The sequence below is a fragment of the Corvus hawaiiensis genome, chromosome W (assembly GCF_020740725.1).
Source record: "Corvus hawaiiensis isolate bCorHaw1 chromosome W, bCorHaw1.pri.cur, whole genome shotgun sequence".
NCBI lineage: Eukaryota > Metazoa > Chordata > Aves > Passeriformes > Corvidae > Corvus > Corvus hawaiiensis.
Genome location: NC_063254.1, coordinates 3,172,952 through 3,244,815, shown reverse-complemented (window position 1 = coordinate 3,244,815; position 71,864 = coordinate 3,172,952). Strand labels below are relative to the sequence as shown.

Genomic DNA, 71,864 nt, shown 5'->3' with positions numbered 1-71,864 from the left:
AAATAGGGCAGCCATTGATTTTTTACTATTAGCCCACGGCCACGGCTGTGAAGATTTCCAAGGTATGTGCTGTATGAATCTTTCTGACCACTCTGTCTCAATTCACAAGCACCTCTCTGACCTCCAGAGGGGCCTGCACAACCTTCGGGAGACAGACGACCCTATTGGAGATTGGCTTAAGGGTCTGGGTATCACCGGATGGCTGCGTACCTTGGTAGTAGAAGGCTGCCGATTGCTATTTGTAGTTATATTAGGCTTAATAGTATTTGGGTGCATTTTTTCTTGCATTAAAGCAGGGCTGCAAAAGATCATTGACCAGGCCTGGGTTGCCCAAAAAGAAAACGGGGGATGTGTAGCGGGATTCCTTGTGGAACAGGGGCATATGATACCCCTGGAAAAATTGGACAACCCAGGGTTGCTGAGGAAAAACCCCTGAACTGGCCCCTGGCTGCAGGCAAGCCTGGAAAACACCTGGCTGCAGGCAGCCCTGAAAGTCCTTGGCAAAGCAATACACTGGTCAGCTCCCCCGTGGATTAGAGGCCATCTAGAGGGACTGGGCGTGAATCTTTGCAAAGTAGATATAAGCTTGTATAGTTAAACAATAAATGGAGAACGATGCTCAAATCGTATCTGTGTATGTGTCGTTACTCTGGCCAGCTCTTCAGCACTCGGACCCCCCAAAACTGGTGCAAGGCCTCAGGAATGAATCTGAGGAGCGCTTAGAGGGTCTTTGATAGATTATGACACCTCCCCAGCTGCCTCTCACATGAATGTCCCATGGATGTGGCCTTCCTGGGGTGGGGGGGAGCCAGTTTGTGTAATAGAGGATGGGTGTTGACTGCCTCTGACCAGAGGTCACGCCACACACCCAAAACTGTCCCCCTCCCCGCTTGGTTGGGGGGAAGTCTTTACAAACCTGGCAGCAGATAAGCCTGTGGGCTATGGCTTCTACCCTACAGCCAGCCAGGGATGATTTTCAGGACAGCTGCTGGGCTTAGCCCTCCCGTAGATGCTCTTCCAGGCTTATCTGTTTCTTCCCAGACCTGAGATGACTGAACAACAGTGTCACTTTATCTTATCTAAAGTTCTTTTAGGCGGCTTAACTCTCAGTTCAAGGTTTCAGTCAGGAGGCCCATTCAGGGTGGGGTGGGTTTCAGTGGTGAAGCTTCATTATACAGTTTCACCATAATGGGCAAAAGTCTTTCATATCAATGTTTAAGCCATGAACTATAACGTTTCAGTCTCTGACACCCTCACTTTTAGTTTAAAGCCCTCCTAATGAGATTAGCTATCCTACTGTAAAAAATACTTTTGCCTTGCTTAGTGAGGCAGAGCCCCTCTCTCCCAAGCCGACGCTGATCCACAAACAGGATCCCATGCTCATAGAACCCAAAAACCTGTTGCAAGCACCAGCTCTGCAGCCAATTATTGACCCGCTTTATTAGTGCCCTCCTCTTCCCACCCTTTCCTCTCAGCAGCAGGACTGAGAACACCTCCCGAGCTTCCGTGCCTTTGACTACCACCCTCAGAGCTCTGGGGTTGTTGCTAGGGGAAACCTGGTGTCACAGATGCACTCCTCCTGTTTCAACTAACTGAACTTTGGTCCTGGCAGATGCTCAACAAGTAAGATTATCCAAAGGTAATCCTACTGCATGAGGCTATTGGCAAGAAACCAGCACCAAAGCCAACAAACCAGTTTGGCTGGAGGCTGGGCTAATAAGTGGCCAAAACTGCATGAACACAGCAGAAAATGTGACTACAAGTTAACCACTTGACACTATCAATATGTGCAGTCGTCAGGGTCCTTTACTCTCCTTCCATAGTAGGTGGCTGAGCACATAAGTGGTCTCCCCTCAAGTAGGGATGCCTCTCAAGGTTACCCCTCAAGGCTGAGACATCCCTTATCAGTCACCAGGCATCAATTGGGTGTTAAATGACAGGTTTTTTCATGCATGTGACATTTAAGATACACATAGTAAGCTTATGCGATAATCTTTGTATACCATACTGACATTAAGTGTAGTAAAAAGCTCACTGTTGACCTGTTATGAATGAGAGGGGAGAGTTTAGACAAGTCCCTGCCTTCGCCCAAGTTTCTGGCAGTAGACAGCAGCTTTATTGAGGCAGCCAGCACCCCAAAACCCACTCTGGCTTGCAAGTTCTTAATAATGACCGATCAGGTCTATTACAACATGAATTATTTATTGAATAGACACAAGGAAAACAGACATAAGACTTTAAACAGACTATTTACTACACAGGAGTAAAACAAAAAGAACTACTAGTAAATAAAATACAGTGCATTATAATAAAGGTACTTATATTACAGCTAGCAAGGAAATAGTATAGATCAGGATTCAGTGTAACTTACCACTGAATTGGTGATGAAGTGCACATGGAATTCTTTCACTCAGTTCCCAGGGAAAGTATCCACGGAATTTGCATACAAACTCCCCGGGAGAAGTCCTACATGTTTCCAGGGTGTGTGTAGGAGGCTTCTGCCTCCGTGAAAGTTTGTGTAGCTTTTATAGCTTGTAAAGTAGTGTCTCTCAGTCAGGAATTTCCAGCTTATCTCCCCACATCTGCTGTCATGCGCAGTTGCTTATTGGTAATTCGACCTCTGGGGCCAGAGAGAGAAATAACTCACTAGTCAGAGAGCTGGCCTGGGTTATCTCATCATTTCATGAGGGGGAGAGAATGTCTGGAGCTATCGTACCACCTGATGGACAGAGCAGATAAGCTCTTCTGTGGTAGGGGGGATATCCTGCCACATGACCGCCAGTCCATCTGTACTTATGAAAAAATTTTACATGCATAAATTTACTGATTAGAACTCAATAAACTAACTACTAAATCAGATCTGTCCGATTGATTTCTGACCCTTCTCCTGAGACACCTGGATGGCATCAAAAGCATCTGTGGTGGGTTGACCTTGGCTGGATGCCAGGTGCAAGCCGAGCTGCTCCATATCTCCCCCTTCTCAGCTGGATGGGGAGAGAAAATAAGATGGAAAAAAACTCACAGGTTGAGTTAAGGCAGTTTACTAAAGCAAAAGCAAAAGTTTGTGCATGAATGAACAAAGAGGAAATGAAAAATAATTCTATCCTCTAGTTCCCATAAGCAAGCACTATCTGTCTACTTTCTGGGAAGCAGGGCTTCAGAATGCATAGCGGTTGCTCTGAAAGGCAAACACTGTTGTGGATACAAAAATGCTGCCAACAAGAATTTTCTTGCTTCTTTCTAAGCCTGTGGGATACTTTTCTCTCTCACAGAGATTAGCAGAAGTTCTATAAACTATGAACACCTGTGACCTTGCAGAACTATGTTTATGGTACAGTAGAAAAATATTTTGACAATGGATGTTTAGGATTTTAGCCAATCCACCCAGGGGGTGGCTTATCCTCTGTCCAATTAGACTATGAAGAAAAAAGTCTATAAAAGAGTTTGTAAAATATTTAAATAAATCAATTTTGCTGCACAATTCCTGCCTGCTGGATTTCTCTCCTCCTCCCTAGGGCTGTGGGATACGGTAATATTTACTGTGCTAATATTTGGTGAACCCCGACATGTCCTGCATGCTGCAAGCCAAGCCGAATTTCTCTAGAGGTACGGTGTTCCCTTCTCCCCCCCGGGACCGGGATGTCTGACGGGACTGAGAAAATGGCGAACAGCGGCTCACAAACCAACGCTGTGGTAATGGTCTGGAAAGGTGTTTTCAGTATTATGCACACCTCCATTCTTGAGAATTCACTTTGTGAGTTATTAGACTGGGCTGCCCTGCATGGCATTTCCCTGGACAGAGACACCACCCTGGATTTTGTGATATGGCAGGAGATGGGCTGTGCTGTCTGGCGTGAGCTTCCATTTGGGGATCCAGCAGTGTTAGAATTATTCCGTGCTTGGCGATTTTTATTTAACCTGCTGATAGACCTTGACTGTGGCAGCAGAGCTGGCTCGCCTGTCTCGGTGGCGAGTGACGGAGAGATATCCGAAGGGGACCCCACTGACCTGGCTCCAGGGGCATGTGGTGGTGGACCCGAAAAAACCTCTCCGGCTCCACGGGCGGAGCCTGCCCCGGAGCCTGCACCGGGTCACCCTGCACAGTCGCAGGGCATCGCGGCCCCCAAGGATCCCGCGCCGGCAGAGGCAGGGGTGTCGGGGCAGCGGGAGGGAACGCAGCCCGGCTTGCCGTTCGGCTCAGCGGTGGCCACGGCTTATCCGCGGCTGCGGGTCAGCGGTCTGGCCTGTTGGACCCCCATGGCGGCTCCTAGCCCATCTGTGCATGCGTCCATTGCACCGAGAATGTCCGGATGTACATTTTTTCCCTCCGTAGCGCCGGACTGTTCTGCGCAGTCGCAGATCCGAGCAGTTATCGACCTTCTAATACGTCATCTGCCGAATATATCACGACAGTTGTCGAACTGCCAAACATATAACGGCAGTTATCGGAACTGCTCAGCGTGCAAAAGCAGCTGCTGCAGTGGCTAGAGGCGCCCCACCGCGCAGGGTGCACCCGGCCCGCGCCGCCCGCGAGAGACGCGGCTCCGAACTCGGAAGTGACGCGGCCAGCGGCGAACCCGGAAGTGGCGCAGCAAGCGGCTCCAAACCCGGAACCCGCGGCGGCGGCTGCGGCCGCGGTGTCAGCGACTGGCACAGCGCCGGCGCTCCAGCTGCCTGCGGAGCCGAGACCAGTGACAGAAGCGGCCCCGGCCAGCAGGGGCGCAGAGGGCTGCCGTGGCGCAGGAGACAGCCGCAGTTCCGGAAGCGACCGCAGCGCAGGGGCCAGCGGCGGCACCGAACGCTGCCACGGAACAAGAGACGGCAGCGACTCTGCGCGCGGCTGCAGCCCTGGAGACGGCAGCAGGAGCTCCAGTACCAGATCAGTCGAAACCGGCCGAGACTGCATCTCGAAAAGAAGCTGCAGTTCAAACCAGAGCTCAGCCGACTGCAGCCTGTGCTGCCTGTTCTGCCTCGGGTCAGTCCATTCCTCCCCGCCCACCTCTGTTTGTTCACGGCACCTCAGAGTTGCTTTTACCCAATGACTCATCGTCGGGCAGTGAGATAGAGGAAGTTTTGGCCCCGGGGCGTAAAGCTGCCGCAGCCGGGCAGCGAAAGAAAAGGCTGCTCCAGTCTCGCCCCTGGACCTTTCCCGACTGCACTGTGAAAGTGCGTCCGACCACTACAATCGTTTCTGGGAATCCTTTAAAATGCGGTCTCTGGATGAGGGCGACTGGGATTTATTGGAAACTCTGGGAATGCCAAACAGATCTGAGGATTCTGGGAGTAATCGGGAAGCTGTTACACTCCATCCACAGGCTCTGCCAGTAGTTCAGGATGGTAGTGACTCGCCGAAAGGAGAGACTCAAGCTTTCCCAGTGTATAAGGCTCTTCCAAATTCAGGCGAGCGTGAGAAGCATGAGGTAATTGCTTAGAAGGTTGCCCAGGACCTGCAATCCAAGGTGGCACAACATGGGCTAGGTTCTGCTGAGGTTATGCAAATAATAAGGGTGATAAATACAGATTTGCTTGCTCCATTCGATATCAGACACCTGGGTCAAACCCTATTTCAACCTATACAATTTACGGTTTTTGAGAAAACCTGGAGAAAGCTGGCCGACAAGGCTGCATTAGGGAATATGCGGCTCCCTGCTGCCGATCCTAGACGGACAGCGGGAGCGGATGCTCTTATGGGGACTGGTCCCTTCTCTGATCCCAATATCCAGGGTACCTTTCCCTCTAGCGTCCTGCAGCAGGCTCAGCAGATCAGCATGGCTGCCCTGTTGAAAACCATAGGGTTGTCTGCGCCTAGAAAGCGATATACTGAAATAGTTCAAGGGAGATCAGAGTCATACCTCTCTTGTGGAGAAAGTCGCTGCTTCTCTCGAGAAGCAGGTTGACGATAACGGGTTAAGGCAGATGTTGTTAAAGCAGTTAGTGAGAGATAACGCTAATGAAGAGGGCAGGAAAATCATAGATGCCTTACAAGGAGAACCTGATGTTGCGGACATGGTCGAGGCCTGTTCTAAGGTGGGATCTGGAAACCAGAAAAGGTCTGCTTTGGCTGCGCTTCTGCAGCCTGTTCATGCATCTTCTGGTCATGAACCAAAGCAACCCAAACACACGAAAAAACGAAAGCAGCCTAAGCTGAGCCAAAAAGAGAACACACCGATCCCCCAGTGCAAGAGGTGTGGCAGGCCAGGGCATTGCTCGAACTATTGTAGATCTCTGACTCATGCTGACGGTCGGACTTTGTCGGGAAACTTCCGCCAGGGTGCAAGAAGGGGGAATTGCTCTCCGATGCAGTCTCTCTCCCAGAGGGTGGCACAGGTACAGGCACAGGCCTACTCAGCCACCCTAGAAACAGCACCCAGGGATCAGACGGTTTTGACGTCCACACTGCAGCTGCAGTCGTCTTAGACTCTAGCGGCATTTATAAGGTTCCCTCAGATGCATATGGACCCTTAGCCCAGGGATCCAGTGCGATGCTGGTGGGAAAACCTGATGTTGCCCATCAAGGAATCTTAGTGCACGCAGGAGTTATTGATGCTGACTTTAAAGGTCAGATTTGCGCTATGGTATCCACGCAAAAACCCCCTGTAACTATTCCTGAAAAGACCTGCCTTGCTAAATTAGTGCCTTTTAAGTCTTGTGTCCCCAGGATAGAACAACCAACTCACGGAGATAGCGGCAGTGGATCTACGGGACTTCCGCAGGCCTTCTGGACTGCAGACATCTCTGACCAAAGGCCACAGATGACATGTAGCCTGATCCTGCCGAACGCCCGTCCGCCCCGGACTCAGCTTCGAGGTTTGATTGATACGGGTGCTGATGTAACTATCATCTCCTTCTCTGCATGGTCTCCCTCATGGCCTTTAGCCCCTGTGGGATCAGCCATCGCAGGAGTAGGAGGAACCACACAGAGCTATTTAAGCGAACGGCCTGTAATGGTGAGGGACCCAGAGAGGCGCACAGCTCCAATTAGGCCTTATGTTGCTACCACTTCCCTTAACCTTTGGGGATGGGACGTGTTGGCAGCTTGGGGGCTACAGATTGGGACAAATTTTTAGCAGGGGTCACTGTGCGTAAGGGCGCACAGTATCCTAGACTGCCTTTGCAGTGGTTGACTAACACACCAGTCTTTGAGCCGCAGTGGCCCCTACCAAAAGAGAAGTTAGATGCCCTTCATCAGCTGGTTCAGGAACAGTTACAAGAGGGGCACATTGAGCCTTCTACTAGTTCCTGGAACACTCCTGTTTTCGTAATTAAGAAGAAATCAGGGAAATGGAGATTATTGCAGGACCTCTGGAAAGTTAATGCAGTAATGGAAGGTATGGGGGCATTGCAGCCTGGCATGCCCTCTCCCACCATGATTCCTACGGAGTGGGACATCCTGATCATTGATTTGAAGGATTGTTTTTTCACAATTGCTTTGCATCCTGATGACAAACCAAAATTTGCCTTTACTGTGCCTGCCATTGACAATGCTGAACCTGCTAAGAGATACCAATGGAAGGTCCTCCCTCAAGGGATGAGGAACAGCCCAATTATCTGTCAGTGGTATGTCGCTCAAGCTTTGTCCGGAGTCCGTGAGCAGTTTCCTGATGCATGCTGCTACCATTACATGGATGATATCCTGGTGGCAGCGCCCACTCGGGACGAGCTGCTGAGAATACAGCCTCAGCTGCTCGCTGCTCTGCATGCCTATGGATTAGAGGTAGCTCCGGGGAAAGTTCAACAGCATCCTCCTTGGAAATATTTAGAAGTAAAAATTTTGGACCAAACTGTCCAACACCAAGAGGTGCAATTCCCGGATTCGATTAAAACCTTGAATGATGCTCAGAAACTGCTGGGTGTCATCAATTGGTTACGACCTTATCTAGGTCTAACCGCAAAGCACAACTTTCCCTGCTTTTTAATATATTAAAAGGGGACCCCGATCTGAATTCACCTCGGGAGTTGACTCCGGAAGCGCGACTAGCGGTGCAGGAGGTCCAATGGGCTGTTTCCACTCGTCAGGTTTATCGAGTGGATCCCTCCATTGCTATCACTGTTTTCATTACTATTCCAGACCTCCATCCTACAGGTATCATTGGCCAGTGGAATGCACAATTGCCCAATCCTTTGCATATCCTAGAATGGGTCTTTTTGACTCATCAGCCAAAAAGGACTGTGACCACAGTGTTTGAATTGGTCGCTTCTCTGATAATCAAATGCTGCCAACGGTGTTTGCAACAGATAGCTGCGGATCCTGCAGTAATTGTCATTCCGATCTCAAAGGAATACTTTGAGTGGAGCCTTATCCATAGTGCTCCTTTGCAAAGCACACTGCAAAACTTTTCAGGGCAGATCACTTACCATCTGCCCAGCCATAAATTACTGCAGTTGGCAAAATCGACCGTACTTTCCTTGCGTCCAAGAAACAGCCGAGTGCCAGTGCAAGGACCCACTGTCTTTACGGATGGTTCTGGGAAAACTGGGAAAGCCATTGTTACCTGAAGGAGGGATTGGAATGGCAGGTGCTGGAAGGCCATGAGACAGGCTCTGCTCAGTTAGTTGAATTAAGGGCTGTTACCATGGCTTTTCAACGATTCTCACAGGAACCTTTGAATTTGGTTACTGACTCTGCTTATGTAGCAGATATCACCCAACGCTTAGATTGTTCACTTCTGAAGGAGGTGAACAATGCGGCTCTGTTTTCACTGTCAAACCTTGTGGTTTGCAATTGAGGCTCAAGTGCATCCGTATTACATTCTGCACATTTGAAGCCACACCGATTTACCAGGTTTTCTAACAGAAGGCAATGCCAGGACTAACATGCTGGCCAACCCTGTATGGGTAGGGCCTCAGCCTGACAAAATTGCACAAGCCAAGGCATCGCATGGTTTCTTCCATCAAAGTGCACATACCCTGCAGAAGCAGTTTCATTTAACGCCAACCGAGGCGCGCGACATTGTCAGCGATTGTGCTGACTGTCACGGACTCGCTGCGCCATTGCCACCGGGGGTAAACCCCAGAGGGCTAAAAGCCTTGAAGATTTGGAAAACAGATGTAACACACATCCCTGAATTTGGTCGGCTGAAATATGTGCACGTGTCTATTGACACTTTCTCCTCAGCTATGTGGCCTACTGCTCACACTGGAGAGAAGGGCCGTGATGTCATTGCCCATTGGAAATTGGCTTTCTCAGTCCTGGGTGTGCCAGCTTCTGTGAAAACCGATAATGGTCCTGCCTACGCCTCGGAGAAGACGCGGCAGTTCTTGCACCTATGGGGTGTAGACCATACCTTTGGTATCCCACATTCTCCTACTGGCCAAGCCATTGTCGAATGCGCTCATGGTACTTTGAAGCGTGTTTTGGAAAAACAAAAAGGGGGAATGCATGGCGAAACCCCATAGAGCGGACTACAAAAAACTTTGTATGCAATTAATCACCTTACAGTACCACAAAATTAAAATAATCCTGTTATTCTGAATCATTTTCTCTCATTGCAGTTTTCAGGCGAGACACAACTGCCCCAGGCAAAAGTCTGGGTACGGAATTTACTTAGTAACAAGTGGGAAGGCCCGCATGAGCTTATCGTTTGGGGTCGTGGGTATGCTTGCGTTTCCACAGATACTGGGGTACGGTGGCTACCTGCAAAATGTGTTCGCCCTGACCTATGGCACCAGAGGCAGAACAGGCAACCTCCAAATGATGACCAGAACACCAACCATCCAAATGGTGACCAGAATGTAGATCATCAGCCTAATGACTCTTCTGATGATGACCAGGATGTCAACCATCAGGCGGATGGTCCTTCCACAAGCAGAGACTGAACTTTAAATTTCTTGTTATGGAGTCAGATAGTTAAAGCCTTAAGGACATATTTAGAATGAATAACTGATGTAAATTTCTATTTAAGATTCATAGTAGAATTGTTATCTTATAAAACAAAAAGGGGGAATTGTGGATACCATATTGCTGCTAACAAGAATTTTCTTGCTTCTTTCTAAGCCCATGGGATACTTTTCTCTCTCACAAAGAGATTAGCAGAAGGTCTATAAACTATGAACACCTGCGACCTTGCAGAACTATGTTTATGGTACAGTAGAAAAATATTTTGACAATGGATGTTTAGGATTTCTAGACAATCCACCCAGGGGGTGGCTGATCCTTTGTCCAATTAGACTATGAAGAAAAAAGTCTATAAAAGAGTTTGTAAAATATTTAAATAAATCAATTTTGCTGCACAATTCCTGCCTGCTGGATTTCTCTCCTCCTCCCTACGGCTGCGGGATATGGTAATATTTACTGCGCTAATACACTGTAAGCAATAAACCCCCCCCCCCTTCCTCCTCCTTTACTTAGCTTTTATATCTGAGCTGAGGTCTGTCTTGGGTTGACTTTATGATGTGTATCCCACATCTCTGCCCTATGCCCAGAAATTAACTTTGTGCCTTTCTATGCCTCTAAACTGAGCCTGAGAGGGGGAAGGTAAAAACTGAGCAAAACTTTTTCAAAGCAGTTTGCAGCTTGTTCAAGGTCACACAGAGATAGTTTTTTTTTCCAGCTGCGGCAGGGGAGGGAGGAAGCACCCGGCTTGCTGCTTTCCAGTCAGCTTTTGGCCAGTGGTTCGGCTTCTTTTTCTCCGGAGAGAGACTGAGAGTTGAATTTTTTTTCCTTCCCTGGAATTTCAGATTTTCTCCCTTTTCTTCTGGACTGCTTCAATATTAGAGCACATTGGGAGGACTTTCTACTGGGCACAGAGGGCCTGGCCCTGGGCCAAGCCCCAGCTCTAAGGAGGAGACCAAAGGGAGGACTCTAACACTTTCCCAGGTTTTTTTCTCCACAGCGAGAGATTTTATTATTTAGCATTATTTTCCTTTTCTCGTGTGTTTGTTAAATAAATAGTTTTATCTCCTTCACTTTCCTTCGAGGAAAATTTATTTTTCCTGAACCTGGTGGGGGAGGGGTAGTTGTGCCTTCCCTCATTGGATATATTTCTAAATTTGGGCAAACCAAAACAAAGTCACATGATATAGACTATCCCTTTGGCCAGTTTGGGTCAGCTGGCCTAATTGTCTCCCCTTCCAGGGTCTTGCCCACTGTTATGAATAGATGTGAGTATTTAGATAAGTTCCTGCCTTTTGCCCAGGCCACCAGCAGCAGGCAGTGGCTTTATTGGGGTGACCAGCACCTTAATACCCACTCTCGTTCGCAAGTTCTTTAATAATGGCCGATTTGGTCTATTATAGAATGAATTATTTATTTAATAGACACAAAACTAACAGACATAAGACTTTAAACAGACTACTTACTACACAGGAATAAAACAAAAAGAGACTTCTAGTAAATACAGCATGAGGTTAAATGTACCAATAATTTTACAGCTAGCAAAGAAATAATATAACTTAGGATCCAATGTTTCTTACCATCCAATTTGTGATGGAGCACACATCAAAATCCTGTCCCTCAATTCCCATGAAAGTAACTGCAGAATCTGCATCCAAACTCTGGAAGAAGTCCCGCATGTTTTCAGGGTGCATGTGTGTAGGAGGCTTCTGCCTCCATGATAATTCGTGTGTGCTTTTATAGACATAATAACCGTGTCTTTTGGTCACCGATGTTTTTCTTTCATCTCTTCCCACGTCTGCTCTCATATCAAGATGTGTACTCTGGGCTGGGGCTCAGACACTCGGACGCCTAGAGGTGACCCCTTGCTGGGCTACTGATCTGGCCTATGTCTTCCAGATGCCCCAGCCATGAGAGAGAGAGAGAGAGAGAGAGAGGAGGATGCCCTGCCACACCCACCCCCAGCCTACTGATGGGGGGCAGAATGCTGGAGAGACAGCACTGATGCTGTGCCAACACTGCTCAGCAGTGACCAAAACACTGGGGTGTTACCAACACCTTTCAAGCTACCAATGCAAAGGATGGAACAGCGAGGGCTGCTATGGGGAAAATGAACTCCATCTAAGCTACACCCAATACAATCTCCACCCCTTCCTCCATACAATTTGCGTCATACTCAAATCCCACAGAGTTTTATATATATATTTACATATATATATATACAAATATATATCTTCTAACGATTCCATTTATATTTATTTCTCATTACTGAAATCCCTTCTTACCAATGCTTACAACTTAAAACTACATCCTTAAACCATCTTTCTACCCAACACAAAGATGCATACATTTTCATTGACTACTGTCTCCCATCCTTTCATAGATATTATTTTCCCATTTCATGGGCTTCCTCTGCCCCTCCAGATGTTCAAAAAGAGGCTGTGACTTGGAGTCCATTCCATCAAGATGGGTGCTCAGGACAGGAGAAGAAGCACACTTGATCGTTGGGCCCCAACACCGGCCCTGCCTGGGCTATCGTTGCACTCTCCTTGCTCTTTGCAAAATTCACTCATTGTCGGTTCATGTCAGTCCTGCTACTTTACTTCCTGCAACAGACAATTTACACACAGATTATTTTTCACCCAAGGTTAAATTTCCTTGAAGAACACGCCTAGTATCCCCATCCTTCCATGTTACCCACCAAGTATACCCTGGTCCTTGGGCAAAGGCAATCCCATTAATAGGTTTGCCTTTTCCTATGGAAGGAGAAATCCACATCAACTTCCCCAGCCACTTCCCAGTGTGTAGTAAAGGGATCTTATCTCCTCCCACAGTATGTAGTGGGTTTTTTTGGGCAGGACCAGTGTGGTTAGCAGATCCTCTGGTGTTAACCCAACAAGTGGCTTCTGCTAAATCTGCATCCCAATGCTTCCGTGCTGCATTGCCTAATCCTTTTAACACAGTCCTTAGCAGTCCACCATACCTCTCAATCTTTCCAAATGCTTGCGGGTGATAAGGGATGTGATATATCTACTCGATGCATGTTTCTTTGCCTAAGAGTTTATGAGGTTATTTCATAAATGAGTCCCATTGTTTGATTCCATTCTTTCTGGGGTACCATGTGGCCATAAAATGTGTCTCTCAAGGCCTAAGATGGTGTTTCGAGCAGTGGCATGGCTTACAGAGTATGTTTGCAGACAACCAGTAGTCACCTTAACCATAATGATTATCTAACTCTTGCTTTGGTGTGTTCGTGGCAGTGGTCCAATATAGTCAATTTGCCAGGCCTCACCATGTCAAAACCCCAGCCACAGTCCTCTATTCCAAGGAGATTTTACTCGCGTGGCTCCCTTGATTGCAGCACGTTTCACATTCATGAGTGACCAGTGTGATAGCCTCCATGATCAGGTCCACCCCTCGATCAAAAGCTCACCTGTAGGTTGCATCTTTTCCTAGATGTCCTGATGTTTCATGGGCCCATCAGGCTGTAAATAGTTCACACTTCTGCTCCCAGTCTAAGTCTACCTGAGCTATTTCAATTTTGGGAGCCTTATCTACCTGTTCATTGTTTTGATGTTCCTCAGTGGCACGACTTTTGGGCATGTAAACATCTACGTGACATTCCTTCAAAGCCATGTTTTCTACCCATGCAGCGATGTCCTGCCACAATGCAGCACATGACGGCAGCCATCCTGCCATTTAACGCCCAAGAACTGGATGTCCCGTGCGGGTCCCTTAACCTTGCTTTTCTTTATGGCAAACCCAGCTTTCAGGACATTATGAACTATTCTTTTTCCTTTCTCAAAAACTTCTTCTGCCTCATTGCCCCACACAATGATGTCATCAATGTATTGCAGATGTTCAGGGGCATCACCCATTTCCAGTACATTTTGGATCAGTCTGTGATAGATGGTAGTGATGCCAGAATGATTTTTGCTTTTATATTTCCTTCATATATATATTCTAGCTCTATTGTTGTATAGTTATATAGTTCCAAGCTAGCCCCAGCACTTTTCCCTACCTTTTCCCTATCCTGATAGGCAGAAAGACAAAACATATTCCAGAGGCTCAAAGCTGGGGGTCCAAGGCCCCTATCGGTTCTTCCTGGGAGCCAAAGTTGAAACCAGCTCTCCAAGACACATTTTCATAAACGAAACTTAGTTCCTATCCAAAGGGGGAGGATTTAGAAAAGGGTTGAACCAGGGGGGAATTACCTCACCACTTATGTCTCTAATTGGGGATTTCTGTCAATTATGCTAATTTGCTAAACTTATAAAACTATATTCACCCTGTGCAGGGGTGGGCATTTTCCATATCTGCCCCTTGGAGGCCTTCAATAAAGGCCAGCCTTTATATTACCTCCTATACTAATATTGCCTCAAAAATGTGGTTTTTTATTTCTAGGTCTTTAAGGCATCAGTAGGGCTGTGTTTTCACGCCGAGGACAGTTGATTCCAGGTGTATTGGATACCCGTCCACATGAAAGCAAACTGTGGTCTGCACTCTGCTGCCAAAGGAATTGAGAAAAATGCATTGACAATGCCAAGTGCAGCATACCACCTGGCTGCCTTTGACTCCAGTTCATATTGGAGCTCTAATATGTCCTGTACAGCAGCACTCAGTGGGGGCATTACTTCCTTCAGGCCACGATGGTCTACTGTTAACCTCCACCCTCCTTTAGACTCTTGCACTGGCCATATGGGGCAATTAAAAGGCGAGTGAGTTCTGCTGATCACTCCTTGGCTCTCCTTATCTGCCTTTTTGTGGTGGGTTGAACCTGACTTGATGGACAGACTTTTAGACCAATAACCCTTCTCGCAATTTACATATTTAAACCGCGCAGAAAGGCGGGAATTTCCTTTTGTTCCAGCTCGCCTGCCAGGAGGTGGGGGGGGCCTCCAAGCCTCTGGGCCCTGCTGGGCCGGGCCCCGGCCCCTGCCCCCTTCCCCCTTTTCCCAATGCCACGGCACAGACCCCAGGTTGCTGGGGGGGAACTATCCCATAGCCGCAGGCAGCTAAAACCAGCCATGGACTGCCACACAGCTAAATCCATCCGGCGCGGCTTCTTGGGACTGGCGGGTCCCTCTCCTCTCCACGCTAAGCTGGCGGGAGCTGGCATAGCCTCCTTTCTGCAGCCAGCACACTTCGCGCTGAAACTGAAGAAGACACCATGCAGCCAGCAGCATAATGGGAGCGAGACTTTCTCTACCGTAAAGCCTGAACAAGAACACTCTTCAACATGGCAGCTTCAAAGTCAGAGAGAAAGAGAAAGTGAGTCATGTGAGACAAAGCTGAAAATGGTGATGGGAAAAAGAGGGCAGCGCCGCGTTTTTCGCGCGTAGCTTAAAAATACTTCTTGCAGGCCGTGGTAAGAAACTGTAATATCAAAAATTGTAAATCCCTTTAATCCATATTTTTTTAAAGTACATTGGAAATGAGGAATTCACTCGCAGCCTGTGAAGATGTGAAGAGTGCCTATGCCGGCTATATAAAGGCAGTGAAAGGCTTTTAGAGACTTGTGAAGAAGAAAGCCTTTGTGTTCAGGCCAAAATAACTCATCCTTAAAAAGACTAATAACCCCATTTGATAGCCTATGTTTGGCAGTGTGAAGGAACTGTGATGCTTTTCATGGGAGAGATGTTTTTTCACTGCAGCATATTTCCAGGCGGGTCTGTTGCTGGTGGCATTCTGGGAACCACGTGAAGCAGAAGAAAACCCTTTTTTCCTTAAGCATAAGAAAGAGACTTTTAAAGAACTACAACACCGACCAAAATCCCATGTTCTGTTATCCTTTGTATGAGTTGGGTAAAAGGAGGGGGGTGCTGGAAGAGAGGGGGGAGGTTTGCTTTAATTTCTTGTTATTTCTTTTTACTTTTAATTCTGTTAGCAATAAACTTCTTTGTAGAGCAACTGTTTAAGTTTGAACCTGTTTTGCCTCACAGCTCTCTAGTTTTCCTCAATATTTTCTTATTTTCCCCTTATGAAAAAAACCAGATTTTGTGTGCTTGAAGCTTAGCTGCATCAAACCACGACACTTTTCTTTGTCAATTCTGGGGGCAATTACTGTAGTTGTTGTTGTTTGGGTCCCTATCTCAGCCACAGTCTTCTGACAGTACTGAACTGTGGCTTAATAGGCACAGGCCAGGCCCCAGTACAGGATGAGAAGCGGCTGGGTTTCATTGGGGTAGGCAAGGCACACTTTTATCAGGTGACGTGTCAGTTTGCCAGGGTTCATTGCCTGTTCAGGTGTAAAGTCCCAGGCAATGGGAGATGATAACCACTCTAGGAACCTGCCCAAATCCTTCCACACACACTGCCACCCAGGGACCAGCCGCTTCAGGGCCCATTTCAATATCTCCGCACCTGCAGTTTGTTTTGTCTTACACCAGGATGACACCAGATTCCACAAACCCCTTAGTGTACCAACAGTATTAGTTAATAGTATTAATAGTAAACAGCTTCAGATAAGGATGAACAAGAAACACGGGAGCCTGCATTCTAAAACGATCCACATCAATCCTGGGGAAGGAGAGGGAGATATATTCCCTCATCATCCCCAGAAAATAGCTACCCCAGGACAACAAAGCCATTAATGTCACAGCAAAGCACAGAGCCATAGTTTGTATTAACATATTCCCAAACTCAACAAAACAAGGAGATAAGCAGTGCACCTGACAAATTCCATGTCCCGCACAGCAGCTTGTTACTCAACAACTACTATTACTATGTGTCTTGGTTTGAAAGACAGGTGTCTGCCAAGGAAGGCAGGAGTCTCCCTTGAAATGGAAGGAAATAAAAATTGCAACCCCCTTCCCTCAGAATTATTATAATTTTGAAATTAAGGGGCTTTCAGGCAAAGATATGAGGAACAGGAATAGCAGTTCTTTACTATTATATATATGTGTATAACAAGGCAAACAAACAGCAATATCTATGGCAGTAACAGCAAACAGAATCACAAACCCAGACCAAGCCTTCTCGGCTGTCAGGCCCTTTCCCCTTCAGTGCAGTTACTCTCGCAGCCGGCAGGGGTGCTGGCAGCTCCCGGTGAGCAGGGCAGGTGTGATGGTTCTCCCACGGCTGCAGGGGGAGCTCCAGAGCGAGCTCGGGGAGCACACGGCATGTGCGGCTTGGGATCCCAGAAAGGGGTAGAACAAAGGCTTCACAAACGCCCTGGGCAGCCAATCCCGGTGTCCGGCCGGACCCTTGGGAACAGCAGGCTGGAACAGCAGGGAGGAGCACAAATCCCAGGTGGCAGACAAGATGTATCAAACTCCGGAGCTGCGCTGGGAATCCCCCGGAGGTCTGGGCAGGCAGGGCGTGGCGGGGAGACAAAGTAGTAGAGGCTCAAAGCAATGGCGGGGGCAGGGCAGCCGCAGCCTGGATCCCAGCGGGGTAGGGAAGGTGGGCTTGGGAATCCTGGGGTTTCTCCAATAGAAGGAAGGAAGGCAGCTGAAAAAGTAGAAGTCTTCAGCGTGGACGAATTCCTTCCAGCCTCCCTTTCATCCAAACGCAGGAAACTAAGAGCCCAAAAGCCCAGGTGAAAGAGAGTAGTCAGTTGGACCCCTCCCCCCTGTGGCCAGGTCTTTTGTTTTTCTTAAGCACCCAGTAATTTGTCCCCCTGGCAATATGTAGGGGGAAAATTCCTTTAACAGAAAAAGGAAACAGAAGGGGAATGCCTAAAACCCCAACATTATCCACCCCGAATTTTTCCCATACTAACATGTTGCATGACAACCCTTTTAACCATATACATATATGCAGCACCCGAATTATATACATATATACATGCAGATACTGATACAAGTACAGAGTCATGGGTAGTTCACCCTAAAACAAGGTCCCCTTGAGGTATGCATCGGGTCTCTCCATTCTTTTGCATTAACCACCAGGTGCAGCCTGGTCCCTGAGCAAAGACAACCCCACGGATGAGTTTGTCTTTGCTCGAGGCAGAATTAACCCAAACAGTTTTTCCAAGCATACCTCTCATGTGCACCACTGGAACCTTATCCCCGTCTGTTGTTTGTAGGGATTCAGATTGGGCAGGGCCTGCTCCGCTGGTGGAACCTCGGGTGTTAACTAACCAGGTGGCTCTTGCTAAATGCACCTCCCAGTTTTTGAAAATCCCCCGACCCAGTGCCTTCAAGGTGGTTTTAAGTAATCCATTACATCGCTCAACCTTCCCAGCTGCTGGTGCATGGTAAGGGATATGGGACACCCACTCAATGCCATGTTCTCTAGCCCAGGTGTTAATAAGGTTATTCTTGAAATGAGTCCCATTATCAGACTCAATTCTCTCAGGGGTACCATGCCTCCAAAGAACTTGCTTTTCAAGGCCCAGGATGGTGTTTCGGGCTGTAGCGTAAGACACAGGGTAGGTCTCCAGCCATCCAGTGGTGGCTTCTACCATTGTGAGCACATAGCGCTTGCCTTGGCATATTTGAGGCAGTGTAATGTAATCAATCTGCCAGGCCTCCCCATACTTGTATTTGGACCACTGCCCACCATACCACAGGGGCTTCACCCGCTTGGCCTGCTTGATGACAGCACACGTCTCACAATCATGGATCACCTGGGAGATACTGTCCATGGTTAGATCCACCCCTCGATCTCGTGCCCACTTATAGGTGGCATCTCTGCCCTGAGGGCCTGATGCATCATGGGTCCATCGAGCTAGGAACAACTCTCCTTTATGTTGCCAATCCAAGTCTATCTGGGACACCTCTATTTTCGCAGCCTGATCTACCTGTTTGTTGTTATGATGTTCTTCATTAGCCCGACTCCTGGGGACGTGAGCATCTATGTGACAGACTTTCACGGGTAGCTTCTCTACCCGAGTGGCAATCCCTTTCCACTCATCAGCAGCCCAGATTGGTTTTCCTCTGCGCTGCCAGTTTGCCTTATTCCACCTTTCCAGCCAACTCCACAGAGCATTGGCTACCATCCATGAATCAGTGTAGAGGTAGAGCTTTGGCCACTTCTCTCTTTCAGCTATGTCCAGAGCTAATTGGATGGCTTTGAGTTCATCAAATTGGCTCGATCCACCTTCTCCTTCAGTAGCCTGTGCAACTTGTCATGTGGGGCTCCATACAGCGGCGTTCCATTTCCAGCTAGCGCCTACAATTCGGCAGGAACCATCAGTGAAGAGGGCGTATTGTCTTTCACTCTCTGGTAGCTCGTTATATGGTGGGGCTGCTTCGGCACGTGTCACCTGCTCCTCTTCTTCTTCAGAAGATAACCCAAAAGTCTCACCTTCCGGCCAATTCGTAATTATTTCCAAGATCCCAGGGCGACGTGGGTTTTCAATTCGGGCGTGCTGCGTGATGAGGGCGATCCATTTGCTCCAGATAACATCGGTGGCATGATGCATGGAAGGAACCTTTCCCTTGAACATCCAGCCCTGCACCGGTAGTCGAGGTGCCAGGAGGAGTTGTGCCTCTGTACCAATTACCTCTGAGGCTGCTTGGACTCCTTCATCAGCTGCCAGGATTTCTTTCTCCGTGGGAGTATGGTTGGTTTTGGACCCTCTGTAGCTTCGGCTCCAGAATCCCAGTGGTCGGCCCCGAGTCTCATCAGGCACCTTGTGCCAGAGGCTCCAGGACAGACCATTGTTCCCGGCTGCAGAGTAGAGCACGTTCTTCACCTCTGGTCCTGTCCTGACTGGGCCAAGGGCTACAGCATGTGGGATTTCCTGCTTGATCTGGATGAAGGCTTGTTGCTGTTCAGGGCCCCAGTGGAAATCGTTCTTCTTGCGGGTAACCAGGTAAAGAGGGCTCATGATCTGGCCATACTCAGGAATGTGCATTCTCCAGAAACCTATGGCGCCTAAGAAAGCTTGTGTTTCCTTCTTGTTGGTCGGTGGAGACATCACAGTGATCTTATTGTTGACCTCAGTGGGAATCTGACGCTGTCCATCTTGCCACTTTACTCCCAGGAACTGGATCTCTTGGGCAGGTCCCTTGACTTTTCTCCTTTTGATGGCAAAGCTGGCTTCCAGGAGAATCTGGATGATTTTCTCTCCTTTCTCAAATACTTCCTTTGCTGTGTTCCCCCAAACAGTGATGTCGTCAATGTATTGCAGATGTTCTGGAGCCTCATCCTTTTCCAGTGCAGTCTGGATCAGTCCATGGCAGATGGTGGGACTGTGCTTTCACCCCTGGGGCAGTCGGTTGCAGGTGTATTGAACATCCCTCCAGGTGAAGGCAAACTGAGGCCTGCATTCTGCTGTCAAAGGAATGGAGAAGGCATTGGCAATATCGATGGTTGTGTACCACTTTGCTGCCTTGGATTCCAGCTCGTATTGAAGTTCCAACATGTCCGGCACTGCAGCATTCAATGGTGGCGTGACCCCATTCAGGCCACGGTAATCCACCATCAGTCTCCATTCTCCGCTGGACTTACATACTGGCCATATAGGGCTGTTGAAAGGTGATCGGGCCTTGCTGACAACCCCTTGGCTGTCCACTTTATGAATTATCTCATGGACGGGAACCACAGAGTCTCTGTCGGTGTAGTATTGCCAACGGTGCACTGTTGCTCTGGCGATTGGCACTTCTTGTTCTTCAACTCTTAGCAGTCCCACGGCAGAGGGGTCCACTGAGAGACCAGGGAGGGTATTCAGTTGTCTGATGTCTTCTGTCTCTACAGCAGCTATCCCAAAAGCCCAACGATGTCTTTTTGGGTCCTTGAAATACCCACTTCTGAGATAGTCTATGCCGAGAATACACGGGGCCTCCGGGCCAGTCACGATGGGGTGTTTCTGCCACTCGTTCCCAGTTAAACTCACTTCAGCTTCCAGTACAGTCAGCTGCTGGGATCCTCCTGTCACCCCAGAAATAGAAATGGGTTCTGCTCCCACAGACCTTGATGGCATCAGAGTACATTGAGCGCCAGTGTCAACCAAAGCCGTGTATTTTTGTGGGTCAGATGTGCCAGGCCATCAGACCCACACAGTCCAAAAGACCCGATTGTCCCTTTCCTCTGCCTGGCTAGAGGCAGGGCCCCTCTATTCCTGGTCATGGTGCATGTTGCTCCCTTCCGGTGAATATGCTCCTGAGGTCCCTTCAAGAGGATCGGTCATATTATCATTCTGGTACCGTCTGGAGTTCTGTGTGCGGGAGACTGGAGCAGCATTGACTCTAGATGCACTTCTTGTGGTAGTTGTCCCTCTTTTTAGTTCACGTACCCGGGCTGCTAAGGAGGAGGTGGGTTTTCCATGCCACTTGCTCATGTCTTCTCCATGTTCCTGAAGGAAAAACCAGAGGTTACCTCGTGGGGTGTATCCTCTCTCCCTGGTTGGGGGATGCCTGCTCCTAATGGCAGAGACTCTTGTTGGTTCTGGGGAGATGTGGTAAATTTCTTCCTTAAGTTCCTTTTTCAGTTTCTGATGGCCCTCTTCAATCAAGCTCCGGACTTGCTCAGCCAGCCTTGTTTCTACATACGAGACATGGGTGCGAAACAGGGCTGTGACGGTGTCCTCGTAAATCCTCAGTTTGTTCACCAAGACGCCCACCCTGTCCTCGCCTTCCCTCCATTGCAGCGTTGCCAGGTAACGGGAGTATATCTCTGGTCCAAGGCGTGCGAACCTCAACCACATCTGTGATGTGCACCGGACACCATCTGGGCTCCTAGGAAATCTCTCGTCTTCTGAGAAAATGATCTCCAGCACAGCCAATTCCCTCAGGCATCGGATACCTTGTTCCATTGTGCTCCATTTTCCTTGGTGCACCTGGAGGTCTTCTTTACAAAGGTACCTGTCCCTTACACTTGTCAGAAGTTGCTGCCAGAGGCTGAGAGTTTCTTGGGTTCTCCCGATCCCCTGGTCAATGACCACATCCCGGGACAGAGATCCCAGTTGCCTGGCCTCACTTCCGTCCAGAATGGTGTCATTGGCTGCAGCGTCCCAGATGCGGAGCAGCCAGGTCAGGATGGACTCATTTGTCTGGCGGGTGAATTCCCTCCGCAGGTCACGCAGCTCACCCAGGGATAGCGACCGAGTGATGATTTCTGGCTCTGTTTCTTCTGCTGGGTGCGAAGGTCCTGCTGCATCCTCGTCAGTCACAATGCGGACTGATTTGCTTTTTGATTTCTTTTTCTGAACAGGGGCAACTGCTATTGGTTTAGGCTGTTCTGGCTCAGTGATGGTTTGCGTGGAGACGCTGATGGTGCTTTTGGTTCCTTTCTCCTCTGTGTCAGTCTGCGTAGACATGGACGCTGTTGTGTAGGGTATGTCCAGCCACTTCCCTGGAGGGACATCTTCTGAGATAAGGAGATTGAGCAATCTCCCAGCAGGACCCCCCCGGGAAGGCAGCTAACTTTTCAGTTACGGCGAGAAGAAGACAGACCCAGAATCCTCTGGGAGACCCTATGCAGATCTTTTGTAACCCATTGGCCTTTACCCTCTGACACCCACCCCCTGTATCCCTATAAAGCTAGCCCCCTGCCCCTGCGAGGGCAGAGAGAGCTCGTTCCTAGCTCCCCTTCACCGGAGTACGGACTAATAAAGCTACCTCGTGCGGAACAGCTACATGAGCCTCTCGTCTCTCTCCCTGGTCTGGCCTAGAGGCTGCCCTGCAGAGCTGAGCTGAGATCACTAAAGAGCTGACAGCTTGTGCATGGGCCCTCCTAACTAGCAGCTGAGGGAAGGCACTGAGCCTTGGGAAGACGATCCTCCACGGGACCATCTCTCTAGACCAGTCACAGCTTCCTCGGTCAGAGCTACTGACCCCTAACCAGCTGTCATACTGCTTTTTTGCATTTGGTTTCTTTCTCCTCTGTGACAGACTGTGTAGACATGGATGCTGTTGCTTTGCTTTTGGTTCCTTTCTTCTTTGTGACAGTCTGTATAGACATGGTGTTTGTTGCTTTGCTCCTTTTTACCTCCTCCTCAAGCAGACGTTGCACCACACTAAGTAGTGTTTTGTTTCTAAGCATGGTGTACACAATGCAAGCCGTAGAGAAAAAAGAGAATAGAACTGACAAGAAGATTATACCATCCTTAACATCAAGAGGGAACTCAATATTTTCAAAAAACTGCTGTGCCTGGCCTGAAAGGCTGGAAGAAACCACTCTCTACTCTTCCCACCAGGGGCTGGGTGCAATTGTTGAGGAGATCCCAGACATAGCAGCCCAAACTAGGACAGCCAAACAAAATTGAGTATATATTCCGAATGGTACTCATTGCCTCGCAGGTTATTATAACATAATAAACCAATAAAGCAATTCTCATACCATTCCCTGGTTTTAGCACGAGCAATACAACAGGCAGGTAGTTCCCCATTTGAGGAAAAATATAGAGAGCAAAATACAGTATCCATATAGACAAGCTGAGCACCATGGTGAATAGGTTTCTGTTAATACAAAATTGTAATTCTGACTTTCTCTCAGAGCAAGCCTCACGTTGGGCACCAAAATATGTACTAGTTTGAAAACAAACAAGTGAGAGGCACCAAGTCAGAATAACAATTTAATGAGGAAGTTAAAGAAAAGGGAAAAAAACTAAAAGAAAACACTGGTTCGAACTGAGTCAGGATACAACCTGACACCCTGTTAGGGTGGCAGTAGCAGTCCGATAAAATGGTGGCTGCAGTCCTCCTGAAGTGGTGGATGTGGTTCTGTTGAAGCGGTGATCCTGTAGAAAGGGTCTGCTCTTCCTCAGAAGGTCCAGTGGTGGCTATGTAGCTCCTTTCCTCTGGAAATCTAGTGGAAAGGTTGTCTCTGGTGTTCAGAATCTGTTGATATCCAGGATGGAATGCTTGGTTCCTCCCTCTGGGTAGAGCATCTCACAATGGGGTGATGAGTCATGAGACCAGGCATTGATTAGGCTCATTAACAGAAGATGGTCCAGAGGGAGTTATCTCTGAGTCATGCTGCATGGCATTGATGGGCCATTAACAGAAAGATAGTCCAGGGGGAGGAGGCAAGGAAACACTGCCCCACCTGGTTTAAACAGCTCATGAGGATGGTAATAGAATACACTGCAACCCAGGACAGACAGAGCCCACTGTTTCTCGGTTGTTCTCGGCATCAATCGTTGCAATGAAGGTGGTGTATTGCTGTGGCCCTAGCTTTGCCAGGTTCCACAACATCTGCCCTGTGCACTTGACCTTGTCGGGGTCATTATCGTGCTGTCCATCCCTCCCAAAGAGTACCTCTTGTGGATACAATATTGCTGCTAGCAAGAATTTTTCTTGCTTCTTTCCAGTCCCATGAGATACTTTTCTCTCTCACAGAAGATATTAGCAGAAGTTCTATAAGCTATGAACACCTGCGACCTTGCAGAGCTTTGTTTATGGTACAGTAGAAAAATATTTTGACAATGGATGTTTTAGGATTTTAGCCAATCACCGCAAGGGGTGGCTGATCCTTTGTCCAATTAGACTATGAAGAAAAAAGTCTATAAAAGAGTTTGTAAAATAATTAAATAAATCAATTTTGCTGCACAATTCCTGCCTGTTGGATCTCTCTTCTCCTCCCTACCACTGCGGGATACCGTAATATTTTGTGAACCCCAATGTGTCCTGCACGCTGCGAGCCAAGCCGAAATTCTTTAGAGGTACGCTGTTCCCTTCCCCCCCCCCCTTCTCCGGACCAGGATGTCTGAAGGAACTGAAAGAATGGCGAACAGCGGCTTAAAAACCGACGCTGTGCTATCAGTCTAGAAAGGTGTTATCAGTTCAATGAATGCCTCCATCTCTGAGGACTTGCTCTGTGAATTGTTAGACTGGGGTGATTTGCATGGCATCTCCCCGAACGCAGACACTGCCCTGGATTTTGGGCTGTGGCAGGAACTAGGCTGTGCTATCCTGCATGAGCTCCCATCTGGGGATCCATCAGTGCTAGAATTACTACACACATGGCGGTCTTTGTTTAATCTGCTACTAGACCTTGACTGTAACAGTAGAGCTGGCTCGCCTGCCTCAGTTGAATGTGAAGGAGAGATATCTGAAGGAGACCACGCTGACCTGGCTCCAGGGGCATGTGGTGGCGGACCCGAAAAATCCCCCCCGGCTCCATGGGCGGAGCATGCTCCGAAGCCTGCACTGGGTCATCCTGCACAGTCACAGGACTCTGCGCCCCCAAGGACCCTGCGCTGGCAGAGAAACTGGCGGGGGTGTATGGGCAGCAGGGGGGCGCGCAGCCCGCCCTGCCTTTCGGCTCAGTGGTGATCGCTGCTTTCTCGGCGCTGTGTTTCAGTAGGCTTGCATCTTGGACGCCCATGGCAGCTCCTAGCCCATCTGTGCAGGCGCCTGCCATGCTGAGAATGCCCGGATGTTCTGTGGAAAAGCAAAACCAAGCAGTCGACCTTTTAATATGTCATTTGCCTTTGTTGACAGAGCTGCCGAACATATCACGGCAGCTGGCAGAGCTGCTCAGCTTGCAAAGGCAGCTGCTGCAGCTGCCAGAGACACCCCGCCACACAGGGCCCGTGCCGCCCGCAAGAGATGCGGCCAACTCAGAGGTGGCGCGGCCGGCTGCTCCCAACCCGGAACCAGCAGCGGTCACGGTGTCAGCAACTGGCACTGCGCCAGTGTCCCAGCCACCAGTAAAGCCAAGACCAGCAACAGAAGCGGCGGACGTGTCAGCTGTGCCCCATCTGGCGGTGGCTCCAGGCGCGACTGCAGCGCAGGGTCCAACAGCGACTCCGGGCACGACCATCACATTGGAGACGGCAGCGGCTTCAGTGACAGATCGGTCGAAACCGGCTGAGATAGCACCCCGAAAAGAGGCTGTGGGTCAAACCACAGAACAGCCGACTGCAGCCTGTGCTGCCTGTTCTGCCTCGGGTCAGTCCATTCCTCCCCACCCACCTCTGTTCATTCACGGAACCTCAAAGTTGCCTTTACCCGATGATTCATCGTCGGGCAGTGAGGCAGAACAGGCTTTGGCTCTGGGGTGCAAAGCCCCTGTAGCCAGGAGGCGAAAGAAAAGGCTGCTCCAGTCCCACCCCTTGACCTTCCCGGACTGGACTGTGACAGCACGTCGGACCCACTACAATTGTTTCTGGGAATCCTTTAAACTGCGGGCTCTGGAGGAGGGTGACTGGGATTTATTGGAAACTCTGGGAATGCCAAACAGATTTGAGGATCCTGAGAGTAATTGGGAAACTGTTACACTGCACCCACAGGCTGTGCCAGTAGTACAGAATGGTAGTGGCACTCTGAAAGGGGAGATCCAAGCTTTCCCAGCGTATAAGACCCTCCCAAACTCAGGTCAGCATGACAAGCTCGAGGTAATTGCCTGGAAGGTCGCACAGGACCTGCAATCCAAGGTTGCACAATATGGGCTTGGTTCTGATAAGGTTGTGCAAATAATAACGGTGATAAACACAGATTTGCTTGCTCCATTCAAAATCAGACACTTAGGTCGAATCCTATTTCGACCTGTACAAGGCACAGTTTTTGAGATTACCTGGAGAAAGCTGGCTGACAGGACTGCATTAGGGAATATGCAGCTCCCTGCTGACGATCCTAGACATGCAGTGGGAATGGATGCTCTTATGGGGACTGGTCCCTGCTCTGATACCAATATCCAGGGTACCTTTCCCTCTAGCGTCCTGCAGCAAGCTCAACAGGTTGGCATGGCTGCCCTGTTGAAAACCATAGAGATACCTGCTCCTAGAAAGCGATTTACTGAAATAATTCAAGGGAGATCAGAGTCATACCTCTCTTTTGTAGAAAAAGTCACTGCTTCTCTTGAGAAGCAGGTTGACGATAACGGGTTGAGGAATTTGTTGTTACGGCAGTTAGTGAGAGATAACACAAACGAGCAGTGCAGAAAAATTATAGATGCTTTACCAGGAGAACCTGAACTCATAGACATGGTCGAGGCCTGCTCTAAGGTGGGATCTGGAAACCAGAAAATGTCTGCTTTGGCTGCGCTTCTCCAGCCTGTTCACGCATCTTCTGGTCGTGGACCAAAGAAACCCAAACGCGCGAAAAAACAGAAACGGCCTAAGCCGAGCCAAAAAGAGAACACAGCGATGCCCCAGTGCAAGAGGTGTGGCAGACCAGGGCATTGCTCGGACTATTGTAGATCTCTGACTCATGCCGACAGTCGGCCTCTGTCGGAAAATTTCCACTGGGGTGCAAGGAGAGGGAATTGCTCTCCGATGCAGTCGCTCCCCCAGAGGGTGGCACAGGTACAGGCACAGGCCTACTCAGACACCCTAGAGAAGGCAATGCAAGGGCTGACATGCCGGCCAACCCTGTATGGGTTTGGCCTCAGCCTGACAAAATTGCACAAGCCAAGGCATCGCACGGTTTCTTCCATCAAAGTGCACATACCCTGCAGAAGCAGTTTCATTTAACGCCAACCGAGGCGCGCGACATTGTCAGCGATTGTGCTGACTGTCACGGACTCGCTGCGCCATTGCCACCGGGGATAAACCCCAGAGGGCTAAAAGCCTTGCAGATTTGGAAAAAGGATGTAACTCACATCCCTGAATTTGGCCAGCTTAAATAAGTGCATGTGTCTATTGACACTTTCTCCTCGGCTATGTGGGCTACTGCTCACACTGGAGAGAAGGGCCGTGATGTCATTGCCCATTGGAAATTGGCTTTCTCAGTCCTGGGCGTGCCAGCTTCTGTGAAAACCGATGATGGTCCTGCCTACGCCTCGGAGAAGACGCGGCAGTTCTTGCACCTATGGGGTGTAGACCATACCTTTGGTATCCCACATTCTCCTACTGGCCAAGCCATTGTCGAATGCACTCATGGTACCTTGAAGCGTGTTTTGGAAAAACAAAAAGGGGGAATGCATGGCGAAACCCCATAGAGCGGACTACAAAAAGCTTTGTATACAATTAATCACCTTACAGTACCACAAAATTAAAATAATCCTGCAATTCTGAATCATTCTCTCTCATTGCAGTCTTCAGGCGAGACACAACTGCCCCAGGCAAAAGTCTGGGTATGGAATTAACTTACTAACAAGTGGGAAGGCCAGCATGAGCCTATCATTTGGGGTCGTGGGTATGCTTGCATTTCCACAGTGTTGGGGTTTTAAGAGGTCTAGTTTTTTTCTGTTAAAGGAATTTTCCCCCAAACTGTTACTAAGACTACAAATTGCTGGGTGCTTAAGAGAAACAAAAGAGCTGGCTGCTCCTTTTGTTTCACTTGGGTGTGTGGTGAGTTCGGTCTCGGTGTTCGGGGAGAGAGGAGCTGCTGGTTCTTTTTTGGCTGCTTTTCTTTCTGCTGGAAACAACACTGGGATCCCAAAAGCCGCCTTCCCTGCCCCGCTGGAGGCCGGGCCGTGGCCGCCCTGCCCTGCCGTTGCTTCGAGCCTTTGCTACGTTGTAGCTGTGCTCACCCTGCCTGCCCAGACCTCCGGGGGGTTCCCTGCTTGGATACATCGTGTCTGCCACCCAGGATTTGTGTTTGTCCCTGCCGCTCCAGCCTGCCGTTCCAGCCTGCTGTTCCCGAGAGTCCGGCCGGAAACCGGGGCCAGCTGCCCAGGGGTTTGTGAAGCCTTTGTTCCATCCTTCCCCGGGACCGCAGACCACCGGAGTGCCCCCTGCAGCCGCGGGGGAACCATAACACCTGCCCTGCTCACCGGGAGCCGCCAGCGCCCCTGCCAGCTGCGACCAGAACTGCACCCAAGGGGGAAAGGGCCCGACAGCCGAGAAGGCTGGGACTGGGTTTGTGATTGTTTGCTGTTACTGCCATAGTTATTGCTGTTTGTTTGACTGGTTATATATATATAAGAGTAAAGAACTGTTATTCCTATTTCCCACATCTTTGCCTAAAAGCCCTTGATTTCAAAATTATAATAACTCCGAGGGAAAGGGGTTACATCTGCCACTTCAAGGGAGGCTTCTGCCTTCCTTAGCAGACACCTGTCTTTCAAACTAAGACACACAGATACTGGGGTACGGTGGCTACCTGCAAAATGTCTTTGCTCTGACCTGCGGCACCAGAGGCAGAACAGGCAACCTCCAAATGATGATCAGAATGCAGACCATCCACATGGCAGCCATAATGTAGTTCATCAGCCTAATGACTCCTCTGATGATGACCAGGATGTCAACCGTCAGGCGGATGGTCCTTCCACAAGCAGAGACTGGAATGGTCCTTCCACAAGCAGAGACTGAACTTTAAATTTCTTGTTATGGAGTCAGATAGTTAAAGCCCTTAAGGACATATTTAGAATTAATAACTGATGTAAATTTCTATTTAAGATTCATAGTAGAATTGTTATCTTATAAAACAAAAAGGGGGAATTGTGGATACAATATTGTGCTACAGTGGGGATTACTGTAACATGATGTATCAAACAAGGAGGCCATGGAAAATAAATATATATGGACCGATTCTTGATAGATGTTTCAGGGATGTTTATTTCTCCAGCCACATGGCCGGGTTCTGCCGAGGAACTGTTACAGTCACGGGACCCGAGGGTCCTTGCCTGCGCAGGGGAACACAAACCAACCAATGGGGAACGAGGCTGACCAGGGGCTAGGGAAACCCCATGTCTCTCCCAGGGCCCCTCTCCCAGGGCTACATGGTGGAGGGAAAGGACCCCGACATTTCACCCGTTTATTTTTAACAAAAGGAGATTTAAAACTTAACATTGAAAACAACTGGATAAGCATAACAAGAACCGTTTTAAAACAAAATAAGCCACCCTCCTGAGTCTTTAAATGTCCAATCAGATTCTGTGGAACATCTTAGGGCTGACAGAAGGGAGACAGAACTCTCTGAGCATGCTTTGTGGGGAAACTGAGGCAGGGGAGGGTTTAATTTCTTCCCTCCCCCTTTTCATCCCCCACTTGGCATTGGAAAGGGATTTTTGGGGAAACAATTGGCAAAGGCATGGTTTTGTGAGGGAAACCATGGGTGGAAAACGGATTGGGAATACACTGGGGGTAATAGGATATAGGATAAAAGGGAAAGGTGGGATTAGGAAAGGGAGACTGGGGGGGGGCTTATAATGGAGATATTGTCTGACATGACTACAATTTTTAGCATATATACTGCCTTTTACAGGAATACCATCAGGCCCAGTGACCTCTGATGCTTGTAACCCTTTTCTACCCTGTACAATTTTGAACTCCACGACCTCTTCATCTCCCCCAAGCTTGGGATGTATTTTTCAGGGTTATTCTTTTTAACAGAAGTTCTATGAACGAATATGTCTTCTTGGTTGTCACATCTTGTTATTAAACCATAATTTTGTTTAACATTATACCATTTTACTATTCCTAAAACCTTAGCTACAGTGATCTTTTCCTTTTTTCGAGTGGCTGCTGTTTTCTGTCTCGCTGCGTTCTTGCTTTCTCTTTCACTTGATCCTGTGTTGGAATTGCCAGGGCTGCTAGTGCTGCCGGGGCCGCCGGAGCTCCTCGTGCCTGTGCGCTCTTCCCGGGGTCGCATTCGGGGCCGCACGGGCCGGGCCAGACCGCGCCGCTCAGTTCTCCGTGCGTCGCCTCCTCTGGTCGCAGCTGCTCTGCCGCTGCCTGGCGCTGCACCCACGTCTCGGCCGGGCCACCGAGCGATGACTCCCCTGCGCCCTGCTCCAGCGCGCGTTTCGGCTGGGGGCGGCTCCGCTCCACCGCCACCGCCGCCAGCTGCCGCCTGCGTGCCGCCCCTTTTACTCGGGCGTTCATGAGGCTCACTCCACCACGCGCTGCGCTGGGCCGGGGGGGCACTGCCGGGTTTCCCCGCTCCCACTGCGCCTCGCTCTGCTGCCTACACTGAAGCTCGCGTGGCTCCGCTCGCACGCAGGAACTGCCTCGCTGCTGATCGCAGAGTGCTTGGTCCACATGGCCTGGGTCGCACAGTCCCTGAGCAAGGCTTCCCTTTGCCAGGACACAGCTGACATTGCTCAACAGTCTTGATAATTAAATAATATTCACGAAAATATTCTTCCATCAGCATATATTTTGACTCAAAAATTAACTGTGTCCAAACAGTGTTCCAAAAGTCTTTGGTAAGAATCAAATCCCAAGAAACATAGAAAAAGTTCTTAAACAACCATGCCAGGAAATGTTTCAGTTCTTTTTGAGTTTGAATCAAGCTAAAATTTACAAATCGTTGTTCAAGAATCTTTTCAAGTTTAAGATAAATGTCCATATGCGGCTCTGAGAGCCAAGAGTCTTCCCACGGTTCCTCCATAGTTTAGATATGGAATAGCAGAACAAAAACAAGAAGAGGAATCCAAAGTTTCTAGGGTTTACTCACACACATCAGTTGCTTAGGGATCGGGGATCGTTCTGCTCACAATTCACCACCATTTGCTACAGTGGGGATTCTGTAACCTGATGTATCAAACAAGGAGGCCGTGGAAAAGAAATATATATGCACAGATTCTTGCTAGATATTTCAGAGATGTTTATTTCTCCAGCTGCATGGCTGGGTTCTGCCGAGGAAGTTACAGTCACGGGACCCGAGGGTCCCTGCCTGCGCAGGGGAACACAAAACAACCAATGGGGAACGAGGCTGACCAGGGGCTAGGGAAACCCCATGTCTCTCCCAGGGCCCCTCTCCCAGGGCTACATGGCAGGGGGGAAGGGACCCCGACATTTCAATATTGCTGCTAGCAAGAATTTTTCATGCTTCTTTCCAGTCCCGTGAGATACTTTTCTCTATCACGGAAAATATTAGCAGAGTTCTATAAACTGTGAACCCCTGCGACCTTGCAGAGCTTTGTTTATGGTACGGTAGAAAAATATTTTGACAATCGATGTTTTAGGATTTTAGCCAATCGCCCCAAGGGGTGGCTGATCCTTTGACCAATTAGACTATGAAGAAAAAAGTCTATAAAATAGTTTTTAAAATAATTAAATAAATCAATCTTGCTGCACAATTCCTGCCTGCTGGATCTCTCTTCTCCTCCCTGCCACTGCGGGATACCGTAATAACCTCTAATACCGCCACTTCTCTTAGCTGCGGGATCCCTTCATCAAGTGTCTTCCATTGCATTCTATGATGGTACTCTTGCATTCTTTCTTTGTGAACGAACCTTTCTCTCACACTCATTAAAAGCTGCTCACAGAGAGAAAGGGGTCCTGGCTCCCTCACAAATATCTGGTCCACACCTGGGTCCTGGGTCAACGATCCCAGATACCTTGCCTCACCACTATTCAGTTGCACACCTGTACCCATAACGTCCCAAACCCGAAGTAACCAGGTTGTATAACGCTCACGCCCCCTTCGCACAATGTCTTTTTGCATATTACAGAGACTGTCATACAACAGGGACTCAGTGATGACTTCAGGTTCTGACTCCCCTGCTGGTTGTGAGGGCCCTGGTTCCCCATAATCATTAACTGGTCGTACTGATTTGGTCTTATACTTCCTCCTTTGCACAGGGGCGACTGCTGCTGGCTGTGATTGCCCTTGTGGTTCAGCTGGAGCCTAGACAGTTGTAACATCCATGGGTTCCGCTGCTGCACCATCAGACTCTCCCTTTTTGAGGAAGGGAGAAGGTTTCCCACTAGGTGGGGAGGGGTATTCCCTCATCACCTGGCACATCTCGCGCATCTCCTTCACCAGTGTCCCCATTAAATCTGGGTGGTTCATTTCTGAGGTGGGCTGTTGGGCAGTATCAGGCTGTGGGGCAGGGTCAGGCTGTGGTGCAGGATCTCTAGTGTCTGGGGCCATGTCAGGTTCTGGGGCAGGATCAGGCCCTGGGGTAGGATCTCTAGTCTCTGGGGCCGGTGTCTGGGTAGTTATCCAAGTCAATCTCAACTTATCCCTGAGTGCTAAATAGAGTAGGCCTATCAGCACCACTTGGTTAATATCCAGGGGAAATCTAAACCCTTCGAAAATTAGGGTGGGGTGGGACCAAAGAACTGGTTGAGGGGTTGGGAGAAAACTTCCCCTGGTGTGGTGATGCGAGGTTTTTATTGTATTTTCATATGTTTTCTGTACCCCAGTGGTTCATCCCTACCTTCCCCACTCCTACTCCCAGTTGGTTTGCCCCAGACCCAAGTCGCTCCCCCGGTGCTCCCTATATGGTTCTTCTCCTCCCCTTGTTCTGTCTCTCTCCCTATCAGTCACCCAAACCCCTCCTGTTGTTCCCGAAGGTTCGGTGTCTATCACCTGCGCCCTCCCTAATTACCCTAACATGGCCCCCGTCAGTCCCCCGAGATCCTGCCCCCTCAGATACCTCCCCTCTTGGAAATCCCCTAAACCTCGACGCCCCATTGGGGCATGTGACCCCTCTCCCTCCACCCACCAAGACCATTGGACCACACGTGAGTCCATCCCTTCAGCGTCCCTCCCTCCTAATCCGCTTATTGGTCCCTGGTTGGTGTACTCCCCTTGTTCACCCCCCCTTTGTAAGGCATGGGCGAGCGGCAGGTGGGGATTGTCCTCGGTGGATTCCCTTCAATAAACTTGGATTAGCTCCTGGGGCAAGTCTCCTCACTACTTTTTATCTCTCCCCTCATCGGGGGCTGCTGGCTGCTACAGTATCTGGAGCCAGTGCTCCGCAGGGTAGAGCTGAGGCTTCAGAGGAGCAGCTTTAAAGCTCCGTGCCTCCGGCTGCTCCCCACTCCTGTCACACACCGCTGGAGCTAGCCTGGGCTATAGACAGCAGCGGTCAGTGTGACAGCCTGCGCCCAAGGTGAGGTCTTCCTGAGGTCCAAGACCCCACGCTGAGGATTTTTTCTGCTAATCCATTGGTGCGTCAGCAGCCCCGGTGGGAGCAGACCTGTTTTTGCCAGGTGGCACCCCCGGGGCAGGAAGCGGCAACCCCTCAGCGCCAGAGGGATCGCTTCCCAGGGAGAGGACCTTATCTGCAGCACCCCGTCCATGGAGCTTTGTGAGTGAGTGTCCCTATTGGCCAGGGGACAAAAGAGAGGCCTCAGTTGGTTGTGTGTGGGGGGGGTTAGAGTGTGTACCCCTGAGAGTGTGAACGCCCGAGAGCTCCCGGACCCTTTTTGTTTCTGTTCCTTTTCCTTGTTGTTTTGCTGTGGGTAAGGGTAAGGTGTACTATGCCAACAGTTTTGTTTTTAAGAGAGTGTTTGGCCCCCAGTTTTTTCAAATGGGGGCACGGTTGTCGGCACAGCAGCAGAGAATTTATCTCCAAGTTGTGGGACTCCTAGAGGGAGGGGGGGGGAAGTTTAAAAAGGGGTTATTAAAGAAATTCATTCGTTGGCTCTTTTTCCATTTCCCACAGGTGTCCCCAGGAGATGTGGCCTCGCTCCCCTTCTGGAACATTGTGGGAGCGATGATCACTCAAAAGGTGAATGAGGGGGACACCCAGGTGTCCAAATTAATACCATTATATGTTTTAATCTGGCTTACACTTAAAGAAAGCAGGGGAATGGAAAAAGAGCCCCTCAGTTCTTCCCCATACCTCGACCCCTTCCCCTAATCCCTCTCTGGGTGGTTCCCAAGGAGCAACCCATCTGACGCAGGGTAGCCGCAGTACTGCCAGTCTCCCTGGCTCCTCGCGAACCCCCCAGTCCCCTGGTCTTGGTGGGCAGGGCCAGCCAGCCAAGGCTTCTATCCTCAAGCCCTCTACCCCAGTTCTGTCTCCCAAAGTTGTTAGATTCAATATCCCCAGTTCGGATCCCTCTACCCCCGATTCTAGTTATTCCCCTTACCCATCTCCCTGTTCCTCCCGATCTCCCCGGTTCTCCTGAGAGTCTCCCTATCCTTCCCCTCGTCCTTCCCGTTGCTCCCAAACCCCGTTACCGTCTCCCTACCCATCTCCTAGTCCCTCACTCCTATCCCTCCTGAACCCTCAAACTGGCCCCCAAAGGACACAAGATGGAGGGGACCGCATGGTCGGCCCTCCCCCTTGTGCTTCTTGTTCCCGAAATCCCCTTCACCCTAACTCCTCCCCTACCTCCACCTCCCCGGAACTTCCCCCCTGCCCTTCACCACACCCCTTTTCCCAAGACCCTGATCCCCTCCCTCCTCCCTCGTGGGAGGTGCTCCAGGACCGGCCCGCCTTTTCTGGGGCAGAAGCCGGCCCTGTCTCTGTTCCCTCCCCCTTCTCTGCTGACCCCATCTCCCTGCTTCCGACTTCTGGTTCCCACGCCCTGGCATCCGGTTCCCACGCTACCGGGGCCGGATGCGGTAAGCCCGGGGCCCGGAACCCGGAACCGGGGGCAGTCTACCACGCCACACCTGTTTCATTTGGTGGGATAGGGGGAAGCCTTCGGGAATGGAGGCCTTTCTCCTATCAAAATAAAAAAGAACTCTGCAAGGCCCAGAAGGAATTTGGGAGGAAAAGTGAGTATTTCAAAGGCCTTCTAAAGGCCACCTTTTCCTCCAACGACCTGGTCCCTTGGGACATCAAAGACCTGTTTGCATGCCTGCTCACCCCTACAGAATACATGCTGTGGGAGCAAGCATGGAAGCGGTCCTTGCAGGCTTTCCTTCTGGACCTCTGGAGAGACCAGAACACAGCTGTTGACGCCTGTTGGGGTTTTAGTTTAGTCTTAGGTTTTCCTGTTAAAGGAATTTTCTCCCATATGCATGTTGCTAGGGGACAAATAGCTGTACTTAAGAAAGACAAAAAGGGGAGTGGGGCGGGCCTGGCTACTCTTTTGTCTATACCTGGGTGTGGGGACAGTTCGCTCTGAGCGTCCGGAGAGAGAAGCTGCAGAGAAAGGAGCTGCTGCGGCTTTCTTTTTGGCCGTTCTTTCTTCCTGCTGGAAGCAACGCCGGGACCCCAAAAGCCGCTTTTTCCCTGCCCTGCTGGAGACCGAGCTGTGGCTGTCCTGCTCCGCTGCTGCTTCGAGCTTTCGCTACGCTGTAGCCCTGCTCACCCTGCCTGCCTGGGCCTCCGTGGTTTTTTCCCATCTGGATACATCTCGTCTGCCACCCGGGATTTGCGTTCGTCCCTGCCATTCCAGCCTGCTGTTCCTGAGAGCCCGGGATCAGCTGCCCAGGGGTTTGTGAAGCCTTTGTTCCATCCCTTCCCGGGATCCCAGGGCACCAGAGCCGCGGGTTTCCCGAGCTCGCTCCGGAGCGCCCCCTGCAGCCGCGGGGGAACCATTGCACCTGCCCTGCTCACCGGGAGCCGCCAGCGCCCCTGCCGGCTGCGAGCGGAACTGCACCCGAGGGGAAAGGGCCCGACAGCCGAGAAGGCTGGCACTGGGTTTGTGTTTGCTGTTACTGCCAGAGTTGTTGTTGTTTTGTTTGACTGGTTATATACATATATATATAGAGTAAAGAACTGTTATTCCTATTTCCCACATCTTCGCCTAAAGGCCCTTGATTTCAAAATATAATAACTTGGAGGGAAAAGGGGTTATATCTGCCACTTCAAGGGGGGCCTCTGCCTTCCTTAGCAGACACCTGTCTTTCAAAACCGAGACAGATCTTGGCGCCCAACGTGGGGCCTGAGGGCATTAAGAGATAGAGGTGAAAAAGGAATAACAGTTCCTCGATAACTTTATTTTGTGTGCTGGATATTGGAACCTTGTTAGGCAGCACTATGTGGTCTAGTTTACCCTGGTTTGGGTGGCATGTAGCCGTGGCTATATTCTTCCCCTTTGCAGCTCCTTACTTGAATATGGGTCCTCTGACTAAGGCTACCATTGCTGTTACCCAGCTTGCGTTATGGGTCGAGAAGGTGAGGAATTCATGGGTTTTTAACTTCCTCCGGAATGTGGGCACATGGATAAACAGCTATCACACACTGAGCACATGTTTTTGGGGTTATGTTAACAATGGTACCTTCTGTGAGGAAATGACACCAGGGGAAGTTTTCTCCCAACCCCTCAACCAGTTCTTTGGGCCCACCCCATCAATTTTCGAAGGGTTTAAATTCCCTCTGAATACTAACCATCTGCTGCTGATAGGCCTACTCTATTTAGCATTCAAGGATAAGTTGAGATTGGCTTGGATATCTACCCGGACACCAGCCCCAGAGACTAGAGATCCTGCCCCAGAACCTGACATGGCCCCAGAGAGTAGAGTTCCTACCCCAGAGCCTGATCCTGCTCCAGAGCCTGACACGGCCCCAGACACTAGAGATCCTACCCCAGAACCTGACACGGCCCCAGACACTAGAGATCCTACCCCAGAGCCAGAGCCTGCCACAGCCCCAGACACTAGAGATCCCGCCCCACAGACTGATACTGCCCAACAGTCCACCTCAGAAATGGACTACCCAAACTGGGTGGGGGTACTGGCAAAAGGGATGCAGGAGATGTGCCAAGAGATGGGTCAGGTGCGCCAGGGGATATGCCAGGAGATGGGTCAGGTGCGCCAGGGGATATGCCAGGAGATGGGTCAGGTGCGCCAGGAGATATGCCAGGAGATGGGCCAGGTGCGCAAGGAGATGTGCCAGGAGATGGGCCAGGTGCGCAAGGAGATGTGCCAGGAGATGGGCCAGGTGCGCCAGGAGATATGCCAATTGCTAAGGGAATACACCTCCTCAGCTAGTGAAAAACCCTCTCCCTGCCCCAAAGAGGGTGAGTCCGATGGTGCAGCAGTGGAACCCACGGATGTTACAACCGTCCAGGCTTCAGCTGAACCACAAGGACAACCACAGCCAGCAGCAGTCGCCCCTGTGCAAAGGAGGAAGTATAAGACCAAATCAGTACGACCAGTTAATGATGATGGGCAACCAGGGCCCTCACAACCAGCAGGAGAGCCAGAGCCAGAAGTCATCACTGAGTCCCTGTCGCACGACAGTCTCCGTGCTATGCGAAATGACATTGTGCGAAGGGGGCGTGAGCCTTATACCACCTGGCTGCTTCGGGTTTGGGACCTTATGGGCACAAGTGTGCAACTGGATAGTGGTGAGGCAAGGTATCTGGGATCGTTGACCCAGGACCCAGGTGTGGACCAGATATTTGTGAGGGAGCCAGGGCCTCTCTCTCTCTGGGAGCGGCTCTTAATGAGTGTGAGAGAAAGGTTCATTCACAAAGAAAGAATGCAGGAGTATCATCATAGAATGCAGTGGAAGACACTCGAGCAAGGGATCCAACAGCTAAGAGAGGTGGCAATATTAGAGGTACTCTTTGGGAAGGATGGACAGCATGATAATGACCCCGATAAGGTCAGGTGCACAGGACAGATGATGTGGAACCTGGCAAGGCTAGGGCCATCGCAATACACCACCTTCATTGCAACGATTGATGCTGACAATACCCGAGAAACAGTGGGCTCTGTTGCCAACAGGCTCAGGCATTATGACAGCATGATCAATGGCCCGCTGAAAGCTCATGTCTCTGCTGTGGTCCAGGACCTCAAAGAGGAGATGAAGGAGAAGATGGAGGAGATGAGGGAGGAGATGAGGAGGGTCAGTGTGGCACCAGTGCGAGTCACAGGCCCCCAAGTCAGAGCCCGTCGTCCCCCTGCTAGAGAGAGAGGGTACACCCCACGAGCTGAGCTGTGGTTTTTCCTGTGTGAGCATGGGGAAGACATGAGAAGGTGGGATGGGAAACCCACCTCTGCCCTGGCAGCGCGGGTGCATGAACTCAAGGAGGGAGGCACTAACCGAGGGGGTTCCGCTAAGGTGAAGGTAGCCTCAGCCTCCCGTGACCGAGCTGCCAGGCATTACAGAAGGGAGGATGATATGTCGGATCCCCTTGAAGGTACCTCGAGCATGTACGCCCAGGGAAAGAATGATAACCAGGGCTAGAGGGGCCCTGCCTCTAGCCAGGAAGAGGCACGGGAGAACCGAGTTTTCTGGACGGTGTGGATCCGATGGCCTGGCACATCAGAGCCACAAAAATATGATGCATTGGTTGATACTGGGGCACAGTGTACTTTAATGCCATCGGGACATGTGGGGGCAGAACCTGTATCCATCGCTGGGGTGACCGGGGGATCACAGCAGTTGACCCTTTTGGAAGCTGAGGTGAGCCTGACTGGGAAGGAGTGGCAAAAGCATCCGATTGTGACCGGCCCAGAGGCCCCGTGTATTCTGGGCATAGACTTCCTCCGGAATGGCTACTACAAAGACCCAAAAGGACTCAGGTGGGCATTTGGGATTGCTGCTGTGGAGGCAGAGGGCATTAGGCAATTGAACACTCTGCCTGGACTATCTGAGAATCCTTCTGCAGTTGGGCTCCTGAAAGTGGAAGAGCAACGAGTGCCAATTGCCACCTCGACAGTGCACCGCCGGCAGTATCGGACAAATCGAGATGCTGTGATCCCCATCCACAAGATGATCAGCGAGCTGGAGAGTCAAGGGGTGGTCAGCAAGACCCACTCACCCTTCAACAGCCCCATCTGGCCTGTGCGCAAGTCTGACGGGGAATGGAGATTGACTGTGGACTATCGTGCCCTGAATGAAGTGACTCCACCGCTGAGCGCTGCCGTGCCAGACATGTTGGAGCTCCAGTACGAGCTGGAGTCCAAAGCAGCAAAGTGGTACGCCACTATTGACATTGCCAATGCATTCTTCTCCATTCCTCTGGCAGCAGAGTGCAGGCCTCAGTTTGCCTTCACCTGGAGGGGCGTGCAGTACACCTGGAACCGACTGCCCCAGGGGTGGAAGCACAGTCCCACCATCTGTCATGGACTGATCCAGACTGCACTAGAAAAGAGTGAGGCTCCAGAACATCTGCAGTACATTGATGACATCATTGTGTGGGGGAACACTGCAACCGAAGTGTTTGAGAAAGGAGAGAGAATAATTCAAATTCTCCTGCAAGCTGGTTTTGCCATCAAGAAGAGCAAGGTCAAGGGACCTGCCCGAGAGATCCAGTTCCTGGGAGTAAAGTGGCAAGATGGACGGCGTCAGATTCCCACTGAGGTCATCAATAAGATCACAGCAATGTCTCCGCCGACCAACAAGAAGGAAACACAAGCTTTCCTAGGTGCTATAGGTTTCTGGAGGATGCACATTCCCGAGTACAGCCAGATCGTGAGTCCTCTCTACCTGGTTACCCGCAAGAAGAGTGATTTCCACTGGGGCCCTGAACAGCAGCAAGCCTTCGCCCAGATCAAACAGGAAATTGCTCACGCCGTAGCCCTTGGCCCAGTCAGGACAGGACCAGAGGTGAAGAACCTGCTCTACTCTGCAGCCGGGAACAATGGTCTGTCCTGGAGCCTCTGGCAGAAGGTGCCTGGTGAGACTCGGGGCCGACCACTGGGATTCTGGAGCCGAAGCTACAGAGGATCTGAAGCCAACTACACTCCCACCGAGAAGGAAATCCTGGCAGCTTATGAAGGAGTCCAGGCTGCCTCAGAAGTAATCGGCACTGAGGCACAACTCCTCCTGGCACCCCGACTACCGGTGCTGGGGTGGATGTTCAAAGGAAAGGTTCCCTCCACGCATCACGCCACCGACGCTACTTGGAGCAAATGGATTGCCCTCATCACGCAGCGCGCCCGAATTGGAAACCCAAGTCGCCCTGGGATCTTGGAAATAATTACAAACTGGCCAGAAGGTGAGACTTTTGGGTTATCTTCTGAAGAAGAAGAGGAGCAGGTGACACGTGCCGAAGAAGCCCCACCATATAACGAGCTACCAGAGAGTGAAAGACAATACGCCCTCTTCACTGATGGTTCCTGCCGAATTGTAGGCGCTAGCCGGAAATGGAAAGCCGCTGTATGGAGCCCCACACGACAAGTTGCACAGGCCACTGAAGGAGAAGGTGGATCGAGCCAATTTGCTGAGCTCAAAGCTGTCCAATTAGCTCTGGACATAGCTGAAAGAGAGAAGTGGCCAAAGCTCTACCTCTACACCGATTCATGGATGGTAGCCAATGCTCTGTGGGGTTGGCTGGAAAGGTGGAAGAAGGCAAACTGGCAGCGCAGAGGAAAACCAATCTGGGCTGCTGAAGAGTGGAAAGACATTGCCACTCGGGTAGAGAAGCTATCCGTGAAGGTCCGTCATGTAGATGCTCACATCCCCAAAAGCCGGGCTAATGAAGAACATCGTAACAACAAACAGGTAGATCAGGCTGCGAAAATAGAGGTGTCCCAGATAGACTTGGATTGGCAACATAAAGGAGAACTGTTCCTAGCTCGATGGGCCCATGATGCCTCAGGTCATCAGGGCAGAGATGCCACCTATAAGTGGGCACGAGACCGAGGGGTGGATCTAACCATGGACAGTATCTCCCAGGTTATCCATGACTGTGAGACATGCGCTGCGATCAAGCAGGCCAAGCGGGTGAAGCCTCTGTGGTATGGTGGGCGATGGTCCAAATACAAGTATGGGGAGGCCTGGCAGATTGATTACATCACACTGCCTCAAACCCGCCAAGGCAAGCGCTATGTGCTCACAATGGTAGAAGCCACCACTGGGTGGCTGGAGACCTACCCTGTGCCTCATGCTACTGCCCGGAACACCATCCTGGGCCTGGAAAAGCAAGTCCTTTGGAGGCATGGCACCCCTGAGAGAATCGAGTCTGACAATGGGACTCATTTCAAGAACAGCCTTATAAACACCTGGGCTAGAGAACATGGCATAGAGTGGGTGTACCACATCCCTTACCATGCACCAGCAGCTGGGAAGGTTGAGCGGTGTAATGGACTGCTTAAAACCACCTTGAAGGCACTGGGTGGGGGGACTTTCAAAAACTGGGAGATGCATTTAGCAAGAGCCACCTGGTTAGTTAACACTCGAGGTTCCACCAGCCGAGCAGGCCCTGCCCAATCCAAACCCCTACAAACAACAGATGGAGATAAGGTTCCAGTGGTGCACATGAGAGGTATGCTTGGAAAAACTGTTTGGGTAAAGTCTGCCTTGAGCAAAGACAAACCCATCCGTGGGGTTGTTTTTGCTCAGGGACCAGGTTGCACCTGGTGGGTGATGCAAAAGGATGGAGAGACCCGATGCTTACCTCAAGAGGACCTTGTTTTAGGGTGAACTACCCATGGCTCTGCACTTGTATCAATATCAGCATGTATATTTGTATATAATTTGGGTAATGCATAGATTTATATGGTTAAAAAAGGTTAAGTTTCATGTAACATGTTAGTATGGGAAAAAATTCGGGGTGGATAATGTTGGGGTTTTAGTTTAGTCTTAGGTTTTCCTGTTAAAGGAATTTTCTCCCATATGCATGTTGCTAGGGGACAAATAGCTGTACTTAAGAAAGACAAAAAGGGGAGTGGGGCGGGCCTGGCTACTCTTTTGTCTATACCTGGGTGTGGGGACAGTTCGCTCTGAGCGTCCGGAGAGAGAAGCTGCAGAGAAAGGAGCTGCTGCGGCTTTCTTTTTGGCCGTTCTTTCTTCCTGCTGGAAGCAACGCCGGGACCCCCAAAAGCCGCTTTTTCCCTGCCCTGCTGGAGACCGAGCTGTGGCTGTCCTGCTCCGCTGCTGCTTCGAGCTTTCGCTACGCTGTAGCCCTGCTCACCCTGCCTGCCTGGGCCTCCGTGGTTTTTTCCCATCTGGATACATCTCGTCTGCCACCCGGGATTTGCGTTCGTCCCTGCCATTCCAGCCTGCTGTTCCTGAGAGCCCGGGATCAGCTGCCCAGGGGTTTGTGAAGCCTTTGTTCCATCCCTTCCCGGGATCCCAGGGCACCAGAGCCGCGGGTTTCCCGAGCTCGCTCCGGAGCGCCCCCTGCAGCCGCGGGGGAACCATTGCACCTGCCCTGCTCACCGGGAGCCGCCAGCGCCCCTGCCGGCTGCGAGCGGAACTGCACCCGAGGGGAAAGGGCCCGACAGCCGAGAAGGCTGGCACTGGGTTTGTGTTTGCTGTTACTGCCAGAGTTGTTGTTGTTTTGTTTGACTGGTTATATACATATATATATAGAGTAAAGAACTGTTATTCCTATTTCCCACATCTTCGCCTAAAGGCCCTTGATTTCAAAATATAATAACTTGGAGGGAAAAGGGGTTATATCTGCCACTTCAAGGGGGGCCTCTGCCTTCCTTAGCAGACACCTGTCTTTCAAAACCGAGACAACGCCGATGAATTGACTCTTTCAATGGACCACCTGTGCGGCGAGGAAGACTAGAAAGAGCCTAGGGAGCAGGCCCGGGTTTTACCCAAGGCCGTCCTAGAAAAGATCATGGCAGCAGCGAAGAAGGCTTTCCTTTCCCTTCCCGCACCTACCCCAGAAGCCCCCAAAAGTTATTTAAATATCAGACAAGCCCCTAATCAGTCTTTTATTGAGTTTGTGGACCAGATAAGGACGCAGGTAGAGCGGCAAGTAGAGAATCAGGCCACGCACCTGACGATCATCCTTGAGGTGGCCAAAGAGAACACCAATGAAGCATGCAAGAGGGTGATCGCTGGGCTGCCAGCGTACCCCGAGCCAACGCTCCCTGCGCTCGTGGAGGCCTGCATGAAGAAGGCCTCCACAATGGATGCCAGACCACCACCTCGACGGCCCATTCCAACAACGGCCATGGCAGTCCACCCACAAACTCCAGCACAATCACAAACACCACAAAGACTAAAGGGGGAAATTATATGTTTTTACTGTCAGGGGGTGGGGCACCTCGCTAGGTTCTGCCCCAAAAGAGCGGCAGATACAGCAAGGGAAAGGGGGGGAAGAGCGCCAACACCATCGGCGCCCGGTGCTGCGCCAAAAAGAAACTAGGCACGCAGCGCGGTCCTGCCTCTCGTGGAGACAAAAAGGAGGCAGAACCTGCGGGGAATGGGGGGGAATCAGGAACAACTCCACTCACCAGATGTGACATAAAAATCGGATGTGACTCATAATGGTTTTCCCTCTACAGCATGGAATCCCGGCAAAACCTGGCACCCTCAACCACCACTGTCTCTGAGAACGGCAACGGACCACTTGTTAAGATCGGATCAGTGGACGGTAGTTGCAGTGGAACCACTCGAAGGAGGATTGGTGCCTTCAGGGCGAAGCTGTAAGTACATGGCCATCGGAGACACTAAGCACACACCTCAAGAGCTAGAAGTGTGCCCAGCCATTCTCACGAATGACCTGGCACGACTTCTGCTGGTGGCACGGTGCATCAACCCACCCTTCTATCTAGCCAAGGGGCAAGTCATTGTCCAGGCTATCCCCATACCATCGGAGATCCCAGTAGACAGCAAAACACAAAATGTCTACTGGGCAGAAGTGGTGGGGGAAAATAAACCCATTATTTACTGCAATGTCCGGCAAGGTAATGATGCAATCTGTTTGGAGGGCCTGCTGGACACAGGGGCAGATGTCACGATCATTCCCCGCGGGGAATGGCCGTCACATTGGGAATTGCAACCCGTGGCAGGAAAAATCCAGGGTATCGAAGGGACAAAATTGGCTCAGATTTTGAAGAGCATTGTACAAATTGAGGGACCGGACGGGAAATTGGCTACTCTACGCCCATTCGTGACTGATTACCAGGCGCCCTTGTGGGGACAGGATGCCATGTCCCAATGGGGGGTTAGATTAGAGATCCCGAAAACCCCTCGGGATTTTTAATTGCAGCCACTGTGGAGCGCCCCACTCAAAAGTTAGATTGGACAACTGATTCTCTGGTTTGGGTGACTCAGTGGCCGCTAGAAAGAAAGAAATTGAAGGCGCTCACCAAACTCGTGGAGGAGCAGTTGGCTCTTGGAAACATCGAGCCAACTTTTAGCCCTTGGAATTCTCCGGTTTTTGTCATCAAGAAGCCGGGGAAGGAAGGGTGGAGACTCCTCCATGACCTTCGGGAAATCAACAAGGTCATTGTGGACATGGGGCCCCCTAAACCAGGGATGCCTTCCCCAACAATGCTCCCCCAAAGTTGGAATTTGGTTGTTATTGACATCAAAGATTGTTTCTTTAAAATTCCTCTGGACCCTGCTGATGCTCCACGGTTTGCCTTCTCGGTTCCCACCACCAACCGAGAAGCCCCAATGAAGCAGTACCACTGGCGAGTTCTTCCCCAAGGCATGAAGAACTCCCCTACCATCTGCCAGTGGTATATCGCTTCATTGCTGTCCCCGATTCGTGCCACCATGAGAGAAGCCATTGTACTAGTTTGAAAACAAACCAGTGGGAGGCACCAAGTCAGAATAACAATTTAATGAGGAAGTTAAAGAAAAGGAAAGAAAAAAACTAAAAGAAAACACTGGTTCAAACTGACAGAGTCAAGATACAACCTGAGTCCCTGTTAGGCAGGGTGGTGGTAGCAGTCTGGTAGAATGGTGGCTGCAGCCCTCTGAAGTGGTGATCCTGTAGAAAAAAAGGGTCTGCTCTTCCTCAGAAGGTCCAGTGGTGGCTGTGTAGCTCCTGTCCTCTGGAAATCCAGTGGAAAGGGTTGTCTCTGGTGCTCAGAGTCTCAGATTATATCCACGATGGGATGCTTGGTTCCTCCCTCTGGGTGGAGCATCTCACAATGGGGTGATGAGTCATGAGGCCAAGCGTTGATTAGGCTCATTAACAGAAGATAGTCCGGAGGGAGTTATCTCTGAGTCATGTGGCATGGCATTGATGGGCCATTAACAGAAAGATAGTCTGGGAGGAAGAGGCAAGGAAACACTGCCCCACCTGATTTCAACAGCTCATGAGGATGGTAATAGAATACACTGCAACCCAGGACAGCCATCATCCTGCATTATATGGATGATGTGCTAGTGTGCGCTCCCGATGACCAGATACTTCAAGACACCCTTGACCAAGTCGTCAATGTTTTGACATCTGCTGGATTCTCTCTCCAGGAAGACAAAGTTCAAAACATGCCCCCTTGGAAATATTTGGGGTTAGAGATCACTAAGAAGACCATTGTTCCTCAAAAATTGGCCATTAGAAGTGATCCCCAAACATTGGCGGACCTCCACTCACTGTGTGGCACTTTAGGATGGATCAGGCCCTGGCTAGGGATTACCACCGAAGACCTAGCCCCCTTTTCAATTTGTTGAAAGGGAACGAGGAGCTGAGTTCTCCTAGGACCTTGACCCCAGAGGCAAGGGCTGCCTTGGAAAAGGTAGAGGTTAAGATGCGTGAGAGGCAGGTGCATCGTTGCAAATTGGAACTGCCCTTCAAATTCATTGTCATGGGAAAGTTGCCCCACCTCAACGGGCTCATATTCCAGTGGGACCGGGGCCAGAAAGACCCTCTCCTTATCATCGAGTGGGTGTTTCTGAGCAATACCAGGTCTAAAACCATCACGAAGGCCCAGGAACTGATGGCCCAGTTGATCCGGAAAGCTCGGGCGAGGCTTCGGGAATTGGCTGGGTGTGACTTCTCATGCATCCACTTGCCGGTTGTCTCGGTTTTGAAAGACAGGTGTCTGCTAAGGAAGGCAGAGGCCCCCCTTGAAGTGGCAGATATAACCCCTTTTCCCTCCAAGTTATTATATTTTGAAATCAAGAGCCTTTAGGCGAAGATGTGGGAAATAGGAATAACAGTTCTTTACTATATATATATATGTATATAACCAGTCAAACAAAACAACAACAACTATGGCAGTAACAGCAATCACAAACCCAGTCCCAGCCTTCTCGGCTGTCAGGCTATTTCCCCTCGGGTGCGGTTTTGCTCACAGCCGGCAGGGGCGCCGGCGGCTCCCGGTGAGCAGGGCAGGTGCGATGGTTCCCCCGCGGCTGCAGGGGGCGCTCCGGGGCGAGCTCGGGAAACCCGCGGCTCTGGTGCCCTGGGATCCCGGGAAGGATGGAACAAAGGAGCTTCACAAACCCCTGGGCAGCCGATCCCGGACTCTCAGGAACAGCAGGCTGAAACGGCAGGCTGGAACGGCAGGGACGGACGCAAATCCCGGGTGGCAGGCGAGATGTATCCAGATGGGAGAACCCCACGGAGGCCCAGGCAGGCAGGGGCGAGCAGGGCTACAGCGTAGCGAAAGCTCGAAGCAGCAGCGGGGCAGGGCAGCCACAGCCCGGTCTCCAGCAGGGCAGGGAAAGCGGCTTTTGGGGTCCCGGCGTTGTTTCCAGCAGGAAGAAAGAACGGCCAAAAAGAAAGAAGCAGCAGCTCCTTTCTCTGCAGCTTCTCTCTCCGGACGCTCAGAGCGAACTGCCCCCACACCCAGGTGTAGACAAAGGAGTGGCCAGGCCCGCCCCACTCCCCTTTTTGTCTTTCTTAAGTACAGCTATTTGTCCCCTAGCAACATGCATATGGGAGAAAATTCCTTTAACAGGAAAAAAAACTAAACTAAAACCCCAACATTATCCACCCTGAATTTTTTCCCATACTAACATGTTACATGAAACTTAACTTTTTTAACCATATAAATCTATGCATTACCCAAATTATATACAAATATACATGCTGATACTGATACAAGTACAGAGCCATGGGTAGTTCACCCTAAAACAAGGTCCCCTTGAGGTAAGCATCGGGTCTCTCCATCCTTTTGCATCACCCACCAGGTGCAACCTGGTCCCTGAGCAAAAACAACCCCACGGATGGGTTTGTCTTTGCTCAAGGCAGACTTTACCCAAACAGTTTTTCCAAGCATACCTCTCATGTGCACCACTGGAACCTTATCCCCGTCTGTTGTTTGTAGGGGTTCAGATTGGGCAGGGCCTGCTCAGCTGGTGGAACCTCGAGTGTTAACTAACCAGGTGGCTCTTGCTAAATGCATCTCCCAGTTTTTGAAAGTCCCCCCACCCAGTGCCTTCAAGGTGGTTTTAAGCAGTCCATTACACCGCTCAACCTTCCCAGCTGCTGGTGCATGGTAAGGGATGTGGTACACCCACTCAATGCCATGTTCTCTAGCCCAGGTGTTAATAAGGCTGTTCTTGAAATGAGTCCCATTGTCAGACTCGATTCTCTCAGGGGGGCCATGCCTCCAAAGGACTTGCTTTTCCAGGCCCAGGATGGTGTTCCGGGCAGTAGCGTGAGGCACAGGGTAGGTCTCCAGCCACCCAGTGGTGGCTTCTACCATTGTGAGCACATAGCGCTTGCCTTGGCAGGTTTGAGGCAGTGTGATGTAATCAATCTGCCAGGCCTCCCCATACTTGTATTTGGACCATCGCCCACCATACCACAGGGGCTTCACCCGCTTGGCCTGCTTGATCGCAGCGCATGTCTCACAATCATGGATAACCTGGGAGATACTGTCCATGGTTAGATCCACCCCTCGGTCTCGTGCCCACTTATAGGTGGCATCTCTGCCCTGATGGCCTGAGGCATCATGGGCCCATCGAGCTAGGAACAACTCTCCTTTATGTTGCCAATCCAAGTCTATCTGGGACACCTCTATTTTCGCAGCTTGATCTACCTGTTTGTTGTTACGATGTTCTTCATTAGCCCGGCTCTTGGGGATGTGAGCATCTACATGACGGACCTTCACGGATAGCTTCTCTACCCGAGTGGCAATGTCTTTCCACTCTTCATCAGCCCAGATTGGTTTTCCTCTGCGCTGCCAGTTTGCCTTATTCCACCTTTCCAGCCAACCCCACAGAGCATTGGCTACCATCCATGAATCAGTGTAGAGGTAGAGCTTTGGCCACTTCTCTCTTTCAGCTATGTCCAGAGCTAATTGGACAGCTTTGAGCTCAGCAAATTGGCTCGATCCACCTTCTCCTTCAGTAGCCTGTGCAACTTGTCGTGTGGGGCTCCATACAGCGGCTTTCCATTTCCGGCTAGCGCCTACAATTCGGCAGGAATCATCAGTGAAGAGGGCGTATTGTCTTTCACTCTCTGGTAGCTCGTTATATGGTGGGGCTTCTTCGGCACGTGTCACCTGCTCCTCTTCTTCTTCAGAAGATAACCCAAAAGTCTCACCTTCCGGCCAGTTTGTAATTATTTCCAAGATCCCAGGGCGACTTGGGTTTCCAATTCGGGCGCGCTGCGTGATGAGGGCAATCCATTTGCTCCAAGTAGCGTCGGTGGCGTGATGCGTGGAGGGAACCTTTCCTCTGAACATCCACCCCAGCACCGGTAGTCGGGGTGCCAGGAGGAGTTGTGCCTCTGTGCCGATTACTTCTGAGGCAGCCTGGACTCCTTCATAAGCTGCCAGGATTTCCTTCTCTGTGGGAGTGTAGTTGGCTTCAGACCCTCTGTAGCTTCGGCTCCAGAATCCCAGTGGTCGGCCCCGAGTCTCACCAGGCACCTTCTGCCAGAGGCTCCAGGACAGACCATTGTTCCCAGCTGCAGAGTAGAGCACGTTCTTCACCTCTGGTCCTGTCCTGACTGGGCCAAGGGCTACGGCGTGAGCAATTTCCTGTTTGATCTGAGTGAAGGCTTGCTGCTGTTCAGGGCCCCAGTGGAAATCGTTCTTCTTGCGGGTAACTAGGTAGAGAGGACTCACGATCTGGCTGTACTCGGGAATGTGCATCCTCCAGAAACCTATAGCGCCTAGGAAAGCTTGTGTTTCCTTCTTGTTGGTCGGTGGAGACATTGCTGTGATCTTATTGATGACCTCAGTGGGAATCTGACGTCGTCCATCTTGCCACTTTACTCACAGGAACTGGATCTCTTGAGCAGGTCCCTTGACCTTGCTCTTCTTGATGGCAAAACCAGCTTGCAGGAGAATTTGAATTATTCTCTCTCCTTTCTCAAACACTTCGGTTGCGGTGTTCCCCCACACAATGATGTCATCAATGTACTGCAGATGTTCTGGAGCCTCACCCTTTTCCAGTGCAGTCTGGATCAGTCCATGACAGATGGTGGGACTGTGCTTCCACCCCTGGGGCAGTCGGTTCCAGGTGTACTGCACGCCCCTCCAGGTGAAGGCAAACTGAGGCCTGCACTCTGCTGCCAAAGGAATGGAGAAGAATGCATTGGCAATGTCAATAGTGGCGTACCACTTCGCTGCTTTGGACTCCAGCTCGTACTGGAGCTCCAACATGTCCGGCACGGCAGCGCTCAGCGGTGGAGTCACTTCATTCAGGGCACGATAGTCCACAGTCAATCTCCATTCCCCGTCAGACTTGCGCACAGGCCAGATGGGGCTGTTGAAGGGTGAGTGGGTCTTGCTGACCACCCCTTGACTCTCCAGCTCGCGGATCATCTTGTGGATGGGGATCACAGCATCTCGATTTGTCCGATACTGCCGGCGGTGCACTGTCGAGGTGGCAATTTGCACTCGTTGCTCTTCCACTTTCAGAAGCCCAACTGCAGAAGGATTCTCAGATAGTCCAGGCAGGGTGTTCAATTGCCTAATGCCCTCTGCCTCCACAGCAGCAATGCCAAATGCCCACCTGAGTCCTTTTGGGTCTTTGTAGTAGCCATTCCGGAGGAAGTCTATGCCCAGAATACACGGGGCCTCTGGGCCGGTCACAATCGGATGCTTTTGCCACTCCTTCCCAGTCAGGCTCACCTCAGCTTCCAAAAGGGTCAACTGCTGTGATCCCCCGGTCACCCCAGCGATGGATACAGGTTCTGCCCCCACATGTCCCGATGGCATTAAAGTACACTGTGCCCCAGTATCAACCAATGCATCATATTTTTGTGGCTCTGATGTGCCAGGCCATCGGATCCACACCATCCAGAAAACTCGGTTCTCCCGTGCCTCTTCCTGGCTAGAGGCAGGGCCCCTCTAGCCCTGGTTATCATTCTTTCCCTGGGCGTACATGCTCGAGGTACCTTCAAGGGGATCCGACATATCATCCTCCCTTCTGTAATGCCTGGCAGCTCGGTCACGGGAGGCTGAGGCTACCTTCACCTTAGCGGAACCCCCTCAGTTAGTGCCTCCCTCCTTGAGTTCATGCACCCGCGCTGCCAGGGCAGAGGTGGGTTTCCCATCCCACCTTCTCATGTCTTCCCCATGCTCACACAGGAAAAACCACAGCTCAGCTCGTGGGGTGTACCCTCTCTCTCTAGCAGGGGGACGACAGGCTCTGACTTGGGGGCCTGTGACTCGCACTGGTGCCACACTGACCCTCCTCATCTCCTCCCTCATTTCCTTCCTCATCTCTTTCATCTCCTCTTTGAGGTCCTGGACCACAGCAGAGACATGAGCTTTCAGCGGGCCATTGACCATGCTGTCATAATGCCTGAGCCTGTTGGCAACAGAGCCCACTGTTTCTCGGGTATTGTCAGCATCAATCGTTGCAATGAAGGTGGTGTATTGTGATGGCCCTAGCCTTGCCAGGTTCCACATCATCTGTCCTGTGCACCTGACCTTATCGGGGTCATTATCATGCTGTCCATCTTTCCCAAAGAGTACCTCTAATATTGCCACCTCTCTTAGCTGTTGGATCCCTTGCTCGAGTGTCTTCCACTGCATTCTATGATGATACTCCTGCATTCTTTCTTTGTGAATGAACCTTTCTCTCACACTCATTAAGAGCTGCTCCCAAAGAGAGAGAGGCCCTGGCTCCCTCACAAATATCTGGTCCACACCTGGGTCCTGGGTCAACGATCCCAGATACCTTGCCTCACCACTATCCAGTTGCACACTTGTGCCCATAAGGTCCCAAACCCGAAGCAGCCAGGTGGTATAAGGCTCACGCCCCCTTCGCACAATGTCGTTTCGCATAGCACGGAGACTGTCGTGCGACAGGGACTCAGTGATGATTTCTGGCTCTGGCTCTCCTGCTGGTTGTGAGGGCCCTGGTTCCCCATCATCATTAACTGGTCGTACTGATTTGGTCTTATACTTCCTCCTTTGCACAGGGGCGACTGCTGCTGGCTGTGGTTGTCCTTGTGGTTCAGCTGAAGCCTGGACGGTTGTAACATCCGTGGGTTCCACTGCTGCACCATCGGACTCACCCTCTTTGGGGCAGGGAGAGGGTTTTTCACTAGCTGAGGAGGTGTATTCCCTTAGCAATTGGCATATCTCCTGGCGCACCTGGCCCATCTCCTGGCACATCTCCTTGCGCACCTGGCCCATCTCCTGGCATATCTCCTGGCGCACCTGACCCATCTCCTGGCATATCCCCTGGCGCACCTGACCCATCTCTTGGCACATCTCCTGCATCCCTTTTGCCAGTACCCCCACCCAGTTTGGGTAGTCCATTTCTGAGGTGGACTGTTGGGCAGTATCAGTCTGTGGGGCGGGATCTCTAGTGTCTGGGGCTGTGGCAGGCTCTGGCTCTGGAGTAGGATCTCTAGTGTCTGGGGCCGTGTCAGGCTCTGGGGCAGGATCAGGCTCTGGAGTAGGAACTCTACTCTCTGGGGCCATGTCAGGTTCTGGGGCAGGATCTCTAGTCTCTGGGGCTGGTGTCCGGGTAGATATCCAAGCCAATCTCAAATTATCCTTGAATGCTAAATAGAGTAGGCCTATCAGCAGCAGATGGTTAGTATTCAGAGGGAATTTAAACCCTTCGAAAATTGATGGGGTGGGCCCAAAGAACTGGTTGAGGGGTTGGGGGAAAACTTCCCCTGGTGTCATTTCCTCACAGAAGGTACCATTGTTAACATAACCCCAAAAACATGTGCTCAGTGTGTGATAGCTGTTTATCCATGTGCCCACATTCCGGAGGAAGTTAAAAACCCATGAATTCCTCACCTTCTCGACCCATAACGCAAGCTGGATAACAGCAATGGTAGCCTTAGTCAGAGGACCCATATTCAAGTAAGGAGCTGCAAAGGGGAAGAATATAGCCACGGCTACATGCCACCCAAACCAGGGTAAACTAGACCACATAGTGCTGCCTAACAAGGTTCCAATATCCAGCACACAAAATAAAGTTATCGAGGAACTGTTATTCCTTTTTCACCTCTATCTCTTAATGCCCTCAGGCCCCACGTTGGGCGCCAAGATCTGTCTCGGTTTTGAAAGACAGGTGTCTGCTAAGGAAGGCAGAGGCCCCCCTTGAAGTGGCAGATATAACCCCTTTTCCCTCCAAGTTATTATATTTTGAAATCAAGAGCCTTTAGGCGAAGATGTGGGAAATAGGAATAACAGTTCTTTACTATATATATATATGTATATAACCAGTCAAACAAAACAACAACAACTATGGCAGTAACAGCAATCACAAACCCAGTCCCAGCCTTCTCGGCTGTCAGGCTATTTCCCCTCGGGTGCGGTTTTGCTCACAGCCGGCAGGGGCGCCGGCGGCTCCCGGTGAGCAGGGCAGGTGCGATGGTTCCCCCGCGGCTGCAGGGGGCGCTCCGGGGCGAGCTCGGGAAACCCGCGGCTCTGGTGCCCTGGGATCCCGGGAAGGATGGAACAAAGGAGCTTCACAAACCCCTGGGCAGCCGATCCCGGACTCTCAGGAACAGCAGGCTGAAACGGCAGGCTGGAACGGCAGGGACGGACGCAAATCCCGGGTGGCAGGCGAGATGTATCCAGATGGGAGAACCCCACGGAGGCCCAGGCAGGCAGGGGCGAGCAGGGCTACAGCGTAGCGAAAGCTCGAAGCAGCAGCGGGGCAGGGCAGCCACAGCCCGGTCTCCAGCAGGGCAGGGAAAGCGGCTTTTGGGGTCCCGGCGTTGTTTCCAGCAGGAAGAAAGAACGGCCAAAAAGAAAGAAGCAGCAGCTCCTTTCTCTGCAGCTTCTCTCTCCGGACGCTCAGAGCGAACTGCCCCCACACCCAGGTGTAGACAAAGGAGTGGCCAGGCCCGCCCCACTCCCCTTTTTGTCTTTCTTAAGTACAGCTATTTGTCCCCTAGCAACATGCATATGGGAGAAAATTCCTTTAACAGGAAAAAAAACTAAGACTAAACTAAAACCCCAACACCGGTCCGTTTGGAGCAGGACAAATTGTCCTCCACCAAACTGACCAAAGAGATGTTCGAGCAGCTACTAGCTGAGAATGAGACCCTTCAAATAGCTTTAGATAGCTTCACAGGGCAGATTTCTGTCCACGCTCCTGCTCACAAATTATTCCAGGAACAGTTTGTTCTGTTCTCAAAAAATATCAGAAGCAGGCATCCTCTAGAGGCTGTGACAGTTTTTACAGACACGTCCGGGGGATCCCACAGGTCAGGGACGACCTGGAAGGACCCTCAAACTCAGCAGTGGGAGGCAGACATTGAGTACGTTGAGGGTTCCCCTCAAATTGCTGAGTTAGCTGCTGTTGTCAGAGCCTTTGAGAGGTTCCCTGAGCCATTCAATCTGGTAAGGGATTCGGCCTATGTCGCAGGAGTGGTAGCGAGAGCAGAGAATGCTATTTTGAAAGAGGTCTCAAACGAACATCTCTTCCGGTTGCTCTCGAAGTTAGTATATCTTGTCTCCCACTGAGAGCACCAATTCTTTGTGATGCGAGGTCGCACACAGACCTGCCAGGCCCGATAGCCAAGGGTAATGAGAGAGCGGATGCCCTCGCCACCCCCATGGAGATGGCCAGGATGCCGGAAGTTTTCGAGCAGGCGAAACTGAGCCATCAAATGTTCCACCAAAACGTGCCGGGGCTGGTCCGTCAGTTCCACCTAACGCGTAGTCAGGTGAAGGCCATTGTGGATATGTGCCCACATTGTCAGCGGTCAGCCCTCCCCTCTTTAGGCACTGGGGTGAACCCCAGAGGGCTGGCTAGCTGTGAGGTGTGGCAGACTGATGTCACGCACTTTCCCGAATTCGGCCGACTAAAGTATGTTCATGTCAGCATAGATACCTTTTCCGGAGCAGTCTACGCCTCTGCCCACGCAGGAGAAAAGGCTAAACACACCAAGAAACACCTTCTCCAAGCGTTTGCAGTCTTGGGGGTCCCCAAGGAAATCAAAACTGATAATGGCCCCGCATATAGATCCGAGGCTTTCAAGGAGTTCCTGGATGAGCAGGAAGTAAGAAGGGCATCCCTTACTCCCCGACTAGTCAAGCGGTGATTGAGCGGGCTCACCAAATGCTCAAAACCACCTTGAAGCACCAATGGGCAAGCAGTAGAGAGCTTTCCCCACAGGATCGGCTAAGCAAAGCTCTCTTTGTGATCAATTTTTTGAACTGCTCGTTTAACAACATGAACCCGCCAGTGGCAAGACGGCCCACACAGCAACTATCCTCTGCGTGAGCATCTGCCGGTCCTCATAAAAGATCCGGAGAGCGGTAAGGTTGAGGGGCCATACAAGCTGGTCACATGGGGTCGTGGGTACGCTTGCGTATCCACACCCCTGGGAGTGAGGTGGATCCCACAAAAGTGGGTGAAGCTGTACACGCCGAAGCATCCAGTGAGACCCCCAGACCCCCAGGTAGACATGTGCACCAGGAGGAGGAAGCGGCATCACCATCCCCAAGACTTCCCTGAATCCCTATTTATCCCTGAGTTTTCATGCTTATGTTTTGATTTCCTTGCTAATGCTTTTTAATCCTGTTTTTAGTTAAAAAGTCTCCAACCAGAAAGAAAATGCAAGACCTTCCCCACCTGCTCATCCTGTTCGTCCCGGCCTTCCCAGCGTCACCGTGGGTCATCCCTCAACTGAAGACTGTCTGGGCACTCCTAGCAAAGACCCTTGGGCAAGATCATATTTGCCAGAGTATGGCAGCCGCAGACGACCCTATGTCGACCTGCCTGGTGGGGATTCCCTTAAATGTTTCTGAGTACCCTCCCTGTTTGCTTTCCATCCAAGAAAATTGGAACCGGAAGACTCATCGGATATCTCGATCCTCTATCATCACCCTGGTGTCATTTCCTCACAGAAGGTACCATTTTTAACATAACCCCAAAAACATGCACTTAGTGTGTGAAAGCCCTTTATTCATGTGCCCACATTCCGGAGTGTCTTGGGGTGACTTTATGATGTGTATCCCATGTCACTGCCTATGCCCAGAAATAAACTTTGTGCCTTTCTATGCCTCTGAACTGAGCCTGAGAGGGGGAAGGAAAAACTGAGCAAAACTTTTTCAAATCAGTTTGCAGCTTGTTCAGGGTCACACAGAGATAGCAGTTTATTTCCCAGCTGCGGCAGGGGGAGGGAGGAAGCACCCGGCTTCCTGCTTTCCATTCAGCTTTTGGCCAGTTGTTTTCAGTTTCTTTTTCTCTGGAGAAAGACTGAGAGTTGAACTTTGCTTTTCCTTCCCTGGAATTTCAGATTTTCTCCCTTTTCTACTGGACTGCTTTCAACCTCAGAACACATCAGGACTTTCCTCCGGGCACAGAGGGCCTGGCCCTGGGCCAAGCCCCAGCTCCGAGGAGACCAAAGGGAGGACTCTAACACTTTTCCCAGGTTTTTTCTCCACAGCGAGAGATTTTATTATTTAGCATTATTTTCCTTTTCCCATCTGTTCGATAAATAAATAGTTTTATCTCCTTCACTTTCCTTTGAGGAAAATTTATTTTTCCCGAACCTGGTGGAGGAGGGGTGCTTGTGCCTTCTCTCAGAGTATATATTTCTAAATTTGGCCAAACCGGAACACAGAGGAAGTTAAAAACCCATGAATTCCTCACCTTCTCGACCCATAGCGCAAACTGGATAACAGCAATGGTAGCCTTAGTCAGAGGACCCATGTTTAGGTAAGGAGCTGCAAAGGGGAAGAATATAGCTACAACCACGTCCCACCCGAACCAGGGTAAACTAGACCACATAGTGCTGCCTTACAAGGTTCCTATATCCAGCACACAAAATTAAGTTATCCAGGAACTGTTATTCCTTTTTCACCTCTCTCTCTTAATGCCCTCAGGCCTCACGGTTGGGCGCCAAGATCTGTCTTGGTTTGAAAGACAGGTGTCTGCTAAGGAAGGCAGAAGCCTCCCATGGAATGAAAAATGCAACCCCCTTCCCTCCGAGTTATTATAATTTTGAAATTAAGGGGCTTTCAGGCTAAGATATGAGGAACAGGAATAACAGTTCTTTACTATTATCTATATGTGTATAACCAGTCAAACAAACAGCAATAACTATGGCAGTAACAGCCAAAGGACCCACAAACCCAGTCCAAGCCTTCTCGGCTGTCAGGCCCTTTCCCCTTCAGTGCAGTTACGCTCGCAGCCATCAGGGGCGCTGGAAGCTCCCGATGAGCAGGGCAGGTGTGATGGTTCCCCCATGGCTGCAGGGGGAGCTCCAGGGAGAGCTCGGAGAGCACGCGGCAATGGCGGCTTGGGATCCCGGGAAAAGATGGAACAAAGGCTTCACAAACGCCCTGGGCAGCTGATCTCGGTGTCTGGCCGGACCCTAGGGAACAGCAGGCTGGAACGGCAGGGATGAGCACAACTCCTGAGTGGCAGACAAGATGTATCAAACTCTGGAGTTGCGCTGGGAACCGCCCAGAGGTCTGGGCAGGCAGGGCGTGGTGGGGCTACAAAGTAGCAGAGGCTCGAAGCAACGGCGGGGGCAGGGCTGCCGCAGCCCGGCTCCCAGCAGGGCAGGGAAGGTGGGCTTGGGAATCCTGGGGTTTCTCCGTGTAGTGGTTTGGGTTTGTAACCGGGTGGAAACACCAATTTAATGTAGTGGTTTGGTCCAAGATACTCATTACTGTTTATCTTCTGTGAGATAAGAATTAGGGGAAATGCAAAGCAGGCACCAATCTTGAAAGAATATAAAGAAATTTATTAACAGACCTAAAAGAAGAAGAAGAAAAAAATACCACACCTTCAGAACTCTTCTCCTCCCCCCACCTTTCTCCCTTCTCCCAGTGACAATGTAAAAAGACAACCCTCAAGATGTTCAGTCTGTTTACCACTTTCATAATAACCTTGTTCAGTCCATTTAGGAAGAGGAGTCTCTCTGCTCGCATGCGAGTCCCTTCCCCCAACTTGCAGCTTTTCCCACAACTGCTTTCGAGGGTCCACTCTTGAAATTACTGGGGTAAAATTTTAAGGTTGAGCCGTTCAGAAACAAAAGTTCTCTTCACCCATCTCTGGAAGCATTTCATCTCTAAGAACAGAGGCCCTTCTCCTTCCCTGGGAGCAAAGGGTCTTCCTCATCTTCATCTTTAGGACTATCTCTGGGAGCATCTCTAGGAACTGAGGTTTTCTCCTTTCCCATTTGGAGCAAAAGTCCTCATCGCTTCCATCTCTCCCTGTCCAAACTTCTCATGAAATTACAGCTGCGTCAGCATCTTCTTAGCACAGGTGCTTTTGCTAACAAGTTGAACTGAACACTCCACCCCCAATATCTTCATGAAATTACAACGGGATACTCTATCATAGCTTTACAACAGAATTTCAGCTTTAAGCATCTCCTCTTTCTCTTCCCTCAGGTTTTCAGCTCTTCACAGCACTAAAAGGGTTAATCTCACCTCGGCCTTGCAGCTGGAATGTGGCTTATCGCAGTGGAGAAGGGGGGGGTAGCTGAGCTGCTCCAGCTGCCCACAGCAGTGCTGTGGGGGGGTTCTGCAGGTGGAAAAGGGTCCATCGGCTCCAGGATGGCTGTGTCCCGGCCCAGCCTGGCCCGAGCAGGGCCTGGGCCGGGCCCACTGGCTCCCACATGGGGCCCGCAGCCACATGTCCCAACACCGGAAATGAGAGAGAAAGTCTGCCTCAGGGTTTCTATTCTTAAGTGTGCATCACAGAGGCAGTTACAATTTTAAGTGGCTTAAAGAATTGTCCATATTCAAACTTGCCAGCTGATAAGTTCTATCAGGTCCCAGAGGAAGCTGTAAGCACCCCTTGTCAAGGACATCACTTCCGGGACTATGCTTGCTAACCTATGACACTCCGGTAGAAGGAAGGAAGGCAGCCAAAAAAGCAGAAGTCTTCAGCGCTGATGAATTCCTTCTAGCCTCCCTCTCCGTCCAAACGCTCGGAACTAACAGCCCACAAGCCCAGGTGAAAGAGAGTAGCCAGATGGACCCCCTCCCTCTGTGGCCAGGTCTTTTGTTTTTCTTAAGCACCCAGTAATTTTTCCCCCTGGCAATATGTATGGGGAAAATTCTTTAACAGAAAAACAGAAGGGAAACTCCTAAAACCCCAACACTATGGCATGCAAGATCTATACTTGCCATTGTCTCAGCCCACGTTGGGCACCAAAAAAGACTGTTGCGGGTTTACATTGACTAGATGCCAGGTGCCCACCAAGCCGCTCTATCACTTCCCCTTTTAAGATGGACAGGAAAGATAAAATAAAATGGAAAAAAAATTGCAGATTGAGATAAAGCAGCTCACTAAAGCAAAAGCAAGTTTGTGCATGAACAAACAGAGGGGAAAAAAAAATCCCTAAACCAATTGATTGTCTATTTCCCATCAGGAAGCGCTCTCCGGCCACTCCCCAGGAAGCAGGGTTTCAACATGTGTAGTGGTTGCTCTGAAAGGAAAATGTAAATAACGAAATGCCCCCCCTTCCTCCTCCTCTACTTAGATTTTATATCTCAGCTGATGTCATATGGTATGGAATATCCCTCTGGCCAGTTTGGGTCAGCTGGCCTGGTTGCATCTCCTCCCAAGATCTTGCAGGCCCACAGCCTACTGACTGGGGGCAGAATGTTGGAGAGAGTGCTGATGCTCTGCGAACACTACTCAGAAGTAGGCAAAACACAAGCAAAGTGCACACAGGCACAAAATTAATAATTTTAGATAATAAACCTTTTTGTTGTGGAGAACAACCTGGTAGATTCAGAGTCCTTTCTGTAAGTGTGGCTCTACTCTCTCTGGAGCTGGGGTGCAGCATGGGCCCCTTCGGGCCGCAGAGTGGGGCCTCCCGCTCATGGTGTTCCGGACCAGATCAGAAAAGTCCCGAGAAAACTTCTTGCCTCAGCTAGCAGGCTAGCTAAAAAGTAAAGAATTTTACCTCTCTGTCTCTCTCCTGAGAAACAGAGCCAAGAGATGGCTAAAAGCAGGAAGGTGCTCCCTCGGCTCTGCAGAAGTGAGAACATGGGGGAGTGTGTGTCAGTCTGTAGTGGTTTGTAACCAAAATACTCATTACTGTTTACCTTCTGTGAGATAAGAATTAGGAGAAATGCACAGCAGGCACCAATCTTGAAAGAATATAAAGAAGTTTATTAACAGACTTAAAAGAAGAAAAAAAAATCATACCACACCTTCAGAACTCTTCTCCTCCCCCCACCTTTCTCCCTTCTCCCACTGACAATGGAAAAAGACAACCCTTGAGATGTTCAGTCTGTTTACCACTTCCATAATAACCTTGTTCAGTCCATTTAGGAAGAGGAGTCTCTCTTGCTCATGCTATGAAAACATTATCACAACGAGACAGCTGCCCAGGTTGGTTCTCTGCTCGCATGCGAGTCCCTTCCCCCAACTTGCAGCTTTTCCCACAACTGCTTTCGAGGGTCCACTCTTGAAATTACTGGGGTAAAATTTTAAGGTTGAGCCGTTCAGAAACAAAAGTTCTCTTCACCCATCTCTGGAAGCATTTCATCTCTAAGAACAGAGGCCCTTCTCCTTCCCTGGGAGCAAAGGGTCCTCCTCATCTTCATCTTTAGGACTATCTCTGGGAGCATCTCTAGGAACTGAGGTTTTCTCCTTTCCCGTTTGGAGCAAAAGTCCTCATCGCTTCCATCTCTCCCTGTTCAAACTTCTCATGAAATTACAGCTGTTTCAGCATCTGCTTAGCACAGGTGCTTTTGCTCACAAGTACAAGTTGAACGCTCCACTCCTCATGCCTTTATGAAATTACAACGGGTACTCTGATACATCATAGCTTTACAACAGAATTTCAGCTTTAAGCATCTCCTCTTTCTCTTCCCTCAGGCTTTCAGCTCTTCACAGCACTAAAAAGGTTAATCTCACCTAGGCCTTGCAGCTAGAATGAAGCTTATCGCTGTCGGTCACATGATCTCTGCTGGACAGCGGTGCAGCTTCAGCTGAATCTTAGCCGCGCTGGAGGGGGGTGGGAAGCCAAGCCGCTCCAGCTGCCCACAGCAGGACTGTGGGTGGGTTCCACGGGTGGAACAGGGCCCATCGGCTCCAGGATGGCTGTGGCCCGGCCCGGCCTGGCCCGAGCAGGGACTGGGCCGGGCCCGCTGGCCCCCGCACGGGGCCCGCAGCCACCTGTCCCAACACCGGAAACGAGACAGAGCTGTGGGGGAGGTTTTCTGTTCTTAAGTGTGGATCACAGAGGCAGTCACAATTTTAAGTGGCTTAAAGAATTATCCATATTCAAACTGGCCAGCTGATAGGTTCTGTAAGGTCACAGAGGAAGCTGTAAGCACCCCTTTGCAAGGGCATCACTTCCGGGACTATGCTTTGCTAACCCATGACACAGTCCTTGAACACAAACCATGCTGAAGAATTCGCCTGGCTACTCTCCCCCCTCTCCTGGACCAAGCTCAAAGGCACAGGATTCATGTCTGGCATAGAGCAGGCAATAGGGGATACAGCATTGTAAAGTCACCCCAAGACAGAGCTGCTGTGGGGAAATGAACTTCATCTCAGCCACACTCAATACAGCATCATTGGGGCCTGATTCTCGGGTTTGGGTGTACTTTGCTGCTGAAATTGCAGTTATAGAAGACAGTTTGGTACCCGCCCTTCACTCAAATCAACATTCAGTCCCAATCCTTCCAAACAAAAGGGTTGGGCACATCGCCAGCCTTACTTATTATCCTTTTACCCTTCACATCCTCAGGGCATTGCCTTCTGTAAGGCCCTGTCTTAATCAAGTTTAGCCAGACCAACCTCACATCTCCTCCATGACCTCATTATAGCTGGTCCTGGGTTTCCAACACACACATACACAAAGATCACACAATGAGCGCTGCATAGTTTCATCCCTTTGCATGCAGGAGTTCCAGGTCTTTGCCACTTGTATTACCAAGTGCAAAAAATGGAGACAAGATCCTTTTTCTCACAAGAACCTCTTATTGCTCAGAAAAAAGGCTTTTTCCATTGAAACTTTCCCCCTCTCAAAGTGACTGGATCCCCAGATATTGATGCATTTTGCTACTTCCAAAATATCCTGTTCCTCTCCCGGTCACTATCAGTCTCTAAATCACCAACCCCCTTTTACTTCTACATGGATGAACCTGCCATTTAGGCTTTCTGATGCCAGATCTTGGCTGGCTGTCAGGGGCCCAACCAGCTGTTCTCTCAACAGGACAGGGGGAGAAAATAGGGTGAAAAATTTACTTCAGGACGTAGCCACCTGCCAGATCTAAGGGCAGCAGGGAAGTACCTGCCCCGGACAGCATTTCGCCATTTCTTAAATATGCTTACACAGGGGTGCCACCAGCTTTGCTGAGTTGCTTAGCTTTGGCCCTCAGGGAGTCCAGTGCCTAGCTGGCAGGAACTAGCTCTGCCCAGCGCAGGGCAGACCCTGGCCTCTTCTCACAGAGCCCACACCTGCAGGCAGAACCTGGAGCACTGTATCCAGTTCTGGTCTCCAGAATTCAACAAAAAGATGCAGACAGATGGGAGAAGGTCCCAAGGAAGGCAATGAAGATGATCAAAAGGCTGGAGAATGTGAGGAAAGGCTGAAGGAGTTGGGTCTTTTCTCCCTTGGAAAAGAGATGGCTCAGGAGGAACATCATGACTGTATTCTGGCTCTCAAAAGGCAGTTACAAAGAGGACAGAGGAGCTCTTTTCACAAGGAGCCACGTGGAGAAGACTCAACCGGAGGGTCTTGCTCATTCCTTTTTATCCATACCCTTCCATCCCCCCTGCCAAGCCTCAATGTAGACAATTTTTGAGTTGATTTTATTTTTAGATTGATTGATTTTAGTTTGCTTTTTGTCATACATGAAATCCCTATTTGTGCTTGGTCTTTGCATATTAAGTGCTTTAATTAATTAATTTTGAGTTAATTATTTTTAAATTGAATGTTACAATTAACCCATCAGCCCAGGTACAAAAATCCAGTTCCATTATCAGTGTTTTCATTTGTTTAAAGTAGTTTATTAATAGAGTTGCACCCTTCCCAGTTAAAATTTTCCCAGTTAAAAATCACAAACTTGCCCCTTCTCAAACTTCAAACTACCTATACACCATAAGTTACCTTTCCTGTGTTTACTGTATACTTTTACAAGTGTTTTGACATATGTTGGACTTGCATTCTGATTCCAAGGCCAAAACCCCACCCAGTCTTAATAGCCAGCAGCTATTTTTAGCTACAGAGCCATTACTCTGCAGGCAAGTCCCATGGCAACCTGAATACCTGAATTTTAATGAAGGTATTGTATTTCCCTTATCTCAACTACTACCACCCCCCCTGACAACGATGAGCCGTTGGTGGACGGAGATGATCCATCAAAGGGAAAGCACCAATCGCTTTGGACTGAAGGGGCGGACTGGGGGCGGAGCAAAAACTATAAAAAGGACGAAGCCGAGAGGCGGGCCCTCTTCTCTTTTCCCCTCTTGCTCTCTCCAGACTAGCTGTGGGAGACATCGGTGCTGGGCATTCAAAGCCTTACCCCTTTTAAGGGGCTTTTAGTAATTTTTTTAAAGTCAGCCCAGCACTGCAAGTTCTTTTTCTCTACCTGAGGTCTAGTGCTGTCTCAGCCAGAAGATCTCAAATCCCTGCGCTCCTGGGGCATACCATCTACTGAGCCATAGGATCCCAAATTTTTATATTTTTCTAATTTCTGTAATTTTTCAATTTTTCTGTTTTCAATAAATTAATCTTTTTAAGAGTTGTCTCATTTCTCACACTTTTTCTCTGAGTGCTTTAACCATCTGGTAAGTAGTAGAGTAAACCTTGCCAACAAACTTTGTTGCACTTTCACTTTTATATTAAACCTGCTTTTGCCAATACCTTTGCCAGCGATTCTTTAAGCAACCTAAAACACTCATTTGCAACAAATTGGTTTAGTCGGCAGGATGGCAAGTGACAGCACTGACTACTTAGAGAAGCAGGGAATAAGTCCAAGTCCTAAGCTGTCAGATGACTGCGCTTGGGAAAACTGGAACAATTGGAAAGCTGTGGAGGAACATCTAAAAGCAGCGAGGGGCCGCATGAAGACTAGCAAAGACAAAGGAATTAGTTGCAAAACGTTAGGAAACTGCCTATGCTCAGGGGGAACCTCATCACAGTATTCCAGTACTTAAAGGGAGGGTACAAAGAGGACAGAAGCTCTCTCTTCACAAGGAGCCACATGGAGAAGACAAGGGACAATGGGCATAAGTTGCACCAGTCCCCATCGCTGAAGGTTTTCAAGATACTATTGGAAAGAGTGCCAGATAATCCTATCTAGGATCCCTTTACAACAAAAAGCTGGACCAGATGATCTTTTGAGGTCCCTTCACACCTGGGCTGGTCTAGGATCCTATGATTCTCCAGTGGATCTCAGTTTCATAATGCTTGGCTCTCTTCAGTTTAGAGCTAAGTATAAGAAACCTTGCCTGCAAGGCAAGATAGAGAATTCCAGCAGGTGCCATAGACTTCTAAAACCTATGGCAATCACCCATTCTCTCAGAATATATAAGCAATACCTAGCTTCTCCAAAATTCCCCTACCCCCTCAAAGTAGGAACACCTTCTAGATACCTCAGGGAGTTTATACAGACAAAACCATAGATGTTACCTACCTCAATCATTCAGTAAGGAAACGCTACACCAGAGCAGTTTCCATCTACTTCAGGGAAATAATTTCCATCTCCTCTCTGGGACAATTAAATTAAGTCCTCGGGTTATTTACACACCTGCATCACCAAACTTCACCCAATCGCTTGGGACTATTGAAGAGATGAAGACACTTTTCAGTGGGCGCCTCAGGTTGTCTCAGTAATATAGGGTTTAAGGACAATGAAGGACTGCCTGGCTTTCCCACGCCCACCTCCCTTTTTTAATAGCTGTTAAAGCAAGCTGAAGTTTTCTGTCTCACTGCAATACAGTTTCAGGTCTGGATTGGGATGGAGGTAACTTTCCCCATAGAAGTCCTCATAGTGCCCTGCTTTACAGTTGAAAATAGAAGGGTGTTGATAAAAATCAATGTTTCAGCTACTGTGAAGCACTGCTTCTACAGCATGGAGGCTGTCGCCCCAACCACCCCCATCCATACAGTCCAGTAAGCTGGGGGTGGGCAAGAGGTTGGGAGGGGAAAGAGCCAGGACGGCTGACCCAAATTGACAAAAGAGAGATTCCACTGTGCTATGGAAGCACCACAGCTGCCAGTCAGACCGATTGTTTTCTCCTACCATATCCCTCCTCACCAGAAAATGGATATCACAAGTCTTATGACACAGCCATTGATAAAGCACAGCAACAGGAGGTGGATGCTTCCAACATATTGCACCGTGCTGAAACCACCCGTGGAAAGCATGCCTGTAGCCTAACATACAGTATATTCTAGAGTTGTAGCAGCAGCCTACATGGGCTTTCTGTACGTAGGCGTACCACTGCCAAAGAGCTAAGACTTTGCTTCCTACTAGACGCATATGACTGCTAAGCACTTCCAGCGTCACGCTTCAAATGAAAAGGAAAATCACTATCTATCTATGGAATGCTCTTAAAAGGCTGAAACATTCCACATACTTGCAGTCCAGGGAGACACCATTTGATCTTGTAGAACTACTTCCCCTCAGTAAGACGCGCAAGACGAAGATGATATCCCCATGACAAATCTTTATTGTGCAACTGCTGCTCAAAGCTTTTATTACCTTCCACAGACACACGACACAAAAAATTACACATCGACAGCGGCTAGATTGATGGGCAACAGACGAAATCCATTCAGTGGCAATTTGTACACGTGCAGCAACTCTTGCGATGCCAAAATCTTAGCCAGGTGGCCAGCCCAACTGATGGCCACCCAGAATAGGTAGATGTATACGATACACAAACTGCCCACCCTTGGGCCCTTCATCCACAACCATCCGATATCCACTGGTCAGGCCCAGGTGAGCAACACACATCTTGCCAACAATCATTACATGCCCGAGAAGCTGGAGAAGGAAGTACAAACCCATAAATAAGGAAAATTTAAAAAAAAGAACACATAAAGTAGGTAGAGGGCAGGAAGGGAAGGAGGGAAGGAAGAAGAACAGAAAACCTCCCAGAGAAAGCAGCTAGCCAATTCCTAGCAATTACACCATTGCATTTCAAATTAATGTCCACCTGCCCACCGGCAACTGACACTTTTCAAGCAAAGCTACAAAGACTGATTATGCACAGTACAGGGGGAAAAAAAGAGCCAGGCAATTTTTTTTAAGATAGACAGCAACAAGCGAAAAAACAGGCACTGAAGCTGAATTTGTCTCTGGGTTAAAGCCCCCATTGTGTATTCAGGCAACATAAGCAATCCTGGTGGAAAATAAACTTTAGGCTGCCTTTTGCATGGGTTTACAAAGTCTTTGAACTTAACTTTCATAGCTAAAAGCAAAGCATCCAGCACCTCTCAACCAGCTTTGCCCTTCCCTGCCCCTGACCTGCCAATAACCCCAAGCCCTCTTCCCTGCATTAGAAATACAACTACTCGTACACTAAACCATGACAATAGGCACCTGACTGCACTCCAAAACAACACTGCATTTTGCACCAGAAGTACATACCCAGGGATGAGCACTGCTTTTTATCACTGCTTTTAGTCAGAAAGCTCAACTCCATTACAAGCTAGAGGCAAAAGATTATAGCGCCACAAAACCCAAAGTAGCCTACTGTGCCCTATCGAGAAGGAAAGGGGGGATAGGAAAGAGTCTAGTAAATGAGAAACTATCTACAGGTACAGTTTAGCATACAGAAAGCTCACACAGTACTTACAGATTCACCAGAACCTTCAGCTTCAGACAACCCAATAATTGGCTCCTTAGGCATGACTAGGAAAAGTGTCCCAGATTGCAGTGAAAGACCACGGAACGCACGGCACTGGAGGAAGAGCAAACAGTTAAAACATAACCGGCTTCAGAGAAAGGTAATAGCTTATGCAAATCAACCTGCCCCACTGAACTCCTACAGAAGCAGATTACCGGATACTCAAAACACAAGCCCGAACATTGATTTTTCTTGCATGATAGTAATGCTTTCTATACCCAAAATACAACATATTTCCAGAGCCCCCTCCAGAATTGGTATTCGTCATGCAAGACGATGGGAGCAAGGAGATGGGCCACCACTTGCAATTAACAACCTTCAGTATGTTTTAGTTCGGGCTGATTGTTTCCTAAGCAGTTTTTCAATTGGATGTGGTCCACGCAGAGGCAGGAGACAAATGGCTTGACTGAATCAGCAAAGAGGTTAGTGAAGTGGAAGAGCAGTGGCCAATCATTTCCCACAGGACAGGGAGCTCAAGCATTGAACAAACATATAATCACAGGAAGCCTGCAAGTGCATAGGACCAGTCTGTCTTCTACATTGCACGCAAACACTACCTTCCAAAGCAGAAGGCATCCTTAACTGTTAACCTTCAGCATTTTAATAACTAAATCATACGGGATATTACCTTAAAGTTAACATCGCATAGGCAACGGCTGCATTGTTTTCCCCCCGGTCTAAGCAGCTCACTCTCGTTCCCAGCACCAGCACCTGTAACCCTCGCAAGCATGCTGTTATCACGATCCCAGTTCCCCACAGAAAGAAGATCAGGGAAGCTTTTGCAGCCTACAGGATGACCCCTTTCTAACTTTTTTTTTTTTTTTTTAAAGAAAAACTAGAGAAAGCCGTAATTCCTTGCCCTAATAATCCAGTTTGGGGGTTCAGAACCACAGCCTAGCACAGCGAAGCTGCGAAACCTCTTCGATGCTATTACGAAACACATTGAGACCAAGTTACCGTCGGAGGCCCTTCTCTACGCGCGCACACGACACGGTGGGGGTGGCATCCGAGGCGAGTCCGGACAATACCAGCAACCCAGTACGCGCCGCGGCAGCCGGAGGGGTGGGGGTGCGGCACCGAACAAGCTTAGGGGATGATGCAGTAGAGAGCGCCACAACCCAAAGAGGCCCCGTCCGTCCCTCCACCCACCCGCAGCAGCAGCGCCGCCACCCGCCCTACCGCGCGCCCGGGCACCGCGCACCGGGTGTCCTCGGCTCAGACGCCCGCGAGCGCGGGAGAGGGAGGGGGGAAGGGAAGAGGAACCGCGCACAGAGCAAAGCCGCGGCTACCTCCTCGTCCTCGTCGCTGACGATACCAGGGAAACACCTCGCCGATGATCTTTCCGAAGACAGTAGTGGCGCCAGCAGAGCGAGAGACCAGCACCCCAATACTCTCGTCAGCCAAGGACAACGCCCGTGTCCGCCCCGACACTTCCTCCACTAAGCCAGGCCCTCCGCGACGCCCATTGGGCCGACGGATCGTCGCCCGCGTCTCGATTTGCTGTCTCGCCTGTCGTTTTCGCGTTCCCCGCCCCCTTGGCGGGTCCGCGCTCGTCGACCTGGTGCCCGCGGGGCGCGGAGGGATCTGCCCCGTGTAGTGCTGCGACCTTGAGGGCGGGATACGAGGTCGCAGAAGAGGCTGTAGTAGCTACGAGTACTATTTCTTGTTATTTGTTACCGCATCAAGTCCACCCCAAAGGTGCCTGTGCCTTTTTGGTGCTGCTCCCTCCAGTCAAATGACTACTTTGGCCAGGGCAGGGCAGGCCTGGCCTTAACTTCTCAGGACATTTTGAAAAACCAACTGAAGTTGCTCTACATTGTTCCCTGAAAGCCCCACTTCCATTGTAGACATTTCTAAGCTGCACGTCTCCTGGAAGGAAATTAAATACAAAGCGTGCCTTCGGCGCTGCTGGCCTGAGGGCTCAAGATAGTAGGATTTGCGTTAAGCTGGATAGGAGACTTTTAGAAAAAGAGCCAGTGCCCTCAAAGCTGCCCAAGGGTGGTCCGTGGTGCCCTGCAACCCCAGAGACAGTGACCACTTTGAATGGCCCACACAACTGTCTTGTAACATATATAAACCCTGCTTTCCTCTATATTGGGCTAAGGATATCCTTGGTCGCCTTTGCGGCAAGGGCACATTGTCCTGTTTTGCAAAGCTGCTTTCCAGCCGATGGGCCTCCAGTATGTACTGGTGCATGGGGTTGTTCCTCCCAAGGGGCAGGACTTTTGTATATACCGGTTCCTCAGGTGGTTTAAAAATGCATCGTTTCCTATGATGGGAGGGACTTTGTTTCCCAAGGACCTGCCTTGAGGTTCAGTGTCCCAAGAGGTTTGGTAACTGTGCCAGTGAAAATGGAATAAAATAAATCGCCGAATAAAACAGCCATTTCCATGTTGCTTGTCACTAGACATCCTGGCTGTTACAATCTGGTTTAGACCCAGGAAAGCAAAGCAAGCTAAGTCTCTGAGCATAAACTGGAAAGAACCAGGAAGGTTCAAAATATCCCCAGGAATGAGATTAAAACCAAACGAGGTTAGATGTTGTTGCCAAAAAATGGATGCATTTTATTTAATAGTAAAAGAGGCAAAGAGAAGGGAAGAGAAAAGAAAGAGAGAAAGAAAAGAAGTGTGCGTGGGGGGTGGGGGAACAGGGAGAGGTGACAGGGGTTAGATGGAAGCATATCACCCATCTGAGGGTCCCAACGACGTCTCGTTGCTCCCCTCCATCCGGTCTGCTGGTGGTGAGGGTCCCCCGTTGCCGCTGTGGCCATGCTGCTACATGCTGCCACACGCCACACGCCGCCACATGCCGAAGAGTGCAGAATTCCGTGGACTAATATACACTTTGGGCCAGGTGGGAATGCCCACATGTCTTTCTTACAGGGGCCAGCTTGACATACTGTCCCTTGCAACACTGAGGGTGTGTTCCATCATCTCTGGTGCTCTGGTGCAGGGTCTGGGGACCCCTTGGGGGGGGCCCCTGTGATGGGCCATGTCACCCCCTCCTGTTGTGGATAAGCTTCTCCCCCCAGTGAGGACCCCTCAGCTGGGCTCCTCTGCACAGTGGAGGATGGGCAGTCACTGCACCTCTGACCACAGGCTTTTCCAAGACACCCAAAGCCTCTCCTCCCTCCACCCCTTGGTGCGAGGGTCTGTTCGAGCCTGGCAGCTGATAGCCCTGGGGCTGTGGTCCTCATCTTGGAGGTGTTAAGCCTATGCTCAGTGAATGTCCCCAGCCCTGAGTTGTTACTTTATCTTATCTTCATCAGCGAGCAGTGTCAGGCCTCAGTCACGGCCCCATTCAGGGTGTGGGAGTCTTCTCTTCAGCTTTTGTAATAGTTTTAAAAGTCCTTTAAGAAAATGTTTAAGTCATAAAATGTAATATTTCAGTCTCTGACACTGGCTTATTTATCAGCGGGGGAAGGGAGGGGGATGGGAGTGGAGTCTTTAGTCTTCCTTTTCTGACCAATGCACCTGTGGAAGCCCATCTTATGATCCTTCATATCCCTTTCCAAATTCAGCTCCAGCTGTGCCTCAGCTTTTCTGATATCATCCCTACACACATGGGCAGCATCTTTAGATTCTTCCCAGGATGCATGTGCCTGCTTCCACTACCTATGCATTTTCTCCTTGCACTTCAGCTCAACCAGAAGGGAAGGCCGTTACGCAGCCACATTGGGCTCCTGCCTTGCTTACCTGATTTCTTATGCCAACCTACTCCTTTATCAAGTGGCCTATAGTAGACAAAAACCACGAGGTTTCCTTTGTTGGCTTGTGTGGAATGATGACCACGGAGCCAGGGAAGGGCTAAGGCTTACTATCTGCGGCCTACACCGTGTACCTTCCATATTATCTTTGCAGATGGAGATCCTCATAGCTGACATCAAGAAAGGACAAGTGAGCTGAAGGATGAGGTCCAGGGCAGCTAAGAGAGTCGTCTTCTGGCTCTGACAAACGGCATGGAAAGGAACAAAATCATATGACCAGAACTTTGAAGGACAGCAAGGCCAAGAAAGTAACCTTTTTCCTCAGTAAGGGTCATTTAAGTATTTAAATGCTGTACTAGTTTGAAAGTGAACCAGTGGGAGAAATGAACCCCACATAAATACCTTGAGAGAGATTTCAGTTCGGAGTTACAGTTTAATAGAAAGATTAAAATAAATGCAATGATTCAGAAAAAACTGGCTTTAACCCACAAAAGTCAGAGTACAACCAGGCACCCTGTTGGTCAGGGTGGTGGGAGCAGTCCAATTAAACAGTGGTTGCAGTCCTGTTGAAGTGATGGTTGCAGTTGAAAGGAATGAGAAAGAGGTGTCTTTACAAAAAACCTGTGGGTCTGCTGGTAGATAAAGCCAGATACTGAGAGGTGAAAGAAGCAATGGGAGGAACCATAAATTCCATAGGAATTCCACTAATTGACACAGACTGTTACACATCCAAGGCCGTGCTAAGGCCCTGGATTTAGAGAAAAAGAACAGAGACACAAGGAAAAAGAAAAGGGAGGGGCGGTAGACATTAGAACGGGGGCTGTATTACACAATTTGGGAAGTCTGTACCTCTCAAGTACCTCAGCCAGTGGGGAAAGATAGAGGGAAATGCGGCCGGGAAATCAGGATAAAAAGGAGGCTGCATCCTCAAACAATTTGAGAGACCCCGTGGGAAATGCCCATGACCTCTCCCTTTATTTGAATAAAGTTACAGGACTCCTCTGTCTCCTTCTTGGACATAAACATCTGGTGTTTGTGGATTAATTTTCCTGACAATTTCGGGGCTCTTGTCTGGGATATTTCCACCGTCTGGGGGCAGCGAGCAGAGCTGAAGGCGCGCCTCACCCAGTTTCAGTGATCAGCTCCCCTTGGTGGCGGCCAGCACTGGGCAATTGATTGGGTTCCTGAGACTGTCCAGGAGACAGACGAGTGACGGACCGGGGGGGTCTGTGAAGAGTCCACAGGGAAGGACCCCTGAAAATCTCACCGGTGAGTACAATGGGATCTTCAGAGAGTAAACCTGGGAGGGCACCCATGGAGGGTAGCACAGGTAAAACAGGGCACCCATGGAGGGTAGCAAAGGTAAAGCTGGGAAGGGGCCCCAGCAAACGGGATGACGATCCCAAAATATCTCTGAAGAATCCCTTGGAAGAATGTTGAGTTGGTTTACACATTCTCCCAGAGGTAAAGACATAGATGCCCAGAGGGGGCAATAAGGGAAAGTCGAGAAAGGATCTCAACAATCCATGCCTGGGGGGGGGAGGAAATAAGGGGAGTCAAGAAGGGGGTCTCGACAATCCATGCCTGGGGGGGGGAGGAAATAAGGGGAGTCAAGAAGGGGGTCTCGACAATCCATGCCTGGGGGGGGGAGGAAATAAGGGGAGTCAAGAAGGGGGTCTCGACAATCCATGCCTGGGGGGGCAATAAGGGGAGTTGAGAAGGGGTCTTGACAACAAGGGATGGACGAATGGTGTTGGTATGTTGGGAAAGGATTGGTTGAAGGGGAATGTGGAGAGATATGGTTAAGGCAAGGAGCAGCAGGACCATGCACAGAGTGGCAGAAACGGCAGCACAGGCTGGGGGTCTGTGGAAAGGTGCAGGGCCAGGCCGGAGCTGTGGGGCAGCCAGGACTCGGTGCCGGGCTGTGCCTGACCCCACCACCAGGCAGGGGCAGCAGTGGCCCCCCGGCCCCCGTGAGGCTGTGGAACGCCCCGGCCGCCTGTGGTGCTGCTGGCCATGCCCGCCGGGAGCACCAGGGGTGAGCCTTTTGGACACTGGAGAAGGACAGGGACCGGCTCTGGTATACGGTGTGTAGTGAGGAGAGTGAGCACAAGGCGGAGGAGGAAAGAATATCTGCGAAATGCA

The 71,864-nt window shown here is 50.2% G+C and overlaps 1 long non-coding RNA gene across 1 annotated transcript; it reads right to left on the bottom strand.

Annotated features, from left to right (window-relative positions):
• Nucleotides 1-11,275: 11,275 nt before the first annotated feature.
• Nucleotides 11,276-67,472, bottom strand: LOC125319358. The gene is made up of 3 exons (XR_007200679.1): nt 67,303-67,472; nt 65,963-66,067; nt 11,276-12,438 (listed from the first exon to the last, which is right to left on the bottom strand). It is a non-coding gene; the product is annotated as an uncharacterized LOC125319358 (long non-coding RNA).
• Between the last annotated feature and the right edge of the window lie 4,392 nt (nt 67,473-71,864).